Source organism: Mus musculus, chromosome 8 (assembly GCF_000001635.26).
Source record: "Mus musculus strain C57BL/6J chromosome 8, GRCm38.p6 C57BL/6J".
NCBI classification, from domain to species: Eukaryota; Metazoa; Chordata; class Mammalia; order Rodentia; family Muridae; genus Mus; species Mus musculus.
In genome coordinates this window covers 47,720,719-47,786,160 of record NC_000074.6, presented here as the reverse complement: position 1 = coordinate 47,786,160, position 65,442 = coordinate 47,720,719, and the positions used below count along the sequence as shown (strand labels likewise).

Sequence of the window (65,442 nt, the reverse complement as noted above, 5' to 3'; positions counted from 1 at the left end):
TAAGGGACTGTCTCATGTGTGAACACAAACTGAAGCACCTTTCCTCACTGAACTTTCTAAAACCTACATCAAGAACAGCATCCTCCATCATGTGTCTTTTACCGGGGTGTCCACTCCCTCCAGCGTGCTGCTCAGAAACTCGGGCTCAGCAATGATCATTGTGTATACAACTGTCACCCTGAAACCCATTGTTTTGTATGCTAACTAAAGTTGTTTTAAAAAGGAAGCAAGACTAGGGAGGTGGCTTGGTAGATAAAGCCTAAGCATGAAAGCCTGCGTTTGGATCCCAAGAGTGTCTTAGTTAGGGTTTCTATTGATATGACAAAACACGGTGGCCAAAAAGTCAGTTGGGGAAGAAAGGGTTTGCTCAGCTTACACGTCTGTATTCTAGTCCATTGTTGAAGGAAGCCAGGGCGGGGACTCAAGCAGCGCAGGAACTTGGAGGCAGGAGCAGATGCTGAGGCCACAGAGGGGTGCTTCACCCTGGCTTGCTCACTGTGGCTTGCTCACCACGGCTTGCTCACTGTGACTTACCCAGCCTCCATTCTTATAGATCGTGTAGGATGAAGATGCTACTGAGAGGCTGTGTGTGTGTGTGTGTGTAGGGGGGGGGGGCTGAGGAGGTAAAACATGCAAAGAGTTTTGGAGTAAAACATGACTCATGGTAGGAACTAAAGACACAATCCTATTTGTCAAAAAAAAAAAAATGTTGATTTCATCCCTCCGATGGCCTATCACAGGGATAAGGTTCTGGCACACCAGGTGGTCGGCACCAGCAAGCAAATGAATGGGCATTCACAGGAGACCAGAATGATAAAGGAAACCCCAAATGAAAAATAATCTTTCACTAGAGGAAGAAAGAAGAGAGAAGACCCCAGGGGATGGAAAACATTTGCAGATGGCTCGGCATGGCTGGTGCAGCTCACCAGAGACTCCTTGGGGTAGAAAGCATACACAATCTAGCCAGGATGGATCTTTTCTGTCATGCTGAGGGATTTGAATTTCATCCTAAAAGCTAAAAGAATACCCTGAAGGAGTTTTAAAATAACCTGGCCTCAGAATAGTTAACGGCCCAGCACCCCACTGCTCTCCCGCATCCTTACTGTTTCCAAAAGAAAACCAACTTTGCTTTTTATTTTTTTTTTATTTTTTATTTTTTTTGTCTTGAGAATATTTGCAAGATGCTGTGAGGGTCTTGAATTGTGACCCATGTTTTCAGAAACAGTCCTTATGATTCTGTGGAGTTGACTGGCTGATATTAAGTGCTGGCGCCTCCTGTAAGATAACCTCAAATCCCTGCATGGACACCCAGTTCTTTTTCACTTGTGCAATAAAACAGTTTTCTTAAGTGAACCCTCCTCCCCCCGATTGTCTATCTTCATCTGCAACCCTTGATGTAGACCCAAATAAGCTGTGTCTTTTGTAGCATTTGGAGCAAGCCACTTGGCAGGGCGTCTGGCCAGTGCGAGGATAATCCAAGGATTTATTTGGGGAAATTTCTGGTACAAATGGCTGTTCCAAATGGGGCCGTTATCTGGCCTTTCGCTGTTGCCATAAAAGTCCCTTTAGGACATGGAGGCCCACAATAAGTCCATCGTGTTTCCTGGACAAGACTCTGAGGCCATAGTTATGCTGGCTTCAATAGTGTGTTTCGGATGCTCTGGCACAGACTCTTCCCTGGATGCTTCATGAAATTTTTTCAGGGCAGTCAAAGGGAAGGAGGCAAAGGGGGATTAGATTTGTTTAATTGTCAGGGGACACCAGAGTGAAGCCAGTCTTAGACTCCTAGCTTGGGACACAAGAGAGTAAATCATAACTAAATGCCCTAGGGGAGTTTCAAAGGACATCAGCTTCTTTCTGGATCTGGGGTCCTGTCCACCAGAGTGGAGCATCTGTCCTCTGAGAGAGGCTGTAAGGATCAGCTAGGCCCACACCTCTCAAAGTGAAACTTCTCCGAAGACTGTGTGGCCATACCCCATGCAGAATGGAAACTTTCGGTTTCCATGGCTCCAGATTCTAGCCTGCAAATAGACATTGGAACGTAGATGCCTTGAAATTTCTTACAAAATTCCTGTGCCAAACCCTAAAATACTTTGCCATGTGCTCTGGCTTGGCGTCTTAGACTCTGAAGTTTGTACAGAAGCAATGGGAACAGACTCTTAGAAACTGACCCTTTCGTGTCTTGAAAAAAAGGACCCGTGGATGTGTAGTTATAATTGTGTGTATACAGAAATGCAGCAACTATCACGCAGGTATGGCTAAAATTCCATATTTGCATCCATAAGAGAAAGAGGAACATACTAATTTTTTTTTAAAAAATTGTTACATAATTCTTATATGTGAGAAAAATGTGTTATTCCAAGCAGCAGCCTGGCTTAAGAAAGTATGTATAGGGGTGGGAGAGATGGCTCTGTAGTTAAGTGTACTGGCTGCTTTTCCAGAGGAGATTAAGTCCCCAGCATCCACATGACAGCTCACAGCCATCTATAGCTCAGTTTCAGGGGGCCCGATGGCCACATCTTGCCTCCATAGGCACCAGGCATGCAACTGATGCACAGACAGACATAGGTCTGTTAAAAAACAACAACAACAACAAAAACCTTATACACATAAAATATATAGTTTTTTTTCTTTTTGGTTTTTCGAGACAGGGTTTCTCTGTATAGCCCTGGCTGTCCTGGAATTTACTTTGTACACCAGGCTGGTCTTGAACTCAGAAATCTGCCTGCCTCTGCCTCCCGAGTGCTGGGATTAAAGGTGTGCGCCACCACGGCCAGCTTAAAAAAAAAAAAAAATTAAAAAAATATTTAAAAAAAACATATGTGGACTTTTGGGTGGGAAAGATTTCTTTCTCTGTCTAGATATTGGCAAAGAACTCAAGAAAGGCTATCTGGAGTTAAAGGAAGAAGTAGCCTACAGAAGGGTGGAGGGGTTTAGAAGTCTTCAGACAGCCAACATTAAGTCACAATTATGCAGTGTGTGTGTGTGTGTGTGTGTGTGTGTGTGTGTGTGTATGTGTGTGTGTGTATGTGTGTAGAAAAAAAGAAAAAATGTGTCTGATTTGCAATTTTTAATTTCAAGTCTTTCCTGGGAATGAAGTTGGCAATCATTGCACATTATCATTTGCGTTGTATTCTCAGACTCTAAGTTGAGTCCCTAGTCCCCAGTACGACGTATTTGTCATCTGGTCCTTTACGGAGGCAATTAAGGTGAAATGAGGCTGTAAGAGAGTAGGTTCCTCATCCAACAAGACCAGTGACCTAAGAACAGGAAGGGACCAGAGACCTCCCTCTCTGCACACAGGAAGGGTCCTCTGCAAAGGCAGCAAGCACTCTGAAGTACTGAGTACTTTTTCCAGCTCCAACAGTTACCTTTTAAAAAAATTACACACTACAAAACGCTAGAGAAAGAGATTAAAGCCCCATTTCTTAACTGTGTTACTTTTACAAAAATGCCATAGTAGATGTGATTAGCTTTGTAGCTGAGTTTAGTTTTCCACAGGTCTGTCATGGGACTATCTTTCCTTATCAGTAACTATGGACCACCACTTTTAATGATTTATTTATTTTTATTTTATATTCATTGGTGTTCTGCCTGCATGTATGTCTGTATAAGAGTATTATTCTCTGGAACTGGGGTTACAGACAGTTGTGAACTGCCATGTGGGTACTCACAACTGATCCCCGGTCCTCCGGAAGAGCAGCCAGTGGTCCCAACTACTGAGCCATCCCTCCAGTCCTAGAAAATCATTTTAAATGGTTACATAACATTATATTTTAGAGATTCCTACAGTTTATTGAGTCTGTCTCATTTATAGACATCTTAGCTAATCTCAGAGGCCAGAATATTCTTTCTGTCTGTGCTTTCTTAGCAATGGGCCACTTATAGACCTTTCTGCTCTTTGCTAGCACTGTGTCTGTTTGTAAGAAGATTGAACAATAACCCTACCAGCATGATGGAATTAGGGTCATTCAGGGTCCAATTCAAATGTATAATTGCAAAATGCTCTTTGCATAATTGCTTGAAGGGATGCCCAAATTTCACACCTCCTTGCATAATTGCTTGAAGGGATGCCCAAGTTTCACACCTTCGGACTATTGCTCAGAACCTGAACTTGATCTTCTGTAACCGCCTCTGTCCAAGCATCCCCGATTTCAGCCTGTTCTGTGGTTCATTCCATCCAGGCATGGCTGCTCCTGACTGAGTCTTCCCGAACCATGCCCACCACTGTGTCTGAGCATTCAGGGTCTTCAGCTATGCCAGGGTTCATGTTCCCTAATGTGTATCTGTTTTTCACTCTGTCTGAAGAGAGGGCACCCTTTGGAGACTTTGGGTGGGTGAGATGAGAAAATGATACAGCTAAAGTTGTGTGAAGATTCAGTGTAAGAGACCCTGAGAAGTTGCCTTAATTAGCAATGACCTAACAATGACTCTGCGTAGAAATCCATCTGAGAAAGCAAAGGCTATCCACTCACTCAGCCAGCTTATATGTACTGGGTGCCTATTGGTGTCTATCATGTCATAAGTTATTGTCTATTTCAGTTGTTACATTAGCAGAACTGAAAATGCAGCCATTTCCAGAAGATTCTATCAGAAGCAAAACCATAGTCAGAACCTGGTGGTGGCTTCTTCACAGACACAGTGCTGAGGTAGCAGGGTTCTCCTTACAGAAGGGTGAGACGGTGGCAGAGCTCCCATCTTACCTCAGATGATGTCACTGAGTGCCAGTATCTACCACCCTGGTGGGACAGCAATATACTGTGTGCGCAGTGAATGACTCCATACAAGATCAAAAATCTGCCTGAAGATTGGGGAGGGGTGGGACAGGGCTTTGATTCCAGTACTCTGGAGACAGAAGCAGGCAGATCTCTGCAAGTTCAAGGATAACCAGGGCTACATATTGAAAGCTGGCCTCAAAGATCTCTCTCTTCTAGAACTCTCTAGTTTTTGTGTATTGGCTGCATTTTGCCATAGCTATTTCCTGTTTGCTTTTCTTTACCAGTGTGCCATTTTGAAGACACTAACCTGTGCCCTTTATTCATGGAGATGTGAGGGAAGAAACTCGATGTGTGCTTAGGATGGACAGCCACCCAAAGTCAACGCAGTGGCAGAGGAACCAAAGCCATGGGACTGCAGTGGATTTCTGCTTTTGACCACCATAACCCCCTCTTCCTTGTTTTCCTCCTCCTCTTCCTCCTCCTCCTCCTCTTTTTTAAAAGATTTATTTACTTATTTTATGCATATGAGTACACTGTGGCTGCCTTCAGACACACAAGAAGAGGACATTGGATCCCATTACAGATGGTTGTGAGCCACCATGTGGTTGCTGGGAATTGAACTCAGGACCTCCGGAAGTGCAGTCAGTGCTCTTAACTGCTGAGACATCTCTCCAGCCCCCTTTCCTCCTCCTCCTCTTCTTCTTCTTCCTCCCCCTCCTCCCCCTCCTCTTCCTCTTCCTCTTCTTCTCCCTCTTCTTATTTTTCTCCCCCTTTCCCTCTTACTAGTTTAAGATGAAAAGTGTCCAGATCTCCTGAGACCTCAGTAAGAAACTACGTAGAACTAGAAGTTTAGACTTGACCTCAAGGGCTGCCACCAAAGGGACTTGCCCACTGATTTCAAGGCTGCAACCAAAGGGACTTGCCCACAGGGATTTCAATAGGGCTTTACCCTTCCAATGCAAGAAAACCATAAACCACATCTCTCAGTAAGGACATACTGACCAGGCTAAGCAAGCACCATGGCTAGAACCCTGAGTAACACTGGAAAGGAAATATCCTGGTTTTTAAAGCAATTTCAACATAGATCCTGTATTACAGTGGTTCGCTGTGGGTTTATAAATTAATGTCCCACCCACGATTGGATTGTTTGTACTGTCTCTCTCTTACAGGAAAGATTTGGAGCTTTGTCCATAGAGGAACCACCTAGCACACCCAAGCCTGCAGCAAATCAAAGTCAGCCTAGCCCTGGGCTAGTGGCTTCAGGAGTCTGTGGTGATTGACAGGTGCAGCATACAATGCCATCAGGCTAGCTGGTGGGCAAGAGATCAAACCACAGCTCTGATGTTTGTCCTCAGAGCCGGCAACAAATGATTGGAAGTCAGAAAAAAATACAATTGTGGGTGAGTTACTGTAGCTTGGCAATCCCCATTGTTTGTTTACTGACTTGTATTTTTAGACTTTAAAATTGTCCCCACTGTTACTCCCTCTGGGCATGTGTACAGTAGCAATAAAGCCACACAACCAGCAAGCTGACAGCAACCAGGCAGCTCCAGAAAGGTCCTCAAACCAATCGTGACTGTCACTTTCTCTCACATCAAAGCCACAGTCAAAGTCCATATTTTTGCTGTTGTTTTTCTTCGTCAGGGAAGGTGTGACTGGATTTTTAGATGGGGAAGTCGGTACAGCTAAGAACAGAACTTTGCCCTGCAGGACAGAAATGTAAGAGCAGAGTCCTCCTTATAAGCTGCTAATTCATTTTTCAAGGACTCAGTGTAATCCTCTCTGCCATGAGAGAGCCTTGCAAGGCATGACGACGTAGTCGCTCAGATGCTTGGGATAGACTAGAGGTTCTGGAAGCTTGCGAGCTGGAGGGATGGATGCAGGGAGCAGAAGAGGCATAGAGAGACTAGTTAAGGACTGAGGGGGAAGTATAATTTGCACGCAGAATTTTTACTGGGTAAGAGATTTGACTTGGGGCTGGTGAGATGGCTCAGTGAGTAAGAGCACCCGATTGCTCTTCTAAAGGTCCAGAGGTCGGGAGTTCAAATCCCAGCAACCACATGGTGGCTCACAACCATCTGTAACGAGATCTGACTCCCTCTTCTGGAGTGTCTGAAGACAGCTACAGTGTACTTACATATAATAAATAAATAAATCAAAAAAAAAGAGAGAGATTTGGCTTGAAATTGTTTTCAGTTCTGCGACTAAGATCAGGAACAGGACAACTGAAGCGGTGTTTTTGGTATTTAAGCTCATCTCTGTGGTACCGAGAAATAAACCCACAATAATGTTTGCAGCAGAAAGAGGAGATCAAAGACCCTGTGGCTCTGGATTCAAGAGACGGATGCGGGACAAGCTCCAGTGCGGGAGCAGGACTTCCGGTCTGAAACAGGAAAGGATCCACTGAGCGATGCCAGTCATTTGTCAGAGAAAGCGCTGTGCAGTAAGCCTAGAAGCAGGTGCTGCCCACGGTCTAACCCATTAACTCAATAGCCCAGTGCGTGGAGTTCGGTCCCTAAGACATAACTTCAGGGAACAACGCAGAAGGTGGTGGAGGCTCCCAGGACGCTGCTGTCACGGGTGCAACCTAATGCCTGTCTCCAGCAGCTGCGCAGTGAGCGCTCACAGACAAGAAACCCTATATAATGGGTGCATCTGTGGATTATTTTGGGGGTGTCTGTTAGACATTTGACAGCTCAACAAATTGGTTTCTGTTATTCCTGGATGGTGTTTTTGGACAGTTTAAAATCGCTCACGTGATTCTAAGTAGCAGCTGTGTAGGATGGAAAAATCACATTACTTCACCAAGGCCTTCCTTAACAAACCCTGAATTCTGGACTCTGTGGCTCCTACCAATTGAAGACTCCTCTCCCTGCCGAGACTCCATAGGTTCTGCGTTGCTCAGTCTCCAGCAGTCCCTTCAGCTGTCAGTTACCTGGCAACTGTCTACTGTGGGTCTGTACAGTTCCCCAACACTCTACCGTCCATACGGTTGAGAAGGAGCAGAGGGTCACGGCATCGCTGCCAGGCTCACAATGTCCTGCTCCAAAACTCCTGGTTCTCCTGGCTGTGGCTCACGATCCTGCTTCTGGCCCCCAAGTTCATACCTATGTCTTCTGGATGGCTGCTAGGCCAACAGTCCCCAACCTGGACTCTCAAAGCCTCTGTGGAGCCGATAGAGACTGAAAGCTCCACGTGTGGTACCCACGCCAACTGTGCTGGTAAACAAAGTGAGCCACTGTGTCTACCTAGCGCGAGCAGTCATTTCTGCTGTGTGCCTGCGCTCTCCGACCCAAGGACCCCGGGCCAGCAGGGAGCTCATCTGGTTACATTGTCAGCTTGCCCTTTCTCTTTTTACACTATTCTGCAATACATTCATCCTTCCTAGGTTAAAAAAGGAATCGTGTATAGATAGTTTCCAAGGCCCTCCCGAGCAGAGCATTTGTTTGGAGTGCCTGAAATAATGACTTAGCGGAAGCCTAAAAGCCGAAAAACAGGAAAAAACACATTAAAAGTAACTATCTTTTCATGACAATTGGGCGCCAAGGTAAAGTATCCAGAAATCTAGAGTGTAAGCAAATGTGAAAGTTACCCAGTGAACTTTCAGGAACAGTTTTGTTTTTTTGTTTTTTGTTTTTTTGTTGTTGTTGTTGTTTTTTTTTTTAAGGAAAATCTCACAATAATACATGGTGCTTCCACCCCTAAACTGCCTCGTCTCCATCACTGAGCCTGAAGAGCGACTAAAAATGTTGTGGTCTAAATATGAAATGCCCATGATGTCTCCCTATGAGCTCATACACTGGAGGCTTGGTTTGCATCTGGTGATGATCCTAATTTGGACGGTTCTGGAAACTCCGGGCCTTGCAGGAAGAAATAGGTTACTTCGTGTGGAGTTTTGAAAGCTCTATATGGGTAAAGAGCCTCCTCTTCTACACACTAGCAAAGTCTTCCTCATGGTGGATCTAGATGCAATAGAGCCAAGCAACGATGGACAGAATGCAGCCTTCTGAATCCATGCGCCAGAAACAAACAAACAAACAAACAAAAAAAAAACCTTTTCCTCTAAGTTTGTTTCTGTTGGGTGATTTATGTCCTCCATAAAAGACGTCCTCGGGCTGATGAGATGGCTTAGCGGGTAAGAGCACCGACTGCTCTTCTGGAGGTCCCGAGTTCAAATCCCAGCAACCACATGGTGGCTTACAACCATCTGTAAAGAGAAACAAAGAAAAATAGGTTTATGGGCTGGAGCGAGCAGGGATGGGGGAGGGGGATGGGGGGGTGGGGGGGCAGAGTGATTGGGGCCGGAGCTAGAGGGAGAAAGGGAAGGGGCAAGGGGAAGATGTTCTCCCATAGCCATGAAAACACAAACTAGAAAGCGAAGCAGAATTCAGAATGTACCTTCCCACACTGACTATCTGTACTCCTCTACCTCACTGGGCAGCGAGTCCCTAGAATTGCTGTACCTAGGATCTCTGAAGAACAGAAGGTTAATAATTATGTAGTTCACTAACCTGTAAAACTGTCCAAAGGTGTTGGGGATAAAGTTGTAATCTTTTCAGATATTATGGGACATTGCTGAAATCAGGAGATATCTTCCTGACAGTGATGAAATGGGAGTCACCACCAATGCCAGAAAACTCACAGTGGGCATCCTGAGAACTACACAGCCACAGGCAGTTGCTGGTTCTTCAATATCTGCAGGTACTGGTGCACCTGGGGCTTGTGATGCTGTGTATGCCTGAGTGTGTGTGTGTGTGTGTGTGTGTGTGTGTGTGTGTGTGTGTGTTCATGCTGGCACAATGGCCACATCTCTAGTCCCCCCAATCCCACTGTTGCCCATAACTTCCTGGCTTACAATTCCCACCCTTGGGCAAGCTCAGAACTAATGAGCATCCACAAGTACAAATGGTCTATGAAGGAGACTTGCCAAGAAGCCCAAGGAACCCATCTGCAGAAAACAAGTCCTTAAAGAAAAAGAGGCAAGATGGGCATGGTGGCGCATGCCTTTAATCCCAGCACTTGGGAGGCAGAGGCAGGCAGATTTCTGAGTTCGAGGCCAGCCTGGTCTACAAAGTGAGTTCTAGGACAGCCAGGGCTATACAGAGAAACCCTGTCTTGAAAATCAAAAAAAAAAAAAAAAAAAAGAAAAGAAAGAAAGAAAGAGTGGCATGGGGGCTGGTGAGATGGCTCGACGGTTAAGAGCGCTGACTGCCCTTCCAAAGGTCAGGAGTTCAAATCCCAGCAACCACATGGTGGCTCACAACCATCCACAATGAAATCTGATGCCCTCTTCTGGAGTGTCTGAAGACAGCTACAGTGTACTTACATATAATAAATAAATAAATAAATAAATATTGTTTTAAAAAGAAAAAGAGGCAGACTTTAAGCAAGCATAAATAAGTACAGGTTATACAGGCCAGGGAAAAAGAAGACTTAAGCTAAACATCCTACAGAGAAATACTATGTAATTTAAGTATTCAATTCGTCTATCTCTTCGCTTATTGTGTATTTATTTTGGCAGTACTGGGAATTGAGCCTAGGGTCTCAGGGATTTCTGGGCAAGCTCTTTACCACTGATTTGCATCCCCAGGCAGAATTTGCTGTAAGTTGAATAAAATAAATGATTCCATAAGAAGACTTGTATATAAGGAACCTCTCATATGAGTGGTTAAAATCATTCTCACCGAGGACCTGAAGTCAGTTCCCAGCACCCACACAGGGTGTGGGACATCTGACTCCAGTTCCCTTGGGTGCAATGTCCTGGCCTGACTCCCCAGGCCCCAGGCATGCTTGAGGTATGCATACAAAGATGAAGAGAAAACATACATACACATAGAATAAAAATAAACAAACCTGTCAAAAACAGAAAGTTAACACGATCAAATATGTGATAAGCTGGGGTCTGTAGTGTGTTTTCTATAAAGCACACGGCGGAAAGATGTTTATAATAAAGTGCTATGTAGGTGGAGGGATCAGAGCAAAGGGATCCGGCAAGGTCTGAACAGGAACCTAACCAGCAAGGTTGGGGGTGGGGGGTAGGGTGGGGGTGGGGGGGTAGGGTGGAGGTGGGGGTAGGGTGGGGGTGGGGTGTATCCCTCCCTGGGGGTCTGTGTGTGTGCTGGCTGCGTGGTGACTGGGGAGATCGGGCCGAACAAGCTCCATCTCTGCTCCCACCCCACCCCACCCCTGCTCTGCTCTGCTCCCCCTCCCCCATCTACCAGCCCCCCCCCCCAGCTTTTTTCTCACTGGCACTTTTTTTTTTTTAATGTTCCCATTCCATGCTTGCTCTTCTCCCTGGAGCAAAGTCTCAAGGTCTTCCTGCATATGTTTAAGTGGTCAGTGAACTCAGAAGTTCAAGGATGAAGTAGTTTGACAGTTCACAAGCCAGGCTTCCGTTATTGTTGTTGTTGTTGTTGTTGTTGTTCTTCTTCTTCTTCTTCTCCTCCTCCTCCTCCTCCTCCTCCTCCTCCTCCTTCTCCTCCCTCTCCCTCTCCCTCTCCTTCTTCTTCTTTTTCAGTTTTATTTATTTATTATATATAAGTTCACTCTAGCCGTCTTCAGATACTCTAGAAGAGGGTGTCAGATCTCATTACTGATGCTTGCTCTCTCCGGCGCACTCACTCCAGCTCCGCTCACTCCGAGCCAAAGATTTGTTTGTTTGTTTGTTTGTTTGTTTATTATATGTAAGTACACTGTAGCTGTCTCAGACACACCAGAAGAGGGCATCAGAATCCATTACAGATGGTTGTGAGCCACCATGTGGTTGGTGGGAATCAAATTCAGGACCCTTGGAAGAGCAGTCAGTGCTCTTAACCTCTGAGCCATCTCTCCAGCAGTACATCTTTTTCTATCTCTGCTAAAAGCTCCCCAGAAATATCTTTCCTTTAATGTACGTAATGTCATTTAACAGGTTGCCTAGAGACAAAATGGGGGGACGGGGAGAGGCTCTTTGATTTAGCACACAGTTGTATACATGGTAAATGTTGAGAACTTGTGTTGACTTGTTTAATTTTGTAGAACACCGCGCCTCCCCCAGTTGCTGATCCAGTACTGCAGAAAGAGCCAGTACTGATTTACCACTGTTTTGGACATGAAAGTGCCCACATGGAAAACAAGGAATTCATGTCAGAAATAAACAGATACAAAGATTTATAGGTGTGCAGGATAAGTAGATTTCAGAAATAAGTTAGTATCTGTCAACCGAGACAAAACTCAGGACGCTGAGCACTTGTGTGTGGCCCTGAAACCCCCATGGCTGATAGGAACTGCCCAGAGGGCTAAGAGGGGATTAGACAGGGAAGTTTCTACTTACAGTTTCCCCACTTCTCAACTTTGTGATCTTCTGACTGTTGAGTTATTATATTAGTCAGGGTTCTCTAGAGTCACAGAACTTACAGATAGTCTCTATATAGTAAAGGAATTTATTGATGACTTACAGTCTGCAGTACAATTCCCAACAATGGTTCAGTAGTAGCTGTGAATGGAAGTCCAAGGATCTAGCAGTTGCTCAGTCCCACACGGCAAGCAGGCAAAAGAGTGAGAGTGAGTCTCCCTTCTTCCAATGTCCTAGTATGGTCTCCAGCAGAAGGTGTAGCCTAGATTAAAGGTGTGTGCCACCACACCTTTAATCCCAGATGACCTTGAACTCAGAGATCTCCCTGTCTTAATCTTCTGGAATTCATAGCCACTATGCTTCAAGATCTCCATACCAAGATCCAGACCAGAAACTTCTATCTCCCAGCCTCCAGGTTAGGATCACTGGTGAGCCTTCCAATTCTGGATTATAGTTCATTCCAAATATAGTCAAATTGACAACCAGGGATAGCCACTACAGTTATCTTCTTGGTGTGTAGAATGGATAATGGCTGCCTTTATCCATGATTGTCTTAGATAGGGTTTCCATTGCTGTGAAGAGAGACCATTCCCAAGGCAACCCTTCCAAAGGCAAACATTTAATGGAGGGGAGGGGAGGGGAGGGGAGGGGAGGGGAGGGGAGGGGAGGGGAGGGGAGGGGAGGGGAGGGGAGGGAAGGGAAGGGAAGGGAAGGGAAGGGAAGGGAAGGGAAACTTCAAACGTTTAGTCCATTATCATCATGATGGGAAGCATGGCAGCATGCAGGCAGGCAGACTTGGGGCTGGAGGAGCCGAGAGTTCAACATTTTGATCTGATGACAGTCAGAAGTAAACTCTACAGGAAGCCAGCAGGCTCTTCCCACCCTGGGTGGTGTTTGAGCACTAGCAGCCCTCAAAACCCACCTACACAGTGACGCACTTCCTCCAACAAGGCCACACCTCCTAGTAGTGCCACTTCCCTTGGGCCAAGCATGTTCAAACCACCCCAGGGGTTATTATCCCACACTGAGTTTGCCTTTGTAGGGTAAGGATATCAGACAGGATCCAGGCGAGAGAGGCACATCCCTGAGACTATGGACCTAGAAGATGCGGCTCAGAAGGAAAGAATGCCTGTATTGCAAAACCAATGCACAGCAGCAGCAACAACAAAATCTGAAATAGGAATAGAAAGTGTATAATAATGACATAAACGCAGCCCCTGTGGTATAGTGGGAACCCTATTCCATGACTGAAACCTTCAAGGCAAGGACACTAGTTTTTAACTTAGCATCTTCAGGAACACAGCTCCTACCGGCTGGACTCCAGTTAGTAAGGATTATTTTAAATTCTGAATCATGAATAATAACCACCGTTTACTCCTGAAAATAAAGCCAACTTGAGTTCTTTCTTTTCTTTGTGTCTTTTCTTTTCCTTGCCTTAGGGCAAGGGCGAGACCTTGGATGGAAATGGGAAGGTTCAGCAGTCTACTCTGTCCCTGATCTTTGGGGGAAACCATTCAATGTTTCGCCACTAAGCAAGGTGTTCTTTCCAGGTTTTGTAGATCTCTTTTATCAGGATGAAGCTGGTGCCTTCTTTAATTTGGTTAATAGGGGGCTTTTGTTTTCTTGTCTTGTTTTAGCTTGCTCTGGTTCATATTTCTATTTCCCACTCATAAACAAAGTCTGAATTTCCCCATTATATTATATCTATTGAAATGGTCTGTACTCATTTTCTTATAGTCTATGAATACAATAAATTACATAAATTGTTGAATGTTAAATTAGCTTTGCACTGTTGGGATAAGATCTATTTGTCATGATATTTATTTTTTATATTGATGGATTTGATTAGCTAATAGTTTGATTTAAAACTTTTGTGCTAATATTCATGATAAATAGAGACTTTAATTTTTCTTTCTCATAATGCTTTGTAAATTACAAATATTAGGGGGTTGCTGGTTTCCTATAATGAATTGGAAGTGGTATTTTTCCCCTCTATTATTTAGAAAGTTATTTTTTTCTTAACAAGTTGATAGACTCAACAGAAAAATAACTTGAGCTTTGAGCTTTCTTCCTTTTTTCTTTTTAGGCTTTTTTTTTTCAAAAGAAAGTTTCTTTGTGTAACCCTGGACATCCCGGAACTCACTCTGTAGATCAGGCTGGCCTCGAACTCGCCAGGATCCATCTGCCCCTGACTCCAGAGTGCTGAAATTAAAAGTGTGTGCCACCACCACTGGCTCTTTGTGTGCTGAGCAGAAGGAGGTTAACTATACGGGAATTTATAGATGTTTTGGTGTCAGGAGTCCACGTAAATAACATATTACCCTGTAAATATTAACTCTGCTCGAGTTTAAGTTTTTAAATACAAATTAGCAGGGGCTCCAGGGAGAAAGAGCTGTCCAAGCTTAATGATCTTTTAAACACCAGGTACTCAGGCCCCTGAAGGGAATTCCTGGAGTGGATAGTCCTTAAGCTGCAGGTCTCCTGCACTGAACAGTTTGTAAAAGAAAACGGGAAATGAGTTTTCCCTCTATTAAAAAAACAAAACAAAACAAAAACAAACAAACAAACAAACAAAACAGAAACAGGTAATGAATTCTTTCAGGATAATTATGATAATTGGCCTGCAAACTCCAGGCTTTTAAACATCCAGGGGTAATTTTTTTTTTAAGTAATACAAGCAGAACTTTTGGCCAAGACTATCAGAGGAGGCTCAGTTTGTCCAAAGACCTACAATTCCCAGTTTCCAGTATGATCGCCAAGCCCACTGAGTATCTCACTATAAAACCCACCATGGAAATACGCATGCACACACCCCCACGTCTCCACCTCATCTTTGCCTCTCCTAGCCTCTTCTTGAGCTCCCAGATCAGCACTGGGCAAGGATGCTTCCTGTGCCTGTCTCCCCCTCCTCTCCCTCCTTCAAACACTGTGTTTTATGAGATTCAGCTACAGATCTGTCTCCCCTCCACCCTGGCATCCCCACCTTTGAAATCGCCACCCTTTCCACTTCCTCTCTGCCACCTACTAAGTTCCACTAAGTGTCACACATCTCTCCTCCCCCGCACCCCACCCTCACTCCAGCCAGTTGCTTCCTCCCTTCTCTGCTGGGGTACATCGTGGGCTGACATACTGAGATTCCCTCTATGACCCCTGCACCCAACTCTGTGGGCTATGGGGCTGAGCGCCTCTGGCTCTGGCACTGTCTGGGTTCTGAGTGACTTTTGCAGTTTGACCTTCTGTTGCTTTTTCCCAGATGAAAGTATTTAGAAGACCAAGTGAGTTAGGTTAGGAAGCATCCCGTATGTACACAGCATTTAACTTGCACTTGATAAATAAGATCAGCAGCTAACTCTGCCTGGTGCTTAGTAAGTTCCCCGGGAGACCTTCTCGGCTTCACTTCCCATGATGCTCTCCTTATCTCTGATTGGAATTTCTTATTTCCACTCCACACTCACTCTTCTGTTAGGGATTAGTTCTGATTCTGTCTCAATTCAATTCGGCTCCCTAAAGCCCGCTTTCCCAGATGCCGAGGGTCTCTGCCCCCAGCTGGATTTGACTGGCAATAAAGAATTGCCGTACAGACAATGACTGGGCAGAGAGAGACTGGGCGGGACCCTTACATTTGCACATGCTAGGACCCAGGAGAGACGGGATGAGAGGAAAATAGCCATGTTTCTGAAGAAGGATCAGATTTAGAGCTGCAGGAAAATCATCTGAAATGTAGGTGAGAAGAAATGAGACCCCCCCAGAAGGGCTGCCTGGAAGCATCTTGGGCAGCAAAGACCAGGGGACCATCCAGAAGAAACAAGGAAGCAAAGATAGATCATAAACTTGGAGGGTGTTGAGTTAGGAGTACTGGAGGGAAATCTATGATAGCTGATCAGAGGATTAGAACTGCCCAGCCTTTGAGCTAGCTAAGGCATTTCAAAAATAAGCTAGTGTGTGTGTTTTTCATTTGCGAGTCCAAGAGTTCCAGGCGGGTGGCTGGAAGCAGATGACCCGCGGGAGTACAGAGCAGTGTAGCCAAAACGACCAGTATAGGGTTCGAAGATTTATTACAGGGACTAAGTAGCAGGCATAATACTCAGCCACACAGTCTTAGGCACACAGTGTGGATGACTATGTGACAGGAATGGAACCTAATTATCTGACTAAAGGGGCTCAGAGGTTAAATAAAGGAGCTTACTGTGTTCCTTTCCTTTCCCAGGACTCACATAAGGTGGTTCACACCCACCTGTAACTACAGCCTGAGGAAGGAGACCTCTTCTGGAGTGTCTGAAGACAGCTACAGTGTACTTACATATAATAAATAAATCTAAAAATAAAAGAGTAAACCTCTGTGGTGGTTTGAATATGCTTGACCCAGGGAGCGGCACTATTAGGAGGTGTGGCCTTGTTAGAGTGGGTGTGGCCTTGTTGGAGGTCTTTGAGGTCTCGTGTTTTCCTAAGTCTCACGTGACTATGGGCAGAGACAGTCAGCTGAGATGAACCCCTCCATTGTCCAAGGTTTTTACATCTACTTGCTGACTCGGGAGTCCCACTACTATGTAGCACCATGAAGAAATCCTGGCCATGCTCAACTCAGAGAGTGTTTGTCTATGCCCCACTGTGGGGTAATGGACTGTCAAAGGAGGCCTGGTAAGGTCGAGCTGGGTTAGAAGCCTCGGGACCCAAAGGGACAGTAGGAGCTTGACCTGCTCACAACACCAGGCCCCTGTCACCTAGTCACAGCCCCCTATAGAGAGAGTTGTGACCATCGTTATGTAGGGACAGCGCCCCCAAGCCCCTCCACATGTAGATGAGGCATCCCTAACATCTCAGAGCAAGCCAATAGGAAACACCTGCTATCAGACCCCCAACCCACCCAAAACTGTATATAAGATCCTATCCAGAAGGGATAAAGGTGTGTGAGAATTACTCTGTCGTCTGAGAGCGTCTGTCACAAGAGTGGTAACACTGCCTGGGAAGAGAACTCTGCTTTTGTTTGCTAAAAGCTCCTGCGCACCTCGCTTGCTAGCCAGTTCTCCTCTGGCTCAGCTCAGCACAGCGCAGCCAGTGTAGCAACTTGGAGGGACACCAAGGCAGCGATGGCACCAGAGCAGCTGTGGCAATTGCATTTCCCCCTTCCTGCTAGTGCCCTTTCCTCTTCGCTTGAACCCTCCTGCCAGGTGGGCGGATCAGGCCAAAGAACTCAGCGGACAGCCTCTGGGGCACAGACCAGCTCCTCACCAACTAGCTCTAGGACTATGACTGGGGCTACCACTGTACCAACAGTATCTGTGCTGGTCCTTATAGGACAACAGTTTCCCAGGCGATGTCACCTGAGTTCTCATGAATCCAAGTGGAGCAATAAACTATGCCAAAGGGAGGCATGTTTCATACTATTGCTTCAGCCTGGGTCTTTTTTTTTTTTTTTTTTTTTTTTCGAGACAGGGTTTCTCTGTATAGCCCTGGCTGTCCTGGAACTCACTTTGTAGACAGCCTGGGTCTTTTATAACATGGATTAAAATATAGAAGTTGAGGGTCAGAGGCAGGCAATCTCTGCAAGTTCGGGGCCAGCCTGTTCTACAGAGTGAGTTCCAGGACAGACAAAGTTACCCAGTCTCAAAAACTAAAAAGAAAAAAAAGAAAGAAAGAAAAAGTTGAATTTTTAAAATAAAATAAAAAATGTTGATTTCTTTTAAACTGAGTTTCTCCCCTCCCTTTGGAAACATGCATAAGGGAACTGGGCAAGACGTAAGCTGGAGTAACAGGCCCACTCACGTACTTCCCGAATCCACAGCCTTTGTGCCCAGCTTCTTTCTCTGGGGAACTACCCAGGACTGTCCAGTTTGTACACGGTCTCCAGTTAGTACTCTAGCAGAGCTCCTGCCTGGCAAGTTCCTTCAGCTCTGAGAATTACAGCTCTGTTGCTCCTGGGTTGCTTGTGTGCTGTGGACAACAGAAAACTAGCTCATGGGGCTCTCCAGTAAGTGCTTCAACACATAAGACACTTGGATATGTATTCATAAAGGGCTGGTTTTTCAAAACCTGGCGATGGCGTGACCATGATTCCTGGAGGCATAAATATGCAATCATTCCGAATGATTTAAAACAAGTCAGATGATCACTTAAGTATCTTGTACTATGCCAGTTTCTCCCCACCCCTCGCCCAGAGGTCTGTCGGAGCGATGCTTTTGTACTCTGTGTGAAGATGTGTCTCTGTCCTTCCTTGCCTGCCCAAAGCACCTTCTAACTGGTTAAAATAAAATAAAATAAAAAGCCTATGACGTATAGCAAAAGGCAGAATAGTAAGGTGAGACATGTAGCAGAGAGAAAGGAACTCTGGGAAAGAAAGAGGTGTGGGAACTGAGATATGGAGGAACTTGGACATATGAAACTGAGAAGTAACCAGCCACATGGCAGACGTAGAGTAGTTTAAGCACTGTAAATAAGTAGAGACCTCCATGTCATTATTCGGGAACTGTGGTGGGCGTGGATAGTGGTGGGCATGGATAGTGGTGGGTATGGATAGTGGTGGGCATGGATAGTGGTGGGCATGGATAGTGGTGGGTATGGATAGTGGTGGGCGTGGATAATGGTGGGCGTGGATAATGGTAGGCATGAATAGGCCCATGGTTACAGAGGTCCCATGCTATTACTTGGAGCTCCCTCTGCCTCTGCCTCCGGAGATTACAGACATGGGGCACCACACTTGGTTTTCATTCACACTTTTAACAAATGAAAAAAATCAAGAACCTTAGTTGGTCCAGAAGGTTCAACAGGCTATGACTTTGAAACCGCCACTCAAACTTACTCAGTTTTCCTGGTACTTCCACCAGCAGAGTGCGAAATGTGCCAGGGGCATACTCTGCGACCACTAACGCATCTTACCCCATCGGGATCCTTGGGATCTTCTGCTCTCATTTGGCCACTGCACAGAAATAGCATGAATGATGCTGGAAAGAATCTCGCAGGAGCTCTCAGCAGCTAAAAAATGATTGGTGGACGAGCCTCATGACCTGAGTGTGACGCCATACGCCACCCTGAACCCGTACAAGAGGAGAGAACTGACCCCTGCATTTATTCTGTGGCAGGCATTCACACATGCGCGCACACAGGGACAATAAATAAAATGTTATGAACCTTGTTACTCTTTGAAAGAATCCCTTATAAAAACCTCAGAAAAACAGGTTTTGGGCACTCAATACCACCTAAAATGCCCACTCTTTTAAAGGCCAGGGAAATGCAAATTTGGGTTTATCAGCTTTTCCCAAAAAGCTAATAACTGAAAAGTTGCAGAGCTGAATCTGAAAACCAAGACTTCTTAGTTGAAAGGAAATCAGAAGGAACATAACCAAAAGTAGGTTAAACGATGCCTGTGACCTAGGAAGAAATTCACTCTAAACTTAAAGATAGTCTGCAGCCCCTTTCTCCACGAATATTCAAGTGATCTTTGAGTTTCTTTGCACACATCTGGATGAAACTCCCAGGAATAAACCCAGAGGACCTACTGTTGACTGAAGGGGTAAGAGGAGAGGGACAGTCCTCTACAGTAGGCATCCTGTCCCACCTGTAGAGTGGCAAGCTTGCCTTGACACATCCTGGTCTGAGTCACATACTTGCATACTAATGCACCCAGGGGGTCACCAGATTTCTGTGGCCTTTTGCTGCTCTGCGACTGTCTTTGACACTTCCCACAAAGTGACATCCATCAAAGTCACTAAAATCAGTCTAGAGTCTTTACCTCAGATCCTTTGCCACTCTGGTTCCCGGAAAGAGCCACTGCCAAAGTTTATTGATCCAAATCCTGCTCACCTGGGAAGGAAGAGGAACTTAGAGATCGAATTTGCCATTTGACACTCCTGACTAATTAAAAAGGGATCCCCACCCATCCACACTGGTGGGGAATGAGCAGAAGGAGAAAAGTTTGGTGTGTAAACTGCACACCCCATTCTTCTTCTTCTTCTTCTTCTTCTTCTTCTTCTTCTTCTTCTTCTTCTTCTTCTTCTTCTTCTTCTTCTTCTTCTTCTTCTTCTTCTTTCTTCTTCTTCCTCCTCCTCCTCCTCCTCTTCTTCTTCTTCTTCTTCTCAGGGTTTCTCCACATATCCCTGGCTGTCCTGGAACTCATTCTGTAGACCAAGTTGGCCTCGAACTCAAAAATCTGCCTGCCTCTGCCTCCTGAGTGGTGGAATTTAAGGTGTGTGCCACCACTGCCCGGCTGCACACCACATTCCATCAGTTCCCCATTCCTTTGCCTCTCAAGTCAGATTTCATCTTGCTGGATATTTGCAGATAGTCTGGCTAGGTAAGTGGGAACCATTTGCATTTCTTTTCTCTGGATAGGAGTAGAATAAAAACTGAGTGTGTTCCGTGAGTACAAGAGAACATCTATTGCACCCAGATGTTACCGAAAAACAAATTTTAGCCCAAGTAAATCTGACTCCTAGTGGCAGAGTTTGTTTGTTTTTGGCTTTAAAGCTAGAAGTGGGGACCAGAGAGATGAGTCCGTGGGTGAAAGTGGTTGCCACCGAGCCTGGAAACCTGGTTTCTATCCCCAGGCCCCACATGGTGGGAAAAGAGAAGCAACTCCTGCGAGTCATTGACCTTCCTTGAGTACTGTGTATGCAAACACACACCTACATACTTACGTACAGAATAAATATTTTGTCTTTAAAAAAGAAAAAGAGGGCTGGTGAGACGGCTCAGTGGGTAAGAGCACCCGACTGCTCTTCCGAAGATCAGGAGTTCAAATCCCAGCAACCACATGGTGGCTCACAACCATCCGTAATGAGATCTGACTCCCTCTTCTGGGGTGTCTGAGGACAGCTACAGTGTACTTACATATAATAAATAAATAAATAAATAAATAAATAAATAAATAAATAAATCTTTTAAAAAAAATAAAAAGAAAAAGAAAAAAAGAAAAGAAAACCCGACACAAGTTTAACTCTCTACTAAGATATGGACCTGTCTTGGACTTTTTTATTTTTAATCCTTTAGTGATCTGTCTGGGAAATAAAAGTATGATGTCTTAGTCCTTTAGGAGAAGGAGTCGGAGTCCCTGATCCCAACTTCCTGAGAATAGTGGACATTTGGGTCCTTGATGCCCATCTTATCTTGCCTGTATCAGCAAGAAACTGTCCTGAGCCTCAATGACAAGAGCATCAAGGACCTCGAAAATAAACCCTGGAAAGGGCCCTGTCACACTGGCCCAGCCTCATTGTTGGCTCAAAGTAAAAGTCCCCCTCCTGCCGTGACCACTTCATCTCGAGGCCTCCCAGCCCTGGGTGCCCAATTCTGGGACCTGGCCTGACCTAACCTTGCTCCTCTCTCTTACTTTGGCGTACTTACCAAGTTTTCCATTCCTTAAAAGTATAGCTGTGTGTGCTGCCAACAGCCCGAGTCCCTGGCCGGAGCCCAAGGAACCCTCTCAGCCACCCCCGCAGATGCTCAGTGACCTGAATATGCCCCGGTGCCTGGTGTGATGGGACAAGTGATTAACCCCAAGACCGTACGGAGCAGCCCCTCTGAAAGCAACAGAGGCAAAAAGTCACGAGTGTGGACCCCTCTTCGGCTGTTGTCGTCTAACGAAAGTCGTTTACCCTTCCATCAACACCAGTTAATACTTTCTGAACGTGGCTTTGGATTAGCCCTGCCTCATGCTTTTCAGAAGTCTAAGCGAGCACACAAGAATCAAGACAGCTAATTAGCAAATATTTACGGAGTTCCTCTTCAGCCACGGCATTTTTCTGGGTGCTGGTAGACCAGAACTCAGAAGGTCAGCATCACCGTGGAATAGAGAGAGCCTGAGTCCACACACCCCCACACCCTGCCCCGACACTCCCTGTTCTCTTAGCATAATGAACTTTCCAACCAGGAACTGTATCCGCCCTCCAAGGAGTGTCTGGGAATGTTTGAGAGCGTTTGTTGTTTGCTTTTGGCTGTGACAAACCAGCATTTATTGGGTTGCTGTGCAGGGATGTTAACGCATTGACAGAGTTCCAGTCCGTTCCTCACAACCCAAAACATTCCTTCTCGCTCGAAATGCCAATAAAATTCCAGTGAAAGCTGGACAGAAGAAAAGCTGTAAAAATTCTCACTGACTCTAGGACACTTCGCTCCAAGACCCACCTCCACGCCGTTTTTTGGAGAGTGGATAATGTGTGGAGAAAGCCAGGGTCAGGTTAATGCAAATCCAGGAAATCCAGAGTCCTGTGAGATTAAGTGCCAGTCTCTGTTCTGCTAACTAGGAAAGAATTGGGTCCTTCGCGGTTGTCATTAAGTTACCTCTTATTGCGCTTCAGCAATAGTCTACGTTTGGCGAATCATTTGGCACCTGTTTTCAACTCAACAAATCACATCATCACAATTACGTTCTGAAATTATTTTTCCTAAGAACTGTGACTAATTAGAGAACAGAGAAGCGTGAAGGAGAAGGAATCCAGTGGCCTGCAGAGATCACCCCCCACCCCCACCTCCCACACCTCCGCCCCTCACTGCCTGCCTGAGGAGGCATCCCCAGATGACCTTAATCATACCCCGCTCTCCTGCAGGCTGCTAGTATCCAGAAGGCAATGAAAGACGGTCTAAGCCAGTGAAAGACGGTCTAAAAACACCGAGGAAATGAAATAAGCTATGACTAGCCAAGGGTCAGGAGGAGGAAAAAAAAAAAAAGAGTACGGCAGAGACAGAGCTCCGGTGAGTTCGAGCCACTCGCAAAGCAGGGCAGGGCTTTCAGAGAAGCACATCAAGATGGAACCGGTTTGGAGAGCAATGCTTTTCCAGACCTGAGGGATGACCTCTCAGAGTGTCAGCTGGCTCCAAGGAAGGCTAAGGAAAACTCCAGGGTTTCCAGAGGGAGCATGTGCCAAGTCTTCATTCACTCACCAAAAGGATTAAGCCAGTTTCAAGAAGGAAAAATAGTAAGCTACAACGGATGCGGTAGAATGGGTTAGGAACTGCTGTGTCCGTTTCTGGGCAGGAGGAAGCTAGCAGACTGCAGTCTGTGGTTTAACCGGGAAGGGATGCGGGGCTGAAAGGGCTGGTGTGGCCTTGGCAATGCCCAAATGAGCTGGTGATATAGAAGTGAGATGTTTCAATACAAGGCTTACCCCTCCTGCAGTAGAACCCTAGAAAGGGGTCGTGATCTCTCCGAGGGGTCAACCTCCCCATCTTTAAATGTAGATATCTATCGCTGTCCACCTAAAAAAGCTAGGAAATGGTGAGTAGAAATCCCAGTGCTAATGTGTAAGGGGTCAGCTGAAAATAGATGCTATTAGTAGATTTCCTCCCCACAAAGACACTTTATAATAGCTTCTTCTGATCGAAATTAAAACATAATTACATTCAGTTCTTCACTTTCTATGTCTCTTCCCAAAGCAGTGCTTACAGAGTATAGTATCAGAAGCGCTACTGTAAGACACTTTGCCATTTGATATCATTTGAGTTATGTGGTGACAAAGGACAGAAACTCATTCAAGCTGCTTTGAACGAAAAAGTGGCTTTCCCCCATTCAAACTGAACAAAACACAAAAGTAGTTGTGGCTGGCCTTAGAAATATGGCTATCTTTGTGGCTCAGACAATACCATCAGAACTTGGTTCCACTCTCCCTCTGACCTCTTCTTAGAAGAACAATGCACTCACCAAGGCACGCATCCTGACTCTCAGCTTCAAGTCCTGAACAAGGCTCAGGACATCATCTGAGCATGCCGAACAGTCTTCCCAAACAATCCTGGTGGCGAAGGAGACTCAGTACTCTAATTGCCTGGGTCTCCTGACATACCCCTGACCTGGAAGAAGAGCACCCCCTGAAGTACAAGCGTGAGGAGGATGGGATCTTCCCAGAGGGAAACGTAGAGAGAATAGAGACCAGAAGATATAAGGATCAACTCCCTGTTCTTCACACACTGCGAAAGCCACCTGCATTCCTCCAGGGCCAGCAAGACTGTGGTCAGGCATTTCCCACCTATGTGAGCCATATGCCTTGGTTTGGAATTTCTCAGCATGAAGTTCCAACCCACATCTGGATCACATGAGATACTAGCTAAACATTTAGCGAGTCATTGGGTCGTACTCAGGATCGACTTTACTGCCACTGAGCTCCAAAGATGAACCTACTTGGAAATAGCCATTCTGAAGAATCTAATGAAATCGAGAAGGAAGTGGGTCAGCCAGCTGAGGAGGAAGAGGAGGCTGATGGGAGATGAGGAAGAGAAGGGAAAAGAAGGAGTAAGTGGGGGGAGGCAAAAGAGAAGAAAAAGAGGAAGCAGAGAAGGAAAAGATGAAGGAGACAGAGAAGAAAAATCAGGAGAGAAGTTGGAAGGAGAGAAGAGGGGAAAGAGGAGGGTATCTAATGGACCAAAACCTTTAACTGAAGCCAGAATCCTAGGGCACCAGGGCCTGTGGTGACCACGTCCAGTGGTCTCTTATATAGTCTCTGATATCGTCAATCTCATGCAAAGAACATTGACATATGCAGCAGGCTACATCATTAAAACAAAACAAAACGCAACACACCAAAAAACAAACAAACAAAAGCCAACAACAACAACAACAAACCAAACTTGAAGAAAAGCTTCCTTACATTTAAGACTGAGCTAATCTGTTGTCTTTATTTGTTAACTGAGGCTGTCCTGCAGTGTTCTTCCAGGGGTATAAGTCACTTCTTTGTCTCATGTGTGAGCACCATATATGCTACTGCCTCATTAGTCGATCCTCGGCTCTCAGTTATCCGAATGTTGCAACATCCCGGGTGCTTATGTTCAAGTATGCTCTTTACCCAAGTGATCCACTTCCATCTTACCGAGTAAGCAGCGGATCATCTCTTATCATCTTAAGAAGGATGTGCAATGAGGCATTTTGAGAGGCCACAGTCTCGTAACTTTACGACAGTATCTCACGTGACTGCTGCGGTATACTATATATGTCACTGTGGCTAATTCCTCATTATGACTAGGTAATACACCTGACTTTATCATGGATATGAATATATAGGAAACTATTGATTTATGGTTTGGTATTGCTGTGGTTTCAGGTATGTACTGAGGGACTTAGAATGTCTTCCTTATAGACGGGGGTCTGGGGGCGGGGTGGACTTATTACGAAAGCATAAACAATATCAAACCAGAGCAGCTCTAACCAGTCACTCGGGCAGCACTCCAGATGTGCCGTTCTGAACAGTCGGCTTTTACATCCTTTTTCTAACATTCCTTTCTGCAAGGCTGCGTTGCACTTCATAGCAAAAATTACTGCCAGACAGGAGCCTTATAAGGTAACTTTATGGCTACTCTTTCCCAAGCAACCCGTTCCCACATACAGTTCGAGATGGCAGCGGTCTTCTTGGCAATCAGCCATAGGTTAGGCTCAGCTGCTGTACCTAAGGATGACTAGGACTCTCTGACTCTCCCCTCGACTGTGGCTTCTTTCTTCCCTTTGTGCTTGTCTAGGTCATGACCTCTCCCCAGGTGTATTCTCTTGCATTTAGCCATATTAAATCTCATTACATCTGCTTGTCCCCCCCCCATTTGCCAAGTCAGACCACAACTTAATCCATATTCATTCTCCTTCCCCCTCCCTCTCTCCCTACCTCTCTCCCAAGGAGATTAAAACATTCTCCTTTGGCATTTTGACTATTTAAGCCAATGCCATTCAAAGAACAGCAGGTACCAAAAGGTCACTTTGAACTTTGTGTGCTTTTCTCAGAGAGCAAAAGGTGAGATTCTCAGATCAAAACTCTCCCTGTGCTGGGGAGACGCCCACCCTCCCCTGTAAAGATGAGAAGTCAAAAGCAAAAGAGTTCTGCGACCTTGGCCAGGCAAGCGGATCTTTCCAGCCTCCGCACACTGAGTAGCTGCTGTTTCAACTACATTTTCTTCATCAATCCAATGCATAAATTATGGCTTAGGCCACATTCCTCAAAGACACAGTCCCAAACACAGAAACTGTAAAGGCAGAAATTGCAAATTCAATTGCAAAGAGCGCTGGGCACAATGGCACATGCCTTTAACCCCAGCACTCCAGAAGCAGGTGGATCTCTGTGAGTTCAAGGCCAGCCTGGTCTACATAAAGAGTTTCAGTTCAGCCAGAGCTGCAAGATAGTCTACAGACCCTGTCCAAAAAAAAAGAAAAAAAGCAAAAGAATAAAAGTTTTCAAGTTCAAGATCCTTGAAAGATCAAAAATCCCAAAACTAGCTGGGCAGTGGTAGCGTGTGCCTTTAATCCCAGCACTCGGGAGACAGAGGCAGGCAGATTTCTGAGTTTGAGACCTACAGAGTGAGTTCCAGGACAGCCAGGGCTACACAGAGAAACCCTGTCTCAAATAAAAAGTTAAAATTTTAAAAAAATCCAAAATTATATAGTTGTAGATGAAAAAAATAGGCAAACTTTTGTTTTTTTTTTGTTTTTTTACAGTGCTAAGGTTTGAACCAAAGACTTCATATATGTTGGATAAGTACCTACTGCTGGGTCACAGGGTTCATTGCTTAGTGTTTAATAATTTTAAAAAAAATTAGATTATAATGTAATTATATGGTTTCCCTCTTCCCTTTCCTCCCATGTAACAGCCCAATTCTCTTTTCAATTTGTGGCCTTAATTGTTGTTATATATTCCTAAATACATAAATACAGCCCGTTCAGTCCATATGATGGTATTGTATGTCTACGTTCTCAAGGCTGGCCATTTGGTACTAGATAACCAACTGATATACTCAGCCCCAGCTAAATAATTCTTTAAGCCCATCACTTGGGGTTGGTGTGATAGCTCTGGGTAAAAGTGCTTAGCCAAGCCAAGTGGTGATGCACGCCTTTGATCCCAGCACTTAGGAGGCAAATCTGATACATCTCTGAGTTTCAGGCCAGCCTGGTCTACAGAGTGAGTTCCAGGACAGCCAGGGCTACAGAGAGAAACCCTGTCATGAAAAAACAAAAAAACAAAACAAAACAAACAAACAACAAAAAAAAAAAAACGGAAAAAAAAACCAAAAAGAACATGCTTAGTCAAGGCTGATGATATGAATTTCATCCTTGGGACACACAGGTGGCAAGAACTGACTCTGCAAAGAAGTTCTCAGACCTCCACATGCATTTTGGCAAATGCACGTGCCCCCACACATAAATAAATGTAATTAATTTTTTTAATTAAGAAATTTAAATACAGAAGTGGATGCTCACAGTCAGCTATTGGATGGAACACAGGGCCCCCAATGGAGGAGCTAGAGAAAGTACCCAAGGAGCTAAAGGGGTCTGCAACCCTATAGGTGGAACAACAATATGAACTAACCAGTACCCCCAGAGCTCGTGTCTCTACCTGCATATGTAGCAGAAGATGGCCTAGTCGGCCATCAGTGGGAAGAGAGGCCCCTTGGTCTTGCAAACTTTATATGCCCCAGTACAGGGGAACGCTAGGGCCAAGAAGTGGGAGTGGGTGGGTAGAGGAGTTGGGGGGGAGTCTGGGGGACTTTTGGGATAGCACTTGAAATGTAAATGAAGAAAATACCTGATAAAAATTTTTTAAAAAGAAAAGAAATTTTAAAATCTTTGCTTATATTTTTCTTTTAATTTTTGTGGTGTTTAGCTTGAAATCCAGGTCTTCACTCAGGTTAACAAGCTGTCTTACCACTAAACTACATACCCAGTTGTACCTTTTATTTTAACGATTTTATTAACTGCATTCTTTTTAACTATGTGTAGATGTGTGTGCCTGTGTGTGGATATGCTCGCATGAGTACAGGTTCCCTCAGCGGTCAGAGGCATCAGATCCCCTGGAGTTAGAGATGGCTGTGAGCCCTATGTGAACTTTATGGGTGCTGAGAAGCAAATAAGCCCTCTAGAAGAACACTAAGTACTCTTAGTCACTGAGACATAGTTAGCTCCAGTCCAGAGCTCTGCATTTTAAAAGGGAATTTATTTGAGAAACAAAAATATAATAGAACATTTCATGGGCTTCTTTATATAATAAAATAGGCAGTGATAATAACACACAGAAACCATGAACACTCAGATATACTAACAACAGTTGGGTGGCTGTACACTGATGAGGATATTCACAGAGGAGCCTTTATGCCAAGAGCCAGGTATACACACCACTATGGTGGGTAGTTGTGTGCCTCCAACTTCATAACTGTCATCATCCAAGATACTGTAACAGACAAGTTAAGCATGTTTGACTACATAATCAAAATCCCCATAAAAAGTCGTAATTTACCAGAGAGTTGAGACCTTGAAAAAATTTATTTTTCCCAGATGTAGAAAAAGGACAATGTTTGGGGGGGGGGGGTTGGAGGGGGTTTTGCAGTATTTTTTAATGTACCTCCATAATGCTTTCACACAAAGTCAACAGACTGTGATAATTCACTTGCCTGAAATCAAATTTGCAAAAGCATGTAAGAATTACAATTCTCTCCAAGCCTTTACACCTCCAAGTAACTTAAGCTTGCTATATTGCCATTGTAGTATGCCACTGTGTACTGTCAGCCGTGGAAATAACCCAAGGACAAAATGCATACTAGAGCAAATTATCTTTTTAAGCAGTTCACAAAATCGTAGAGAAGAAAAAAGAAGTGGGGAACCTTTCCTCATAAAAAATAAGGAGACGAGAGAAATGTGATATTCTGAGGAAATAAAACCAAAAAAGACTTTTTTTTTTTTTTTTTTTCTGAGACAGGGTTTCTCTGTGTAGCCCTGGCTGTCCTGGAACTCACTCTATAGACCTGACTGGCCTTGAACTCAGAAATCTGCCTGCCTCTGCCTCCCAGGTGCTGGGACTAAAGGCGTGCGCCACCACTGCCCGGCCAAAAGACTTTTAAAAATACAAAAAACAAAATTGCACTTTTAGCAATAGATTACAGTTAATTACATAGAGGGAGAACATTGAGCTGACTGAACGCATAGGCAATGAAGACATTTTGAACTTAAAGACAAGACAACTGCTCTTTTGTTTTAGGTCATTGGTCTCTATGAAGAGTACACTGGCATTCACTTCCCCTTTGTGGAATTCTCCTATGATCTGATAATTCACATTTATTCTGGATGTCTTGTCTCCTGTATGGTCTTCCAGAAGCATCTATAGAAAAGCACAGCTTTGGTGTAACCAACACAGCCGTGGAAGGACAGCCCATTGTCCTCTCAGCCCTCCGTGAGACGAGCCTCAGTGTCCGTCAGTGACTCTGCCGTCTAAGAAGTTAATTCAGCTTGAACGCGTTAAATGTTCCTAGGATTTTAACAGCTAGGAACATGGACGAATGATATAGTTTAAACTTGAGGGTTTCATCACTGCTGACTGGTGTAGGTAATTCTCCAGAATTCCTCTTTCTCTTCTTTTTATAACTCCTTCACAGAGAGACAGAGGCACACACACACACACACACACACACATACACACACACACATACACACACATACACACACACACATACACACACATACACACACACACACACACACACACACACACATACACGGGGTAGGGGGGAGAGACAGAGAAAGACAGGGAGGCAGAGAGACAGACACAACATATGGAGAGACAAAGAAACACACATAGAGAGACAGATACACACACATGTGCACAGAAACAGAGGTGGATCGACACAGAGAGACACAACACATGAGTACACACAAAGAGACAGAAAAAGGCAGATACACACACAAATTCACACATATCTCACAACTGAGATTTCCAGGATTTGACCTTTCACAATTTCTTTTTCTTTTTTTTAAGATTTATTTATTTGTTTGTTTGTTTGTTTAATGTATATGAGTACACTGTAGCTGTACAAATCTGGTTATGAGCCTCCATGTGTTTGTTGGGAATTGAATTTAGGACCTCTGCTTGCTCTGGTCAGCCCTGCTCGCTCAGTCCCAAAGATTTATTATTATAAATAGGTACCGTGTAGCCGACTTCAGACTCACCAGAAGAGGGTGTCAGATCTCATTACAGATGGTTGTGAGCCACCATGTGGTTGCTGGGAATTGAACTCAGGACCTTCAGAAGAGCAGTCAATGCTCTTACCCGTTGAGCCATCTCGGCAGCCCCTTTCACAGTTTCAACGTCTGGTATTTTTATCTTTCAGGATTGTGATTTGATGGGAAAGATCTTAGATTTTTACAAAATTTGAGTTTTCAGGATTTTAACATTTGCGATTATAGTATATCAGATCATAACCTTCATTATTATAATGGACACTAGTAAGTAACGGACTATTTCTTTGGGTCTTTATTTCTTTACAAGAGTCCTCAAGTCACACACAAAAAAGTCTTAAAGAAAAACTCAAGGTTGGGCATGGTGGCACTCACCTTTAATCCCTGTTCTTAGGAGGCAGAGGTATGCAGATCTCTGTGAGTTCGAGACAAGCCTGCTCTTCATTGTGAGTTCCAGAACAGCCAGGGTTATGTAGAGAGACCCTGTCACAACCAACCAACCAACCAACCAACCAAACAAACAAACAAATCAGAAGCAGACTGTAGTGGCATATGCCTTTAATCCCATCACTCTGGAGCCAGCGGCAAGCAGATCTGTGACTTAAAGGCCAACCTGGTCTTCCTGGTGCGCTCCAGGCCAACCTGTCATGAGGGAAACAATGATGGCTGAATTCCAGCTGAATTTAGAGGAATTGCTCTCACATTTGCCCTCTCACCTCGCTACATGTGCACCATGGCATGTGTGCGTGTGCGGTGTACGTACATACAATAAATAAATCTTCGTAAGATTTGTTAAAGAAATAAGCCACACAGACACAAACAGTTTCCCATATTTTAGAGGAATAGACAATTAGCAAAGCTCTAAGACAGGGAGTAAATTCCCAGTAGAAAACGCCAAAAGAATATAAGCAGACAAGTTGCGTAAGAGAAAAATGACGTAGCTAAGTGACGCATGTGTGTGCTGCCCTTCCCCAAGTGGGCTCTCAGACTTAGAAGCAGGACCTGGTACCACCCATTCAGCGCCCTCTATGGCCCAAGCCTCACTCTTATTAGCACAGGAGACCTATCTGTCCCCAGCCCATCACTCACCCTGGGCACCCTGGCCACCGATTTGGGAGTGAAGGCTCTGAAATCAGAGCCTGCGCTGGGATCTTAGTTCTCCTCCTGTGGATATATATGGCTGCCTTAGGCAAGATGCTGAGCTCTGCAGCAGAGTGGGGGTGAGGACCAAATAAGTTAAGATGTAAAGGACTTAGCACAGCACCCGAGACAGAGAAATCCCAAGAGGAAGTTCTCCCGAGGGGCAGCTGGGCTACACCAGGAAGAAAAGCCAGCTCCCTGAAGCCAAGTAGAAGGGAGCAAAGTCTTTTTGAGACTGGCTCAGAACCTCGGATTTACAGCAGCTGGTCTCCCCTAATGACCGAATGTCCTCCTCGGGAATAACTAACTCCATCTACGTGGTACTGGGGAGAAGAGCTGCTGGCATGCTGAGTCTGCTGTCTTCATGTCCAAAGACACAGCAGGCAGACATACCTGCGGACTTTTCATGAACTAACTCTTGATGGTTCATGAAGTTCAGATTAATCCCTCCCCATAACCCTGGGAAGAGAGCCATGGAAAAAGACTGACAAAGGCACTCTTGAATTCCCAAATAATGAATGAAGGAGAGAGAGAGAGAGAGAGAGAGAGAGAGAGAGAGAGAGAGAGAGAGAGAGAGAGAGAGCTCTTATTAGCATTGCTCCTGCAATCTTGTTGAAAACTATCCCTGCACACACACAGCTGCTCTTCGGGTTCCTTGGGCATCCACCCAGTAGAGTTCTACAGTCCCCGGATAACATTTCACTGCTCCTGAGGCCCCACCCTGGAAACAGCTCAAGACAGCAAACTACTGCTCTCTAAAGGTATGAGGAAGAGTCAGGATTCGTCTTTGAAATAAATGGCTGCGATGAAATCTCAGGGTCTCTTGGATCCTTGGCTCGGGAGCAAGGCCATGAATAGCTAAGACGTCAAGCATCTTTATTACACCTGCGGCTATACAGAGGGCCTTAGGAAGGAAAAAAAAGTGTTCCAGGGAATATTTGACTCTAGTAGAACTTCAGTGCTATTCTGGTTCACCAAGACATATTCCAGTACGACAATAAAAATGTAGCTGTCAGCCATAAATAGAGAATTCCCCAAACCACTGGGTAGGCCCAGATTCTTGTCCTCATATGTAGAGATTCCAGATTTGTACAGTGGGATATAATAACTCATCAAACATCCGTGAGTGAGTATATTAATAGAATTGTAAAATATGAAAGAGATGCCATGGGTAGTGGATACAGCAGGGGCTCATATACATGCAGATTTCCAACTTCCTGTTGTAGAGGCGTGCGTGTGTGTGTGTGTGTGTGTGTGTGTGTGTGTGTATGTGTGTGTGTGTGTGTGTGTGTGTGTGTGAGATATAGGAGGCCTTAGCTCGCTGTGGTTGATGCCACCCCTGGGCAGGTGGTTCTATCAGGAAGATAGCTGAGTGAATTAGAGGAGTCTAACAGTCTCCATCGTCTCTGCTTCAAGCTCCTGCCTTGCCTTGAGCTTCTACCTTGAGTTCCTGCCTGGGCTTCCCTTGTTGACGGGCTATGTCTTAGTTAGGGTTTTATTGCTGTATAGAAACACCATGCCCACACAATAGCTTTTACAAAGGAAAACATGTAATTAGAGATGGCTGAGTTTACAGTTCAGAGATCTGGTCCATTACCATCATGGCAGGAAGCATGGTGGCATGCAGGCAGACAAAGTGCTGTTGAAGTAGCTGGGAATTCTACATCAGGAATGGGCAGGCAGCAGGACTCTAGGCCTGGCTGAGCACTCAAAACCTCAAAGCCCGCCCCCAGTGACTCGCTTCCTACAAGAAGGCCACACCCACTCTAACAAGGCCACACCTACTCCAAGGCCACACCTCCTAGTTGTGCCCCTCCCTATGGCGCTATGGCAACCAATTTTATTCAAACCATCACTTGTAAGATGAAACAAACCCTTTCCTTCCTATCAGTTTTTGTCAATATTTTACCACATCAATAAAAAATGAACTAAGGCAAAGGAATTCTAACCTTCTCCATTTATTCTTCTCTGATTTGTTCTTGTAACCATCTTCAATAGCTGAACAAGCTGCCTATTAGCCCAGTTACTAGGTGCTGCAATATTGAGAGAAACAAGCAAAAATGGCCGCAGAATCCGCACAGATGGATCCAATGGGATCGCTAAGAAACTGTTTCCCACAAGCAGACCTAAGGAGCAGACAGGGGAGGTGTGAAAGAGTTTAGCTATAAGAATGGCAGCAAGACTCTGAAGCTAAGTACATGGGGGTCCTGAGGTCAGATACTGTGTGTGGTCGTGAAGATACAACAACCAATTAGGATAATGAGATATCATAGTAAGATAATAAAATGAATGTGTGTGCAACCTTGGAGTCCAGAAAGTGAAACCAACTAGTTACTTAGGAAATGTTGATGTAACAAACAAATACCAAGTCAGGCAGTAGTGGTAGACACTTTTAATCCTGGACCTCTGTGAGTTTGAGGCCAGTCTGGTCTACAGAGCAAGTTCAAGGACAGCCAGGGTTACATAGAGAAACCCTGTCTCAAAACAAACAAACAAACAAAAATCATAACAATAGTAACAATATACAGAAGATACAGGCTTAGTGGGAGTACTGAGAAGGAACAGAGAAACCTTGTAGGCATAAGGATATTTTCTTTTTTAATTTAGCTACTAACACAGCTACTAATTTTTCTACATTCCTTAATGTGTGTGTGTGTGTGTGTGCCATGCACATGCTTGTGTGTGTGTGTATGGGCCATGCACATGCTTGTGTGTGTGTGTGTGTGTGTGTGTGTGTGTGTGTATGGGCCATGCACATGCTTTTGTGTGTATGTGTGTGTGTGTGTGTGTGTGTGTGTGTGTGTCACTACATTGTGGAGCTCAGACGATAACTTGGAGGACTTGGCTCTCTCCTTTCACTACATGATTCCCAGAGATTGATCTCAGCAGGCTCCTTTATCAGCTAAACCATACTGCTGGGTTTTGAAAGAAGGGTTTGTAAGAAAAAAAGAAAGAAAGAAAGAAAGAAAGAAAGAAAGAAAGAGAGAGAGAGAGAGAGAGAGAGAGAGAGAGAGAAAGAAAGAGGGAGGGTGGGAGGGAGGGAGGGAGGGAGAGAGAGAGAAGACTGGAAAGGAGCATTATGGGAAATGACATATACAATCTAATAAAAGATGCAATGGATCTGTCCTTTCCCCTTGTCTCCCCCTGCCCCTCCCCCGTAAAGACACAGGAGATGGCTCAGTGGTTAAGAACACATACTCCTCTTGTAGAGGACCTGAGCTCAGTTCTCGCCTACACTGGGTTATTCACAACCACTTCTAATTCCAAGGGACCCAAAACCTCTGGACTCCAAGGGCACCAGCATGCTCACATGCATGTCCCACACATATACATAATTTAAAATAAAATCTCTCTCTCTCTCTCTCTCTCTCTCTCTCTCTCTCTCTCTGACACAAGGAATATTTCTAGCCCCTGAAATATACATAAGCCTGTCTGCTTGGAGACACTGAGATGATGAGAAACCACTAAAGCAGAACCTTCAAGCCCCGTGTTGTTTCTTGGGGAGTGGCGTTTGCCATTCAAAGCAAGTAGCAAAGATGGAATGAGACTATGGTGACCCTACTCTGACAGTAAAGGAGATGACGCTCTGGGTGCCCAGTGCATCAAAACTGGCCAGCATGGCAGAAGCTGTGCCAGGAAGGGATAGGCTGCGAATGAACTTCTGGCTTAGGACCTTCCACAGGGCTTTCTAGACCTTGAAACACACCCACTACTCACCAGACAGAAAGCAGCACCAAAGGGCACCATCATGCATATCCGGGGTTCCCTACTAGGGCCCTCACCTCTCACTAAGGTCAGCCGAGCAGGGCGAGCAGGGCGAGAATGCCAGAGCGACCTTCCCATGGTTTGCAACAGTCATCCACGTTTCCCTCCCGTGAACCTGCCCCTACCTCTATCCCTCAGGGCCCTGCAACAGCCATCAGCCTCCTCTTTGTGAAAGAGACTGGCTTTCCTCTAGCTCCAACCAAGAACTCTCTGTGCTTAATCCTCTATTTGTTAGTTATGTATACACTGTGTGAGTTCCTGTGTGTACCAGGCCATGTCACTTCCTTCACTGAAAAAGCACGTGAAAGTACCCAAGGAGCTAAAGGGATCTGCAACCCTATAGGTGAAAACATTATGAACTAACCAGTACTCCTGAGCTCTTGACTCTAGCTGCATATGTATCAAAAGATGGCCTAGTCGGCCATCACTGCAAAGAGAGGCCCATTGGACTTGCAAACTTTATATGCCCCAGTACAGGGGAATGCCAGGGCCAAAAAGTGGGAGTGGGTGGGTAGGGGAGTGGGGGGGGGGGAGGGTATGGGGGACTTCTGGGATAGCATTGGAAATGTAAATGAGGAAAATACCTAATAAAAATATTTTTTAAAAAAATTTAACATAAAAAAAAAAGAAAGAAAAAGAAAAAGCACGTGGAGCGGACGAGGGCAGCAGGGCCGAAAATGTCAGTGGCACTGAGACGTCCCGAACCAAAGGATGCAGGGCAGATTCAAGTCCGCCATCCCAAGGGGCTGATAGCATGTGATAGTGTATAATAATATCACAGATTCAGGGGGCGCCTAATCAAGACAGGCATACTCTCATCTCTCACTTCTGAGGACCATGGGAAGCTCCCCCGCCTTCCCATGGACAGGTACAGAAACATCCACAGAGAACTGGTGAGGGAGTGGAGGTTGGGGGGGTGCGGGGGGGATTCTGTTCCAGGAACAAGGAAGTACCGCCATCCAGGCCTTCCTAGTTAACCCGGCAACCTGCCACCCAGAGGCAGTAAACAGCAAGTGCACCCCGAGTCTCAAATGCCCACGTGTTTGGTTTTCTCTTTGTGACAGAATTCCTGACGTAAACAACTCGAAAGGACGACTTATTTTAATTCCCCGTTTCATTGGTTGCCGTCCAAGATTAGCTGGATACATAGATCTGAGCTTGGGGAGCCGCAAGCGGCATGATGGTTGGAAGAGTAAGACGGGGACTGCTCACCTGGAGGTATCCACGAAGCAGAGAGACAGGGGAAGGGAGGGGGAGAGGGAGGGGGAGAGGGAGAGGGAGGAAGTGAGGGGGAGAGGGAGAGGTAAGAAGGAGGAGGAAAGCAAGGAGAGGGGAGAGAGAGGGAGGAAAGGAAGAGAGAGGGGGAGAGGAGGGAGGGAAGGAGAGAGAGGGAAGAGGGAGAAGGAAGAAGAGGGAGAGGGAAGGAAAGGGAAAGTGAGAGAGGGAGCAAATACTCTCTCCCCAAACATCTTCAACTTTCTCCATATTTGAGCAACCACTTCAGACATGAACCATGTTAAAATGGAGGTATTTGTTCCTTCTTTTCTTCCACCCAGTTTTCCCATTGACTTGTGAACGCTGCACACACACATAAGGCAAGCCCCGCCCCCCGGCCGTTAATAGGCTCTGAGTTCACCTTTACTGCCACACCCAGACACGGACTGTCTTCATCTCTCAGGTACTTCCGAAGTCAATCAAGCTTAAAACCATCACGACCTGTGACAAAAACGGGGTTGAAGGGTATCAATTACAATTTGGAAGTTTCTAACTTTCAAAAAAATGTTTGTAAGATTGAAACTTGACAGACTGAGAACAACATGTGTCACAAAATCTGGCTAAGAAATAGCCTAAGATTGACGAATAGGGGGTTAGCTCCTGGCTGGGAACACATGGGGAAGCTGACCAAGGTTCAGGATGGGAAGGAGCACTGTCAGAGGAGCACTGTCAGAAAGGAGCACTGTCAGAGAGGAACACTGTCAGAGAGGAGCACTGTCAGAGAGGAGCACTGTCAGCGAGGAGCACTGTCAGAGAGGAGCACTGTCAGAGAGGAGCACTGTCAGAGAGGACCTGGGCAAAAACCATCAGTAAACACAAAAGCTGCTGGCACCCACTGATCTTTAAAAGATGAAATTGAGCTGGGCAGTGGTGGTGCACGCCTTTACTCCCAGCACTTGGGAGGCAGAGGCAGGCGAATTTCTGAGTTCGAGGCCAGCCTGGTCTACAGAGTGAGTTCCAGGACAACCAGGGCTACACAGAGAAAAACCCTGTCTTGAAAAATCAAAACCAAAACCAAAAAAAAAAAAAAAAAGATGAAATTGAGACAAAGAATGGGGGTTCTTTTCCCCAGTAAATTTTATAACCATCAATTTCTATCTGTAGCCCCATTTCTCACTCCACACTTCAACTGCCAGTCTCAACTTCCCCATTTCTGGAATTCTCCACTGTGACAAACCTGTGTTCCTTCAACCTTGACACAGGAACCTGAGTACAAATCTCCCCATATCTGGTCTTCCGTTGTTGTCCCCCCCCCCCCCCACAACATCTTTCTCTGGCCCCTGTAGATAATGCTCCCTCAGCCCACTTGGGCTCCAGCATCCTACAATACCTTTCCTCCCTCCCCACTTGTGGATACAATGTCCCCTTCCAGTCCCCAACTTTCTGATGCCCCAACCCTGCTGTGCTCCAACTTTAATTCAAATGCTAAGAACAAATCCACTCCTGTGAAATAATTTGCCCAAAAACCATTGATCTTGGAATACAAGTTGCTAACTGGCTCTCCTAAAAAAAAAAAAAAAAAAATCCATGCAAATTTATAAAGTAGCATTTTTCAAAAATCACATGTGAAATAATGGGTCTTACTCGCCTTTTCAATTTACCTTCTGTTTTGAACCTTTCTCTATTAGGTATGGCCAAGTGAGACAAGGACAAAAGAGCCATTTGGTCTACCTGCCTCACCTATCTTGGACTCCTGCAACAAAATGATTTGAGGCAAAGTCTTGGTCTAATTAATTGATGAGCTATATGTATAGGTATTTTAATCCATCTCTACCTTTTAAAGATTTGTTTATGTGTATGTATGTACATCTATATGAATTCATCACACATATATGAGGGTATCCGAGGAGGACAGAAGAGGGTGTTGGATCCCTCTGGAGCTGGAGTTATAGATAGTTGTGAGTTGCTCAACCTCAGTGGTAAGAATGGAATTCGGGGCCTCTGAGGGAGTAATGAGCACTGCTGAGCCATCTCTTCAGCCCCTAACCCCTACCATTTATTAATAATATTAATAATAATGATTAGTATTTATTTTCTTTATTTACATTTCAAATGTTATCCCCTTTCCTGGTTTCCCCTCCAAAAACCCCCTATTCCCTCTCCCCTCCCCCTGCTCACCAACCCTTCCACTCCTGCTTCCTGGCCCTGGCAATCCCCTACATTGGGGCATAGAGCCTTCACAGGACCAAGGGCCTCTCCTTCCATTGATGACTGACTAGGCCATCCCATTTAGGTTTTGACAATGAAACTAAGGAGTGACTTTCAAAAGGTTTTGACAGAAGAGTCTGGCACTTCCAGAGGACCTGGTTTGATTCCTGGAACCTACATGGTGGCTCACAAACATCTGTAACTTGAGTTCTGGAGGGCTGATGCCCTCTTCTGGCCTCCATAGGAACCAGGTACACAAAAGGTAGAGAAAATACACACAGGTAAAATACCAATACAGGTAAAAATGGAATAAAAATAGTTTAAATTGCCCGGCAGTGGTGGCGCATGCCTTTAATCCCAGCACTTGGGAGTCAGAAGCAGGCAGATCTCTGAGTTCAAGGCCAGCCTGGTCTACAGAGTGAGTTCCAGGACAACCACGGCTACACAGAAAAACCCTGTCTTGGAAAAAAAAATAATAATTTAAATTTAAAAAGAAATATCATCTTTTAAAAAACTGCAGCAGACAAGAGAACCCTGGTCAATGGAACCCCAAAGTCTGTGGAGACTGATAAAATATCCAGCGGAGATGTTCCAAGAAGACTGATGTACAAACTGGCCAGACCCTTTACAAAGGCGTGTGGTAAGTTCTTGAAAAAAGTGAAATCCTGCCGGGCGGTGGTGGCGCATGCCTTTAACCCCAGAATTTAGGAGGCAGAGGCAGGCGGATTTCTGAGTTCGAGGCCAGCCTGGTCTACAGAGTGAGTTCCAGGACAGCCAGGGCTACACAGAAGAACCCTGTCTCGAAAAACAAAAACAACAAAAAACAAAAAGCAAAAAAACAAAAAAACAAAAAAAAAACCCACAACAACAGCAACAACAAAAAAAAAAGAAGCGAAATCCTGAAGGGATGATTCCTGTTTCCCAAGGTGGGTTGACATTCTGGAGTCTTTTGTCACTCCAAGGGAAAGTGCTTGGACCTGGGCGTCCACTTTATTCACTGCAATTGACAAACTCCCTGCAGGAGAAAGTCATGTGGAACTCCAGGGTTGAGGAGAGTGAAGGAGTGTGTGTGTGCTTTAGGAAAATTAATGCAATGCTTGCAAAAGAAAGATTATATCTGGGAGACATACCTAATGGGTGTAATTGCCACAGTGACTGAGTTACTTGGTCTCCCCTGGTCTCAGTCCTTGGTACACTTCTGTCCTTTGTCGCCTATATCGTTGGAAAGAATCGCTTCACTGACTGCACAATACTCTCTCCTTTAGTACATAGCTATGAAAAGTATGGTGTCACTCAAGGTCACAAGCTCAAATTGGTCGGAGTCCGCAAAGAGACGGGAGTCATTACCTCGTTTGGTTGCTTAGCAGGGTTGAGCCAGCAAATTAGCCACTTCCACGGAAGTTCTGCTGTACTGGCGTCCTACCCTAGTTAGCATCTCATCTCGCTTCTTGATCACCAGCCTCAGAGAGAAATGCCTGCCAGGACCTCGTGACCATGAATGTGCTGCCTTTGAAACAAATCAAAACAACCAAACCATTCCAATGACGATAATAATAACAACCCACCTGCAACAGTAACTGAAGAGGCAAGAATGCATCCTAGGCCTTGAAAGGTCAGCTGCTGTGGGCCCCGGGGGGTGGGGGTGGGGGGTGGGGGGGCTCACACGTGCATGCAACTATGGGCTCCAGCATTTCTGATCATTGTTGTCCCTTAACTCAACCGTTCGTTTGTCCCTCAAAGGGGAGTGTCAGGTTGCTTTAAAACGCCAGCATTGGCTGTTTCCAACCTCCTGGAAAGGGCGATGAATCAAATTACTGACAGCCATTCTTTTTCCTGCGAGCTTGGCTTTGGCTAAAGAGGAAAAGTCTTAAGACTGGGGTAGAATAATAAAGAACATAAGGCCATGGTCATAACCTTGTGTGCTCCACTTTGGGGACTGCTATCCCCACCCCCTGAGTCCCAGCTTAAAAAGACAAGGGCCAATAGTAATGAAGAAAGTGAGGGCACTGTTTGAAACATAACCTACAATTTTCTTTTAATTGAGATAGGGTCTCACTATAACCCTGGATGGCCTGGAACTCGCTTTGTAGATCAGGCTGAACTTCAGCTCACAGAGATCCCCCTGCCTCTGCCTCCTGAACACTGATATTAAATGTGTATGACACCACACATGGCCTCCTTTCTTGATTAAACAACTTAGAACGTGTTACTGAGGGCTGGAGAGATGGCTCAGCGGTTAAGAGCACTGACTGCCTTCTGAAGATCCTGAGTTCAAATCCCAGCAATCACATGGTGGCTCACAACTATCCGCAATGAGATCTGATGCCTTCTTCTGGTGTGTCTGAAGACAATAAATCTTTAAATAATAATAATAGTAATAATAATAATAATAATAATAATAATAAAGAATTGTTACTGAGCCAACCAATTTGTAGAGCAAATTAAAAACAAATCAAATTCCCAGTTAGACATGCTCAAAGCCTGGCACAATAATATTTACACCTTTATTCCCAGCACTTGGAAAGCAGAGGCAGGTGAGTTCAAGACTAGCCTGGTCTACATAGACAGTATGTAATGCCAGTCTCCACACATGGACAGTTCCAGCTCCCCCGACCACATTCTGCGCTGTCTAACACACACCACCAACAACACCAACACCAACAAAAACCCATTACCTCCATCACCAATACTACCATCACCACCACCACCACCACGAACAACAACAATAACAACAAAAGCCTGATAATTTATCTTTCTTGTCTCTTCAGAGTCTTTCTTGGGCCCTATCTCCTAGTAAGGAAGCCCAGGCAGATCATAAAAAGTCACATGGAGAAGAATCAGGGGCCCTTCCCCTGACTGAGCTCTTAGTCGGCAGCTAATTGCACTTCTCTGGCCGTATGAGTGACTCATCGTGAAGCAGGTCTTGGTGCTCCAGTGCAGCTGCCGAAGATGGTCTCTCGGGAACAGTTACGGATCTCCCACGTACCAGATCCCTGTTCAAACTTCCCAACTCGTGTGAGGTGGCACATTTGCAGACCCAGTAGTGAGGAAGCTGAGGCAGGAGAAGAAAGAATTCAAGGCCAACCTAACCGACAGTGAGAGCTCCAGACCACCCAGGGAGATGTAGTGGGAGCACCTGTCTCAAACAAATACAAAGTAACAAACAACAACAACAAAAATCTTTCTTGTTTTAAGGTGTTTGTTATTTTGTTACAGTGACTAATGCCTAAACACAATCTTCCCTCCTGCAACCTCTCTCTGCATCCTTTTTTTTTTTTTTACCTCGGGGGCCTATTCAATACTCAAGATACTTGGCCAAGGTTGCCCTCAGTTAATGTGTAAATGTAGATAGAAATGTAGAACTCTGGTTCTGCTTAGAATTTAGGCTCAAGCCATGTTGTGGGTGGGGCCTCTGAAGCTGCTTTTTACAGCTACTGCAATGCTTGGTGGGAAATGTAGCTCACAGTAACCCCCCAAAAGAGTTCCGGGTTGTTCGAGGGATATGAGCGTCACAAGAACCAAGGACAGAACTCTACCATCAGATCCAGTGTGAGAGAGAAGCCACTGTAGAAAGTGGGCAAAAGCAATCTCCGGGGTTGACCACTGGGCGGTGGGGTTCAGAGATGCTGCAGTGACAGACACCAAAGCAGTGAATCGGAGTAGACAAAAGGAAAACTGGGAGTGCCACAGTTTGTTGGGAAGGGAAGGAAGACAGACCATGAGTAGTCGAAGGAGGAGGTGAGGTTAGGGAAGGAACTTGTAGATTAGTTTGGTCTTAAAGATGAGACATTGCCAAACCAGTGTTGTTCAAATGATCCCTGAGGAGGCAGTGGAGTGCACTCGGGATGCAGGGAGATGATGGGGTGTGAGAACTACACAGGAGGAAGAAACGAAAACGGAAAGGAGAGAGAAGGAGTAAATTGAAAACTATGCCACTAGCTTTTACAGGGAGGACAGCAAACTGGATGGCACATAGGCAGACCACTTGAATGAAGATGCATTCTGTCCATTCTTAATTCAAACGGTCTTCTATACTCCGATAAAAAGCGTTTTCCAAATAAAATCATCTCTTTTTCTAAGCACACTTTGTCCTTATTTATATGACAGAATAAAAAAAATTAAACAAAACATGGGCCATCCATATGAAAAGTGGAGTCTAGCGGGATCTGACTATCCAGGTATGCTTGTGCCTGCACAACCAAGGCGCCCTGGAAGAAAATGGAAAGCAACAGCCTTCCAGGCAATCCCGGTTCCTCCAGCGCCACCCAGTGGCCACAGTGGAGAATGTCAGGAGCGCGCCGCAGACCTGGAGAACGGAGCTCAAAGCCTATAAAACAAGCCTTTGTGTTGAGAAGGTGCTTTTCCTGCCAAATCAAGTCACCGTGTGTTACAAATCCTGGAAGAGCAATCCGGAGGAACAAAGCCCTGATTTTTTTTAAAGCGAGTGTGGAAACCAAACCCTACTTCCTTCCTGAAGGATTAGGGCGTATTGAGGTTGATGGAGTTGGTCATCTTGTTTCAAGGATGACCTGCTGGCATCGCTACCTGGGCCCGGAGAGAGGGAAAATATTTAAGCTCTCCGGGGAGTTTATCAAAGGTTTTTCTGTTCGGGTTACTAAACGGTTACAAAGGGCTCTCTATGGCTGTTTTGCTCTATGCCCCACCACCACCACCACCGTTCTTGCTTAAAGTTTGTTAATAACACTGAACCTGACTCTCTTGCCTGCATAGCTAAGGGCAAATGGGCTTGTGAGCCAGAATGAATGGCACCTTAGATGTCCTTGTGTGCCTCCCTGCGGCAAAACGGCTTCTCAGTACCCTAGGAGGCAGGGGGGAGGGGTTGCAAGGAAACACACTAAATTGTGCTCTATTGCCCACAGGACACATGGTGAAGCACAAATATTTTAGACCTATGGGTCTTAGCTACTTTTCTACTGCTGTGATAAAATACCATGTCCAAGGCAACTTATAAGAAAGGCTTTTTAGTTAGGCTCATGAGTCCAGAGACTTAGAGCCCATGATGGCGGAATAAAGACATAGAGGCGGGAACAGTGGAGAGAGTTCACATCTCCAAGCGACAAGCAGGAGGCAGGGGGAACACTGGGAAAGACAAGAGTCTTTTAAACCTTAAAGCTCACCCCCTGCACCACGCTAAACTTCCTGCAACAAAGCCACACCTCCTAATCTTTCCCAAACAGCCACCAGTTGGAGATCAAGTATTCACACATAGGAACCTACAGAGGCCATTCGTATTCAAATCTCAACAGTGTGCGTGAGTGTTTGGCCCGCACGTATGTATATGTACCATGTACATGTCTGATGCCAAGAGAGGCAATGGATACCCTGTAGCTAAAGCCACCATGTGGTGCTATGCAAGAACAACAGGTGCTCTTAAAACACTGAGCCATCTCTCTAGTCCCAGATGATCGTGTTTCTAATGAGATACTATATATTTGGTGGTGATGAATTTTACCTTACGATACAGAGTGTTTTTTAAAATGCCATACTGTGAATTGTATATTAAATCAACATGCCTGTGTGGTAAGAAACTGAAGCCATTCTGTTTGAGGGTCTCCTGCCTGACTCGGGGGGGTTGCGGTTCTATTTATCTAAGAGCCAACACGGAGCCTTTAACCCGAGCCCATCAGTTGCTGCCCAGATCCATGCCTGCTCCAGACAGTCTGATCCCTAAGGACAGTCTGTTCCCCTGAGTGTGAGACCCTGTCTCATGGGGAGACCCTTGCAGCCTTTCTCCACCCCTAGGGGGCTTGGTGGCCTCAGTGGGACAGCACTTTACTATATGACTTCTCTATGCCTCTACTCTGTCGCCCGGGAGGAGCTCGGTGAGTCTGGTGGTACAGAGACCTCACACGGTGAAGGTTCTTTCTTGCACCCCTAGGAAAGCTCTCCCACGACCCTCAACATCATCCAAGACAGATGAACTGCTGGAATGATAACGGGTTCTCGCATACCTATTTCCTAAGAAGGAAATATTCTCCCCTAGAGAAAAGGGAGAGGGGCTCAAAAAACACACAAGGAAGTAACAAGACCCAGGAGCTTCCACCCTAAGGGTTACACAAACAGCACACAATTGGGGCAGGGGAAGCTCTGCTGGAATTGCCTACCAGGAACACAGAGGACTCCTAGAATGTGACTCTCATAAGTCGTCCTATGCCTATGCTAGGCTAGGGTAAGAATTTTAGGGATGTAGCTACCTGAGTCACTGAGAATCCCAATAAATGCATTGGCTCACTACACTAGACTCGGATGGAGCCATTTCATTGGAATGTCATCTGTGCCATATCTGGACTCAATAGATGGTATTAACGTCTCTCCACAGGGAGGAAGGGGCAGCAACAGGACACTCACATGATGTCCCCCAGAAGGTCTGGTGAAACTGGAACACATGTACAAAGGAAGCAGCATACGCGGCCATCAGTATCTTCATGCCTGTGGATGGGTTGGAAGACACATAAAACTTTTCCAATAGCAATGTGCCATGACTTTGGGTGTGGCCCACGGGAGGTGTTTCTTTATGCATCCCCGGTCTAGTCAGTGAGGACAGCTTTCGGCCTCAAACCACGGAAGGATTTCAGTTGTGCTTGACGGGTGTCTAATCTCTGTCAAAGACATCCTCTGGAATCACTCCTCAGCTCTTAACATGTCTGTCTTCTGCACTCACCTTCCTCGGGACCCTCTTACCTCCCCCTCATGCCCTCTTGTTCTCCTCCTCTTCTGTCTACCTGCTCTCCTCACTGGCTTCTCTCCCCACCCCCTTGCTCCCCCTCTATGTTGCTCCTCTGAAAAGAGTGGGTGCCTTAGGAGAAAACTGGTGTTTGATGAAGGCAAGCCCTCAGTCCTTACACAGCCTTCTGAGCCAAGTGCTGCCATTTTCCTATAAGAAAACAGAGGCTGGGCAATGTGTCCAGTTTTGGGTACAAGTTCACACAGCTAAGAGGATACAGAACCAGACACCTACCGTGATGCCAGGATGACTTTAAAGTCCAAGCCTACCCCCTTTAAAGTTTCTACCCTACCCCTGCTGCCTCCCACAAAGGGACTTTTCCTCTGCTGGGGCTGGGTGGAAGCAAAGAGGAACTCAGCTGCCTCTGAAGAGTATCCAGGCCATGAGGAAAATGCTGGCTGAAGAAAGCTGGTAGCTGCTAAGGGTAAGTGTGAAGCAGTGAGGGCTGTGACTTCTGGAAATTCCACAAACTCCAAGGGTTGAGGCAGCCTGAAATCCAAAGGCAGCACCCTTCCCAGAGCGGGGACATCCAGGGCAGTTGAGTGGTACTTTCCCTGGGTTACGAACATACGGCTGCATTAGATTGGACTCGATGATAGAAACATAAGCAATACTAAGTTTCTTACTAGCTTGTAAAGGATTTTCCCAATTTCTACTTTTCAGGCAGGAAATCCTTCATAGGAATCACAGTTCCTGTTACTTAGTATTTTGCATACCCACCAAGGGACCACGAGATGACAAGAGGGAACAAAAATCTAGCACCAGCAAGGAACATCTAGAAATTTCATCACACCTCTCGGCCTCCGAGACTCTTATAAATATTAATTTAACTTGCGGCATAATTGGTAATAAAATTCTCTTTGTATCAAGGAAGTGGTAAAACTTAATAGGCTGGAAGCCTGCATAATTCCTGGGTGGATTTACTGCAGGCGTGTAGCCCTCTAATTGTATTGTGGAGGCTGATTTACTGTGCCACGTCTGCCAACCAGAATGGCACTGATTAATGGCTCGAGTGGCATTGCCAATGGCCATAAGCAGCCTGGCAAAAAGTAAGCATCATCATAAGAGGATAAAAACTTAGTTTCTTTTGAAGCTCAGTACTTAGTTTAACCATGCACTCATTCAGTCTACCTGAGATCTCCAGGCACCTTCTTGTGAGATCTAATAGCCAGTCATCAATCTGACTTGACATCACCCTTGACCATCAGCATTAGATCTGTTTATTACCCTCTTCCTTGAGATTGTCGTCTTTCTGCTTCCAGGATACTGTGTTGTTTCTGCCTGCTCTTGCTTCTGCCTTTCCAGCACTTCTCTCTCCCGCTACTGTGACTAGTCTATGTATCTTTTTTGTTATGGTTTGGATACAAAATATCTCTCAAAGGCCCCTGGTGGTAGACCCTTGGCTTCCACCTGGTGGTGCTAATTTGGGCAGTGGTAGAAACTTCAGGAATTGGGCCTTTGCCAGTAGCTTACCAGGATTGTGCTTCTGAGAATTTCACCTGTCCCCCAGACTCTCCCCTCTCTCTCTCTTTCTGTCTGGCATGATGTCTCCACCACTCCCTCCCCACCACAGAGGACTGAAACCTCTGAGTCCAAGAGCCAGACGACCCCTCCTCTTCTATGTCAGACAAGCTGTCACAGAGGCAAGAAGGCTAAACGAGATGTGGCTTTTCTTATTTGTTACCTATATCCCCCACTGTAGACAAGGTCCTTGACAACAGGTTATTTGTATCTCTTCATTATTCCTCCTCAATACCCACAACAGAGCCTGACACATGAGAGCTTCCAATGAATAGTTCTCCAAACGAAATCTTCATTGTATCCCATAGTAGTTTCTATAAGAATGGCCCCCACCGGTTCATAGGTTTGAATGCTTTGTCCCCTGGTGGTGGAACTGTTTGGGAAGGATTAGGAGTGGCTTTGTTGGAGAAGGTTTCCAAAGCTCCTCTCTCTCTTTCTCTCTCTCTTTCTCTCTCTCTCTCTCTCCCTCTCCCTCTCCCCCTCCCTCTCCCCTCCCCCTCCCCCTCTCTCCGTCCCTCCCTCCCTCCCTCCCTCCCTCCCTCCCTTCCTTCCTCCTTCCCTCTCCCCCTCTCTCTATGTCTCTCTGTATCTCTCTGTCTCTGTCTCTCTGCCTTGTGGTTGTTAGCTGTCATGTCACATGTAAGCTGTCAGCTACTGTTCCAGCACCATGCCTGCCTGCCGGCTTGCTGCCATGCCTCCCCTCCATGATAGTCCTGGACTCTGCTGCCCTCTGGGTACATCAGCCCCAGATTAAGTATTTTCTTTTTTAAGTTGCTTTGATCAGGATGTTTCTTGACAGCAATAGAAAAGTAACTAAAATACAGTCAAAAGCATCTTTGTAGCAGCCTATCTCTGGGGACCACTTATTATCCACACACATCCACGCTTCCTCTGCACTGTTTGTGAGACATCCTTCAACTAGGACATAACCTTTCCAGGCTCCGGTTGCCTAGAGAGGGCTCTGCATATTTAAATATTGTCAACTTCTGAGGAGAGGGTTTTGTTTTGGCTTTTTATTTTTTATTTTTTTTTTTAGTTCACAAGATTTTGTTACCCCATTTCTTCATTTGTACAACTTGAAAACATACACACGTTAGTTTCATGCATAGTCCTATGTGTGTGAGTAAGGCAGCCCTATGCTAATGTATGCTGTGACTTTAGACAAGCAATGGAAAGGTGTCCATCCAAAGCCCTGGCTACGCTCTATTGGAGCCGAGGAGCCTCGAGGAGGCAGATTCCAGGAGAAGAGGTCATTCTTCATGAAGATCCAGGGAGGGCATTCACGGACAGCTTGCTGGCATGGAATTTGTAGCTCTAATCATGAAACTGCAAGACCACCTGCCAAAAAGCAATTATTTCGATGTCAGTATTTTTCCAGGCCCTCTACACTCCGATGATAAATCTTCATCTGGTCATTTAGAACCGTGTCAGAATGACATTTCGTTCATAAACCCCGAGGTGAAGTTTAGAAGGGGGAAAAAATCATTATGTAATTTAGTGAAAATGTCCATATATTGAAATGAACAGAGTTTATGAAATGAAGTGACATGTCCTCTCTCCCCCATGTAGACATTTTTCATGTTAGATATTATCATACGGGTATATGTAATTGTCAGGCTCTGGGTAAAAGCATAGCTGTGACAAGTCACTTGGGGTTCTTACTCTTGTTTCAATTTATTTCCATCCTTCCATCCCATTCCTGCTGCTCAGGACATCTAGTTCACCCTGCAGACACAGGTGGGCCTGTAATAGGGAGGGATTATTTATTATTATTATTATTATTATTATTATTATTATTATTATTACTTTCCAGTCCCCAATAAATGAAGCTAGTAACTATAGTAGTCTGTCAACCTGCTGGAGATAAAACATTTCAAATGAAACCTCTTCTGCAGAGAATAAAAAACAAAACAAAACAAAACAAAAAACCAAAATAAACAAACAAACAAAAAACTAGGTTCAGAGTCTAATCTCTTCACTGCTTAGAACCTTCTTTTCTCTTTTAAGACCAGCCGGAAATGTTATTTTTAAAGCCAATGATAGAACTCTGCACTTGTGCGATACAGTCTTGTCCTTCCTCTGCATAAAGATATTACTGCTTCTTGATTGGCAACTCAAAGCACTTCTGCCTTCCAGGGTGCATTGCTGAAGGTGACAGCGTCGGGGCAATGGTGGGGACATATACTGGGAACGTGAGCAAAATTCTGACAAGTGAGCTTTGATGTCTGCAGAGTCAACCTTCCGAGCCAGATGGCACTGTGGAGACACAATCTGTTTCCCATGGCGAACATCTGGAAACAGGATGGTCTGTGGCAAACCTGCACACCACCCTGAGGGAGTTTTCATTCCTTTCTGCACACATTCATTGAGGCCAGCACACATGGGTATTGCCAGTAGACTATGCTCCAGCCCTACAGCAGTGTGTAAAAGAACACAAAAGGTTTCCAGTTTCGCTCCTGAAGTCAATACAGCCCTGGCACCGACATATGACAAATGTCTGGCCGCATGCACACCCACACAGGACCAATGTCATTTACAACAAAGACTAGGATTTTTTTTTTTTTTTTTTTTTTTTTTAGCAAAGTCTTGACAGATGTATATTGCTCAAGAACAGAAAAAGAGCAAATGGGTTCTTGGTCCACTCCCACTGTGATAACAAAATGCCTTAGATTAGGCAATTTGTAGTCATAGAAACTAATTTCTTGCTATTCTGGAGTCTGGGAAAACCAAGGTGCTGGCAGAGTGCATGCCTGGTGACAAGTCACTCATCGTAAACACTGTTCCTTGGTGGCCTCACATGGAAAAAAGGGCAACTTGTCCTTGTGGGATACTAAGCACATGCACAGAGATTTGAAAGGTTTTCTGGGCTTCTTTTACTCCTGGTATTAATAGTATTGCATCGGAGATTTTGCTGAAAGGACCCTGATATAACTGTCTCTTGTGAGGCTATGCCAGTGCCTGGCAAACACAGAAGTGGATGTTCACAGTCAGCTATTGGATGGAACACAGGGCCCCCAGTGGAGGAGCTAGAGAAAGTACTCAAGGAGCTGAAGGGGTCTGCAACCCTATAGGTGGAACAACAATATGAACTAACCAGTACCTCCGGAGCTCGTGTCTCTAGCTGCATATGTATCAGAAGATGGCCTAGTCGACCATCAGTGAGAAGAGAGGCCCCTTGGTCTTGCAAACTTTATATGCCTCAGTACAAGGCAACGCCAGGGCCAAGAAGTGGGAGTGAGTGGGTAGGGGAGTGAGGGGGAGGGTATGGGGGACTTTTGGGATAGCATTTGAAATGTAAATGAAGAAAATACCTAATTTTTAAAAAGTGTGCTATCTTCTATAAAAAAAAAAATAGTATTGCATCGGGGATTAGATGCCAACATGAAAGATTGAAGGAGATTCAAACATCCAGCCCATGGCCATGGCAGGTCCAAGCCCACATGTGGTCATCTTCACATGGTTGGGTGTGCTGGGTGAAGTGACCATTCACTCTATGGGGAGAGAAGCCTGGGCTGCTTTCAGGATAGCTAGCTACTAAACACAGAAAGCCAGCATCAGAGAAGACTCCCTGGGCGGGCAAACCTTAGCCCCAACACAAGGGAGGCATCGTGACTAGACTCTAACACACCTGTCTTCTCAGCTGCCTCCCTACACCCACACGAGCCGAATGAAGAGTTCACTTAACCGGTGAATCGCAAGTTTATTTCATCTTACAATACTCAGGTCACACTCCATCACCGAGGGAAGTCAGGCAAGAACCTGGAGGCAGGAACAGATGCACAGGCCATAGAGGAGTGCTGCGCACTGGCTTGCTCCCCATGGCTTGCTCAGCCTGCTTCCTTATAGCACCCAGAAACACCTGCCCAGGGATGGTCCCACCCACAGCAACACCTGCCCAGGGATGGCCCCACCCACAGCAACACCTGCCCAGGGATGGCCCCACCCACAGGGATCTGGGCCCTCCATCATCAACTATTAAATGAGAAAACATCCCACAGATTTGCCTACAGGCCAATCGTTTTTTGTTTTTTGGGTTTTTTTTTAAGATTATTTATTTATTTATTTATTTATTTATTTAATGTATGTGAGTACACTGTAGCTGTCTTCAGATACACCAGAAGAGGGCATCAGATCCCAGCTTAGATGGTTGTGAGCCACCATGTGGTTGCTGGGAATTGAACTCAAAACCTCTGGAAGAGCAGTCAGTGCTCTTAACTGCTGAGCCATCCCTCCAGCCCCCCTACGGGCCAATCTTATGGTGGCATTGTCTCGGTTAAGATTCAATCTTCCCGTAGAAGTCTAGGCTTGTATGAAGTTGACAAAAATCAACCCACACAGTCCAGGAGTGGTGGCACATACCTTAAGTTCCAGCACTCCAGAGACAGAGGCAGGAGGATCACTGTGAGCCTAAGGCCAGCCTGGTCTACATGGTGAGTCCCAGAGCTACATAGTGAGACCATGTCTCAAAACAAAAACAAAACAAAACAAAAAAAAACAGTACAGACCTTGACAACAAATACTCCAGTACACAATTTCTCAGTTTATTACATATGTAACATATAGTTATATGTTGTATGTAATTATACATATATAATAGTACCTTATATTTACATATAAAATATAGTATTAGTTATTAAAACTTAGGAGTAAACAAATCTAGTAATTCATTAGCAATGATAGTTATAAATCATACTAAACTATACTAATAGTAATTATCAAATGAACAGATCAATGGCATATACTTTATTCATTCATTAAAACCAACAGTGAAGGCCCATGTTCTAGGCATAGGGTCCTGCAGAGCTCTCTCTGAGATTCAAGCCTTTCAGGTGATGCATTGTACAGACGGTTGATACCAAACTGTGCCAAAAGAAACGAGAGAATAGAGTAATATGTCACCAAAAGCTACAGCTGTTGGAGTTGTGTGTCCTGTACAAGAGATCTGTCTGAAATAGACGTGGCCCAATCTAGGCTTCTTCTCAGAAGTCTTTGCAGATGTGACATTGAAAAGGCAGAGATGGTTCTTGATGGACTATCAGAGTGGGACCGGAATCTAACCATGATTGCTCTTCTCAGAGAAGGGCAAAGGGAGGAGGGAATGCCAAGCAGAGCTTAGTTACAAACCCACAAGCCAAGAACCCCAGGAGCCATCAGAAGCTGGAAGTACAGCCTCCGGGTTTTCCTTTCTGAGCCGTGGGTTTAAAGTGCCTGGAAAGAGTGGTTTCCTGTATACCCCATCTCCACCTGGCAGGGGGCACATTCTCCCTTAGAAAACTGTTGTATTTCATTATTAAAAGCTGTTCCGTCTAGGTAATGGTGGTCCATTCCTGTAATTCTAACACTCCAGAGGTGGGTGCAGAAAGATCATGAGTCAAAGACCAGCTTGGGCTACATAGTGAAGTAAATTTGAGCAAGCCTCAGCTACATATCAAAATCCTGCCAATGCAAACACACACACACAGAGAGAGATTCAATTCTGGCCACAGAGGCATTCCCCTTGGCCATTCCAAGAACCATCATCCCTCCAACAGAGGTTACAACTTTGTGATTCCTCTAGATCAGTAGATCAGTACTTTTTTTTTTTTTTTTTTTTTTTGGTTTTTTGAGACAGGGTTTCTCTGTGTAGCCCTGGCTGTCCTGGAACTCCCTTTGTAGACCAGGCTGGCCTCAAACTCAGAAATCCGCCTGCCTCTGCTTCCCGAGTGCTGGGATTAAAGGCGTGCACCACCATGCCCAGCTAGATCAGTACTTTTTAAATGTTATACACACACACCACCCACTTCCAACTGCCTACACAGAAACTCAGAATTTAGAGCCACACCCACATTTCATAGAAAGATTGTGTGAACAGAATTGATGAGTGTGCAGTTTGAGAGATTTTAGAGTGTGTGTGTGTGCGCACACACACACACACACACACACACATGCATGCGTACACGTGTGTATGATTACATCCACACGCACGTTTGACAGCCATTGCATTAGTGCATCTGTGACATCTCCCCTCTAAAGCATTTGACCTACATTACACACTTGGATCTATCCCTCCCTGGTGAGTGAGGTTCAGATTATCTATCTAGGAAATTAAGGGGACTCTTATCTGCCGCTAGGTATTTGTCTAACAGTCTTTGAAATCCTAAGATCAGAGTATCTAGACAAACCCAACAGTAGTGTTTATCAGCTCTTCATCTGCATTTGCTTTCAGTACTGTGCTGGAATGTGAGAAGGTAGGAAGGGTGGGAGTACTGACTATAATTAACAACTCCTCACTCAGGGACAGGTTAAAGTGGTGAATTCTAAGAGAGACAGAGAAAATCTGCAAACCACCTTCAGACCTACAAGGGCCCAGCACTGCTTAAGCTTTTCAGCTCTCTAAAGGTCTCATAGCAATCTCTGAAGCCTGGTGCTCCCAACGCACTGCCCCAAGTACTCAGGGGCCTCCAGCGCAAGCAAGCCACTACTCCGTCGTAACAGGACTGAGTGTCATATGTCACTTAACATGCCACCACCTCTGAGAGCTGGGATTTAATTATTTCACTGGTAATATGGCTTGACTGCTCCTAGGTAGACTCCTGTTCTGGTTTTCCAAGCCGTCCTCTGGCCCTTGACACTAAGTATTGCTTGATGCCTGTGATATCATCACAGGCTGAGAGATCAATTGTTTCTGCCTTGCCTGCTAGGCCCAGGGGAAGGTGCTCTGAGACTATCTATGACTTATCAGCCAATGTAACCGATCCTGCTATCCAGGAGTGGGATCTGCCTGAACTTTGGCAGATGTCACTGGGACAGGTTATCTGGAACCATCTGCCTTGGAGGACCTCTGACCATCCCCATGATTTGATGGGATACTCTGAGCTGAGCTGGAAGACCCATCTCTTCCCCCATCTGTCCCTTGCCTACTCCACTGGCTGATGTCTAAGCAGGATGGATCTAAAGAGTAAACCGACATTGTGATGGTTTGGATGTGAAACGTTCTTCAAACATAGTCTTCTCTTGCCCAGGGGAAGGTGCTCTGTGACTATCTATGACTTATCATCTCTTACCAACACATAGCATTTAAAACAATTAAAATTGTTCATGATTAATAGCAATACTCTTTATCAAAGAATCACAAAATTCTGGGTACTGAGCTAAGAAATGAATGGGATTTTTTTCTTGTTATCACCACACAAGAACCCTGCATTCTGTAATCACAGCTGTTAACTACTCCTTTTCACAGATGAGCAACCCAGTCTTAACTAAACTGCCTTAGGACAGTTATGTGTAATGGAGTTCCCACCCCCTTTTGTTTCCTTTAATATTCAGTCCACTCCTCTCTGGGAGCTTCCGGTCTCTATATCCTGCCTCTTACCCTGACCCAAGACTAAATCTTGCCATTCCCAGATACCCTGGTCATCTCGCTCAACTCTGAATCCTAATCTCACTGGGGAATGACTAGTATTCAAGATGGTGACTCTGAGTCGAAGAGAAGAGTGAACTATGTTTCTAAATACCAGGAAGATATTGAAATGAAAACTAAGAGGCTAGGGAGATTTGAGTCTTTTCATATATTTATAAAAGAGCTTAACTCGTTTCATAGTTAATATGATATCATAGATTCAAGCCCAGTTGTCCCCGATGCTTATCTAAGTTATCTAAGTGGGCGACAAAGATGACTACTGGAAGTCAATTCCTTTACTCTCCCCTCGGTCCCAAGCAGACCTCCGTTCTCCATCAGCAAAGTTAGACCCGGGATCCAAGCAGTTCAAAGACGTGCTTCGGGGACTGTCTATCCCAGTGTTTCCAAATTATAGACAAGGGAAGGGGGCTTTGACATTTGAAATTATCATTTTAAAATTATTATTAGACACTAACAAGTATTTCCACCTCCATCAAAGCCTCCACCAGGAAACACCATTCCAGTAGCCCCTAGATATTGTTTCGAAGACGTTGGAAATAATATTAGTAAACTCTTTTCTAAGATGATTTCCCATAAGAGGACAGAAGCGATTTGGGTCAAAACCCAACTGACCCTTGTGCCCGAGTAGTATACAGAGTTCCACTAATGTATACCGCAGGACTTTCTCTGTCCTGCCAGAGGCTTAAATAATGACACAGAGACTTCTAATGTAGTTTAAAGCATAGGCCCTTTGCTGAGACAGTCTCCCAATAGCCAAACGTATCCCGGCTATTCTAAACAACCTGCCATGTTGTAGTTCTCTATCTCTCTGCTCCACGCTGGTCTGTGTCTGTCCCTTTCTGTGTCTGCTTCTGAATCTCTCACTTCGCTTCCACTTGCCTCTTCCTGCATCATTCTCCCTGCCTGGGGAAGTTCTGCCCTCAGACTTCCGGCCCCAGCTATTGGCCATCAGCTCTTTATCACAGCCAATCAGCAACAAGACAACACCTGATCCCTCTCTTAGGTTGCCTGATAAAGAAGGGTAAACATTTAACCAGGTAATGATGGGCCATAGCAATGACAGTACCAGAATCCTGCCAGCACTTAGCTCTCAGCTGGTACAGAATTAACAATTGAAAATACAGAGACACACCTGTTGTAGAAATTTTTAATTGCAATCCAGGGTTTCTACCCCACTTTAGACCAATTAGTTCCCAGATAAAAGACACACACAACCTTTATATTTACAAAACAACAACAACAACAACTAAAAAACAAACAAAAACCTTAATCAGCACTAGAGCAGATATTTACTCTCTATGGTATTAGAATCTACTTTCTTATTGATAACCTCAAGTCATTACTTACTATGTTTTATCTGGGCTGCTCTTAATTCCAATTGGCCAGCCCTCGGGGCCATGTTTACATGGCTGACCTAACTCATGGCAGCTTCTCCTCCATTCTCCTTCTCTTCAAACCCCGACCTATGTCTCTTCTGCCCAACTATTATCTGCCAGCACCTTTATTTAGCAATCAGAAATAACTTGGAGGCATGGTCATTTAGCATCACCTGGGACTACAGAGGCCCTCACATAGCATTACAATACACAGCAAGACCAAACCTCAACACACACCGGAATACAATTTGAGGAAGGTCACCCCACTAAATGTAGCTTGGAAACCTTTCTGCTTTGCAAGTAGTGGGCAAGGAAGGAGGTAAGGGAAATAAAGAGGATCCCTGCCACGGGGTCTTTACATCATTAGGGCAACAAGCTAGTCATAGGAAGACACGGCCTTGAGTTTGAGTAGTGACTGATCCCTGGCAGGGCTGGAGACCTCATCAAGGGACTGTGAGTATGGACTCCTGGAAACATAATCTGTCCTCTGGCATCTTTTTCCTTCTGTGTGACTCCAGAATCACGAGCCATAGGATGAGACCCTAGCCTGTGCTTTGGAAGGTCCTAAGTGGGGCATAATGCCCTCTGTACCCCTGTCAATAGAGAGCTCTGATTGGACCCTGGCACTTCCTGGCAGTCTGGGTTTCTTGCAACTTCAAAGATGCTTTAACAGTGTGAGTCCAGAACAATCAGGAAGGCACTCTGATTCCTTGAAGCTGGGGCCACACAAAGCAGGATTGAAAGCCTCCTCCTGCCCCTGAGGTAAACTGAAGCCTCCAAAAGTGGGTTCTACAGACAGTAACGTGGTAGAGTTCACAGAAAACTTCTATGAACACTTGAGGTTACGGAAGCTCCTTTCCTGTTGTTTTGAGAGAGTTATCACACTACACTCTGAGGGGGAAATTTTCTAATATTGTAAAAGCTAATGTAAGACCATCCATAGTATTCTGGAATAAAGGAAAATAATATACTTTCTAGAGAGCTTGTAATTTCAAGGATCTCAAACCCAGAGAGCTTGGCTGACGTTGTCTTATTGTTTTATCATATTTCTTTTTTTTTTTTTAAATAAAAATGTCCTGTAACAGATTCAAACCTACTTCTCATTCTGAAAGGCTCAAGAGTGCCTGGTGGTAATAGTCTCCTAATGTAACGTTCTCCTCCCTAACAAGAGAAGAGACAGAACCTCCCAGTCCCCTGGGCTCTGTGCGAGCGCGCTCACACACACACACACACACACACACACACACACACACACACACACTGGAATCAGATGGTACTCGTTTAAGGAACTCTGGCACCCACGGCCTTCCCACTTGGGTGTGGACAGACTTCTTTCCTGTTATCTCTTTGTGGTTGTCAGGTGTCATCAAGCTCTAATATATGTTGATTAATAAGCCACCTAGTACCCTCGACTTTATGGTTGGGCTCTTGAACTTCCCTCCCACAGGCCTTTGGTTTGGAGGCATGGTCCTTAGGGTAGTATATTGGGAGGGAGATGGTAAAACCTTCAGGAGGTAGTGCCTGATGGGGAATGCCCTTCAGGGGACTCTGGAACCAACCCTGGTCTCTTTTCCTTTTTTGCTTCTTGGCCATAAAATAAATGTTTTTGCTGTACCACAGACTCTCACCATGATCTGCTGCCTTATTACAGACCTGAGGCAAAGGACCATAGACCTTCAAAACTGTGACCCACAGGGCTAGAGAGATGGCTCAGCGGGTAAGAGCACTGACTGCTCTTCCTAGAGGTCCTGAGTTTAATTCCCAGCAACCACATGGTGACTTGCAACCATCTGTAATGGGGATCTGATGCCCTCTGCTGGTGTGTCTGAAGACAGGAACAGTGTACTCACATACATGAAATAAATAAATCTTAGAGAGAGAGAGAGAGAGAGAGAGAGAGAGAGAGAGAGAGAGAGAGAGAGTGAGTTGTGTGAGTCCTGAAGATACCAGCACTGATCCTTAAGCCAGAGGCAGCTGGACGCATCCAAAGCAGACTGACTATGGCCAGCAGGCTGGATCTGGCCATGAGAGAGGCAGGAGCATAACAAAGTAGAGAGAGAAGGACAGGGAGCAGAAGCAGGAGAGCTGAGGACAGCAAGAACATAGCCAAATTAGCAGGGTTATAAGGAGAAGGAGTAGCTGGGGGAGGGGAAGGGGGAGGGAGGAGGGGAAGGGGGAGGGGATGAGAAGAGCTAGCATGGACTTTGAAATGTGTCCTAGGTACTTGTCACACTGAGGGACCTTGGAGGCCAGCACTGCACTTTGGTATGCTAATAGGCACCACAGATAGCCTTTTGTCCCTTCTGCCTTTTAGAATTTGGGGAAATGGAATTTCCTTTGAACCTGGCAGGCTATGGTAACTTCAGTTCCAAGGGAACTGATGTCCTTTTCCAACCTCCAAGGTATGCCAGGCACACATGTGGTACACATACAAACATACAGGTACTCTCTCACACACAAAATAAACAAACAAGTAAATCTTAAAAAACAAAAACATTGTAGACCCAAACACTCCCCCCCCCCAGGGGTTTTCTGTGTAGAAAACCTGTCTGTCCTGGAACTCACTCTGTAGACCAGGCTTGCCTTGAACTCAAAAAACCACCTGCTTCTGCCTCCCAAGTGCTGGTACTAAAGGCGTGGACCACCACTGCCCAGCCCCTTTCTCTTTTAAAGCTAATTATCTCAGATATTTTGTTACAGGGACATGAAGATGATTAACACTGGAAACCAAGATTCTTTGTGTCTGAGTTGGGACTTCAAGTGATTAGCCCCCAGCCTCTTTCTTCTCTTCTCCAAACCAAAGCTAAAAGGAAGAAAGCCAGCCCAGAAGTCATGTTAGTTGCTGCTCAATGCCTGTTACAAGCCTGTTTTCTAATCTTTCTAGTTTCCTAAAAAAAACGAGGACTGACTTTATCCTAGTCATGCCCAAGAAGACTGCATACAAACAATTCTGTCCTTCTGCATCTGCTGTCTCAAATGTTACAATTAGATAATTAGAACTGATTTACTTTTTTTAGTAGATACATTGTATCTTCTTACTGACTCAATAACTTGAGCATTTATGATCTCTGACTCTCAGGACAATCCAGGGCAATATTAAGTTGCGAATCCTATGACCCTGAGCCACCTAGATCATGAAAGTACTTCTTACCCTGAGCAGCGGGACTCCCACAGCAAAGGACTCCCACAACACGTTCCTCTTGTGAGTCCAAGGCTGAGATGCCAACCACAATGTCTGACCCCACTCTCCTCGAATGATTAAAAGTACCATCAGATCTCTTCCCCCCCTCCCATCCCCACACCTGCCCGCCCCCCCTCCCCAAGGTGAGGGTAATGTAACTATTTGTTTCCTGTTTAGCAATTTTAGCTCCAGATGGCAGGGACAACCTGAAGATTCTCCTTTTATTCCTTAGCTTGGAGGGGGCGGTGGTGGGGGCGGGGACGAGAGTGGGAGCTAAAGTGAATAGAAGTGCCCAGCTCCTTCTCTATGTGTATCAAAGCCCCATGGACTCCATTTCACCACACCTAGTCCCCCTGAACTCAGTGCAATAAGTTCTGGAAGTCATTTCCATGGGACTTGGCACTGTAAAAAATAATTGGAACGTGCTGGGCTCTTAACACTTCTTTCCGAGAATAGAGAAATTGTGCCTTCGCTAAGAGGTGGGGGTGACAACCGCCTGGGCCCTGACTGGTTTCACCCTGTGTTTTTCCATATTGTCTTGTCAATAGGAGCTATTATCAAGTCCCCAATGAGCCTGGCGGTGCTCCCCTCAATGAGGTGTTTAAAACTGCCTTCCCTGGTGAGAATGGAAACACCGCTTTTGTTCCCATCTTTAAAATTAACTGCATAGTATTACCACCATCAATGAGGTGTTTAACATCAAAATGGCCTTCCCTGGTGAGAAGGAAAATACTTACTTTGTTTCTGTCCTTAAAATTAATTGAGGTTTTAAAAAACTCATCCTTGCCCAACCAACAGTTGCATAGAAGGCAAGAGGAGAAGTAGATGAGGTTTTAAAATGTTGTCTTCGTTCGCTTGTCAACAGCTCTCAGCGAGTCTTCCTATTTAGACCACTTTCTGAATACTCTTCAGCCCCTTTGTTTTCTTCCTCTCCTGTTTTGTAGCTCTGGCCTCACGCATTGGATCTTGGCAGGAATTTTTAATAGATATTTGTCGACGCAGAGATTCATTGTTGGCTTGCACATTTGCCACCAGCCTATTCTGCTCATTCTATGAAGTAAAAAAAAAAATCACTCATTAAAAATTAAAACTGAGCCGGGCGTGGTGGCGCACGCCTTTAATCCCAGCACTTGGGAGGCAGAGGCAGGTGGATTTCTGAGTTCGAGGCCAGCCTGGTCTACAAAGTGCATTCCAGAACAGCTAGGGCTATACAGAGAAACCCTGTCTCAGACAGACAGACAGACAGACAGACAGACAGAAAGAAAGAAAGAAAGAAAGAAAGAAAGAAAGAAAGAAAGAAAGAAATTAAAACTGAGCCGGGTGATGCATGATGCATGCCTTTAGTCCCAGCACTCAGAAGGCAGAGGCAGGAGGATCTCTGTAAGTCTGAGGCCAGCCTGGTTTCTATAGTGAGTTCCAGGACAGTCAGGGTTACACCGAGAGACCCTGTCAAAACAAAACAAATTAAAACTACCCTCCAGTATTAACGTCTGGGGTCACAATGCGTCAGAATGTAGACAAAAGGCATGAAGGCCAGGCTCCAAAAGCAAAGGACTAACTGTAGGCTTCGAAGAACAAATAGCAGGCTGCTCGCATGCAGAAAAGAAATTAACTAAAGAAACAGAGACCTGGAAGGCGACCAAGAAACCTTGATGGCTGATATGTTTTCCTAAGGAAGGCTTTGTGTCCTGCCTTCTGCCCTAAAGCTGAGTTGTAGCTACAGGGGGATAAGATGTAGGGAAGGAAGGTGGAAACTAAAGAGGTCTGGGGAATCCTTGAGCAATGTGACCCCTGCCCCACGGCCAATCGCATCCAGGGACACCATAGAACATATTCTTCTTGTGTGGCATGGACTGTGGTTTGGATACAAAATGTACCTCCTACAAGTTCACGTGCATGAAGGCTGCATCTCCAATACAAAATGTTCAGGGGTGTGGCTTTGGGCAACAGATTGGATCATGGGCACTCTGACCTCATTAGTGTGTTAGTGTGCTGATGGATTCATAATTGAATGAAGTGCTGGAAGGCAGTAGGAACCATGAAAGGAGGGGCCTGATTGGAGGAAGCCTGCCATTGAAGGAGTGCCTTAGAAAGGCATCCTGTCCCACATACCTTCATGGTTCCTGACTACTGAGAGATTATCAGTGTTCTCCATTTGTTCTGGTTCACAGAGCAAAGTGGACCGTGGGCAGAGACTGCTGAGACCATGATGTGCATCAGTCATCTGTCAAGTTGTTGTTTTGTTCACGTATTTTTGTCACAATGACAGAAGAAGAAGAAAAAAATTAAACAAGACATATACTAGAACCAACTGCATGATGTGCCTGGGCCAATGGGCCAGAAGCAGGTTCATGTGGTACCCCAACAGGTCCGTCCAGTGATCACTTCTTCCTGAGAGAAGGAGAGAGATTGCAGGGACCTGAGGGGCTCCCTCTACAGTGCCTTTAGCAAGATAGTTAGAAACATAAATGAACATGTGGGTGTCTTTTCAAAATATTAGAAATTACTGAAGAACAATAAATTCTCAAGGTAAAGTGGTTTCAAGGGCAGTAACTTGCCAGATGACCCTGCCTACCTCGGTAATCTGGCTAAGGTGAATACAGTTTCCCTTACTGTGACCTTGATTGCTAATATGAACTCTCATACCACCCAGGATGCAGTAGTAAATACATCTACCTCTATATATGCGTGTGGCAGTTTGGATGACAACTGCCCCCACAGGCTCATGTGTTTGGCTTGGTAGAACTGTTTGGGAAGGATTAAGAGGTGTGATCGATTAACTACATCCCTGTTGTCAAGTTAAAACCCACCGTTTCTCAAGTTCCTTCGCTGAATTCAGGCATGGATTCATACCTAGAGTCACAATGGAGTGCCAGGGAAGGGTTAACCCCCCCCCCCCAATAGACAGGAGCCAATCTGATGCAACTCACAGCAGGGTCTTTATTCTATTCAAACTAGCTCAGGTCCCTCAGCTCACCACCGACATGCAGGATGGTTTTGGTAGAGAGAGAAGCCCCAAATAACTTGGAAACTAATGATAGACACCAGCATGTTAGTTTATCTGAATTTAAACTTAGGTCAAGTTCTCTTGAAAAATGGTATCTGAATTTAAGAGATTTGGCCTCTCAACAACTCTTGGCTTTAAAAAATAGTCACCTGGGAAGACTGCTCGCCATGGGGTTAAGCCAGTACAAAGTCTTTATCAGCCAACTGGCAACCGACTATGTGCTCGGGATCCCAGTGTAGCCCTGAGCCTTTCCGGGGATGAGCTTTTACACACAGCAAATCATGCCCTGAATTGACATACTCCAGTTAACAAGAGCAGTAAGCCAGAAGCAGGACAACAGACGCTGATAAACAAGGTTAGTCCATTTAAGGAACTATGCACTTTGGTGGATTAGGGGTTTGCTTTTGTTTTAGCAGGTGATGCTGTCTCCGTGCTGAGTTTTGTGGCCTGAGTGGTACTTCCATCATGGAGTCAGTTGTGCTAATGTCTGGGGCCTTGATACATTGGAAGGTGGAGGCAGGAGGATTAAGAATTTAAAGTTGTACTTGGCTGCATAGGGGGCTTAAGGCCAACCTGGGCTACATGAGACTGTCTCATAAAAACAACCAGTGTTCATTTGTTTATACATAGAGCACTGCTTTTTCCTTATGATTCATAAATGATGGTACCCACATCTTATATATAAGGAAAAAGAGACAAATTTAAAAAGTTAAATACTTTGCCTAAGAACGCAGTATTGCTAAACAGTAGAGCCAAGATTCAGTCTCAGGAATGTCTGACTCCTAAAGGCAGTATTTTCTTAAACCACCAAGTAAAACAACCCAATGTATGCTCCTTGGGCCCCCTGGGTTTCTTCAGGAACATTCCTTCTTGCTAACATGCTCCGCTCGGGTTCATGGCAACCACACAGTCACATGCTGGGGCCGAGGGAGCAGAGAATCACACATCTCTTCTTGTTGCTGTTAACACAAAACCCACAGTGCTTACTTAATTTTTTTTCTCCAAAGACAGGATTTATCTATGTAGCCCTGGCTGTCTAAGACGTTACTGGGTAGACCAGGTTGGCCTCACAACTCACAGAGATTTGTCCACCTCTGCCTTCTGAGTGGTAGGATTGACACGTGTTGCTACCACCAGCTCACAGCTCTTATCTTACAGGGAATAAGATATGGTTTATTCTGGAGCCATGTTGAGTGACCCCAGCCTGGGAACACTGATATAGGTTGCCCTAAATTCTCTGTTATAATGTGGAAGGAGTTTCCACATTAAGTGTTCTGGTTTTATAAAGCAAAGAAAGTCATAACAAGGCTAGTTTAAAATGAATAGTGAGAGAGTACATCAAAATGACATTTACAGGAAGATGGGAAAAGCTTCTTTTTTAAAAAAAAAGATTTATTTATTTATTTACTTATTATATGTAAGTTACACTGTAGCTATCTTCAGACACTCCAGAAGATGGAGTCAGATCTTGTTAAGGATGGTTGTGAGCCACCACGTGGTTGCTGGGATTTGAACTCAGGACCTTTGAGAGAGCAGTCAGTGCTCTTAACTGCTGAGCCATCTCTCCAGCCCCTGGAAAAGCTTTTCTAGAGGTTCAAGATGCTACGTGGTGACATTCTTAGCTTTCGGGTTGGTGGAAGCTAGTGGTCTGCTGAGTTAATAGATTCTGAATGTATTACTTATAAGATGTTAGTTAAGGCACAGGGATGGGCAAGAAACAGCTGTTCTGGAACTGGGTTAGAACTAGCCCAGGATAACATAATTACCCTCTGGACTTGCAATACTCCAACCTCCCACAGTTGGGCAGTGCTAACTGGTCCATCATTCTCTGCAGTTTCCTCTCGGAAGTTCTCACTCACACAGATAACTCTCAGTCGTCCAGTGTTGAGTGCCTCTTCTGTTGTGCCCTTAGTCCCTGGGTTCCAGTCTTGGTTCAGATCCTCGCTGATTCATAATCGCCGTTTTATCAAAGAGCGATACAGTAGAAGGCAAGAAACCAGCTGCATTGGCTGGCTTTCTATTATTGTTCTGCCATGAACTAACCATGTAAGCACTCTAACGACTGCTTTCTTCATGTGCATGATAAATGTCTCCAAGGGCCCACTTAGGCCTGACTTTCTAAGAATCGGGATTAGGTTTATTGTCTTACCCATGCCACGCCTCCAAATACTAGCCCTGCCCTGGTCTGTGTGTGCTCTTTCTAGATTTAAATCTTGCACATTCTAGGATAAAGTATAGAATTTCTCAAGGGGAAAGGGAGAAGAAGTTCAGCAATATCTGATCTTATTGCCATTAAAAGGAAGGTGGAAATCAATAAGATGAGATTGTATAATACCATATAAAGAAACACAAGACTTTCTATTCTTAAAAAAGTGTCCCACTTTGGTTAAAAGGTATAGAAAAAGAAGTCCTCTTGGCCACAGCACCTCCCAGAGCTGTCCCATGTCTCTTGAAAATGCCTACAGCCATTCTTCAGGAACTTGGCCGATAGCTGGGCATAGTTATGTTTGTCAGGAATCCCAGTGCTTAGGTAGGTGAAGCAGAAAGACTACCTGGTTCAAATCTGGGCTATGGGTGAGAAACACCTCTTCCTTCCAGTAAATAATGAAAAAAGAAAGGAAATAAGGAAAAACCTATTCCAATAATCACAGAGTAGTAGTCCTGGTCTCCTCCAGTATGTTTATTGAGTGTGTTCTTTTTCTTCCATGATTCTGGCCTATCTCATATTTTATTATTCTTGTGGTAGAAACATGACTCAGACCTTTATAATTAGAAGATTTCATACCACTAGCCAGAGCGTTTATTTAAGGCACAGAGACGAGAGCCAATGAATTCAACAAAATCCCGACCAAGTCTCAGCAGATCGGCAAAATCTGCCATAAAATGCAAGCTCCCTTCCTCCTGAGATTGCTAAGCCCTGAAGAGTGTATACAGTGAGTGAAGAGAACCAACTGTTTGCCACTCCCTTGAAAAACCTGATTGAGATCCTAGCTGACTCAGAGAAAGAAATGTCAACAGACCCAGAAAAAAACAAAACAAAACAAAACAAAACAAAACAAAACAAAACAAAAAGGGCTTCCTGACTACACTGAATCCCTGGCTCCCACAGTCTGCCTTCTTAACTATGACAGCCAACCCATCTCTCTTTTGTTTAAACACAAGCCATTTTAAAATCACACACACACACACACACACACACACACACACACACACACACACACACACACACACATGCCCACATGCACTCAGAGGGAAGGGGAGGGGAGGGAAAAGAGGGGATGGAGAAAAGAAGAGGCCAACCTTATATACAACGTATGTGTAAGCTTGACATAAAAAATATAACTGAAGTCAATTGCTGTGCCACCAGAAAAGAAGGCAATGTGTCCTTGTAGCACACCTGACAGGGATTTGTGCTGATTTGAGAAGAACCCAGATGAACCCAGTGTCACTTCATAGTCTCATTTAGCCCTTGAAGCTGCTACAGTGGATTAACATTGGTTACTGTTAAGTTCTGTTTATCTATTTTTGGTTTCCAGAGACAGGGTTTCTCTGTGCAGCTCTGGCTGTCCTGGGCTCCATGTGTAGCAGGCTGGCCTCGAACTCAGAAATCTGCCTGCCTCTGCTCCAGAGTAGTTAGATTAAAGATGTCTGCCCAGCTTGCTACTTTTGAACCTTAACACCAAAGCAGAGGTCTTAGGATAAACCATGAGTTTATACAGAGTTCTCCACACTGCCAATTTACCACCAGGGGTTAGATTTTTATTATAAGCACATACTTTTAGACTATCCATATATCTACAGTGGGATTTCTCCTTTAGAATTTCTTTATATAAGAGTCAAGCATCATTTGTCTAAAATTGAGAGATTATGAAGGTAAAGATGAAGCACAATATTTAAATTTATGAAAGAACAAAGAACAACCTCTTTTGTGTTTGTTT

At 45.1% G+C, this 65,442-nt stretch overlaps 1 long non-coding RNA gene across 2 annotated transcripts; it reads left to right on the top strand.

The window, feature by feature from the left end:
• Positions 1-35,968: 35,968 nt before the first annotated feature.
• On the top strand, positions 35,969-41,454 carry Gm31786 (predicted gene, 31786). 2 transcript variants are annotated; one of them, NR_166571.1, is made up of 6 exons: positions 35,969-36,070; positions 36,409-36,530; positions 37,756-37,881; positions 38,796-38,915; positions 39,541-39,887; positions 41,044-41,454. It is a non-coding gene; the product is annotated as a predicted gene, 31786 (long non-coding RNA). The 2 variants fall into 2 exon arrangements; NR_166572.1 differs by lacking the exons at positions 38,796-38,915; positions 39,541-39,887.
• The last annotated feature ends 23,988 nt before the right edge of the window (positions 41,455-65,442 follow it).